Raw genomic sequence first — 72,089 nt, forward strand, 5'->3', positions numbered from 1 at the left:
TAAAACTCTCCAGGACACCCATCACAGGAAGGATGGGATGGTTTTATTCCTCTACAAAAAAAGAAATCACAATGCCTTTCAATTTAGAAAAAATAATCAGAATGTACAGCTTTAAATTTGAAAGAAAAAAAAAAGAATTTTAAATCTGTCAAGTAGTTAAAAATAGTTACCCTAATGTATCTTTACATAGGATTTTGAGGATTTTGAGTAAGTTTTTTTTTTTTTAATCTGGCAATTTATTATTGTCATCTAAAGCAATGCTATTATGTTAATTTTGCATTTATAAGTTGCATTCCTTATCTTAGAGAGGGCATGATGAGTACTTCCTTTACTGTAAAGACTGGATATATTTTTAAGGTCATTGGAATTGGTAAAGAGACCATGCAATCATGGGAAACTAACAGGAAATTTAAGACACTGAGGAGACTATGTAAAGTAATGTAAAGGGGAGGTCTCAGATATAATCCAAATTTTTTTTTGTTTGGTTTGCATGTGTGGGTAAATATTCATGGTGGGGTTTTTTGCACATATGTGTTCAGGCACATGATGTGTGTACATGTATTCGGAAGCCAGAAATTGAAGACTGTCTTCCTCACTCACTTTCTGCTGTACTTGTTTCCTGCTGAATCTAGACCTTGCATTTCTGGCTAGTTTAGCTAGCCAGCTTGTCCTAGGGATCTCTTACCTCCCCCTCTCAAGTGACAGGGCTTACAATTCGGCTAGCATGCTCCTTTGGCTACTACGTGGGTTTCGAGGATCCAAACACCTGTGCTGATGCTTCTGAGGCAAGTACTTTATCTGCAAAGCCATCGCTTCAGTCCCCCTAATCTTTAATGCACCATACTCTTAAATCAGAGGTACACTGCAGAGAATGTGCAGGAAAGAGGTGGGGTCTGACCAGGAACACATGAGCTATAACATGTTCCCATTGCTAGTCGGCATACTCTTGCTGTGGATATTGTTCTATATAAATAAAACACTGATGGCCAATGACCAGGCAGGAGATAGGTGGGACAAGGAGAGAGGAGAATTCTGGGAAGCAGAAGGCTGAGGGAGAGACACTGCAGCCACCGCCAAGACAAGCAGCATGTAGAGACTCTGGTAAGCCACCAGCCACGTGGCAAGGTATAGATTTATAGAAATGGGTTAATTTAAGATAAAAGAACAGTTAGCAAGAAGCCTGCCACGGCCATACAGTTTGTAAGCAATATAAGTCTCTGTGTTTACTTGGTTGGGTCTGAGCGGCTGTGGGACTGGCGGGTGACAAAGATTTGTCCTGACTGTGGGCAAGGCAAGAAAACTCTAGCTACAAATGGCGCCCAACGGCTCAAGTTTCCCCCTTAAACCTGAGAATATTTAATAACCAATTCTAAACAGAGCCAAAACCAGGTTCCTGCTTCTTGTCTCATACGGGCAGCTAGATGCGGCAAAACGCAAGTTTGGACACTGGCGGGTTCCTGGCGGGTGCGTTTGACCGGCAGTATGGCGGAAATGAGGCATCTGCCAGCGGCAAATTAAGCTGTGTGGTAGATTTAGTCTTTACTAGTATTTAAAAAAAAGAGGTTTCTGGGCTACACGCTGCTTTGATAAAAGCTTAGACCCACTATTTCTGAGACTTGATGACTCCCAGAGCTGGCAGAAAACGTACCACTGCCATGTTGGGAAGCTGAAGTGGGCGGAGCCAGCAGCCACAGCGCCGTTTCAGGCTTACAATGGTACAGTTTAAAGCAATAGGCTCAAGGCTCAAGGTAATATAAAACATAAGCCACATAAAGATGGCTACCGCACAGAGAATCTGGATTATGTTCTCTTTGATATTCATAACTAAAGAAAAACATTTGATTACAAAAGCTGCTGAGTTATGCCAAAATGTATATTTTAAAGGTACCTTGACTTCAAAATTTGGATATAAGGATATGTTACTTTGGAAAAGAGGTTCTGCTTTTGTTTCCACAGAAAGCCAGAGGCTGTGGACTTGTTCCAGATTAAGATACATCAGGTTTCACCAACCAAGACCCCCTGAAAGGACTCCGATGACACCATGGCCCAGATGATCCAACATCCAGATCGGTTTCAAGGCAACTGGTTCACACAATACAGCCTCACGGACTACCCCATAGGTCTAAAATTTTCTTTGCGTCCCCATAAGATACAGCGCCCCCCTCCAGCAGGAAGTAGTAAGAGATGCTATGCCCAAATTCCCAAATATACCAAGCTGGCTTTAGAGGTGGAATTGGCTCACTCCCCCTCTAAACCCAGACATATTGCTTTAAAAAAAAAAAAATGGTTAAGGGATTCTTGTGTCCCAAATCAGAAGAGCCCTCTGGTGTGGGACAGAGAAAAACCAATATTTTTATTTAAAACAGGTTGATTATAAATGTGATCTCTTTCTAAAAAAGAAAAGGGGATATGATATATAGGAGGATATGGAGATGATAAGATAAAAGGGTAGATTAATGAACCTACTTTTAAAGAACAACTTGTTTAAAATGTTTTACATTGGTATAGATTTTAGTTTATGTTTAAAATGTTTTACATTGGTATAAATTTTAGTTCATTGATACAAACTTGAAGTTAATTTTGTTATACTGTATATATATATATATATATATATATATATATATATTTCTATTCTTGTTTGAGGTATTATGTTTATATAACTCATTTAAAATTGTAATGGATAATTAAAAAATAGATTAATAATTAGTCATCTATGATAATCATATCTGTAGCCATGTTAGTTAAGTCTTCTGGTATACATAGATATATTTCAGATAGATAGGTAATCTTCAAACACTTCATAGACCTGGAGAATATGGCATTTAAATAACTTAGAATTCTGTTGACGTGAGACACAATTGCTCCTGGCTGCACCAATTTGATCCCGAGAGAATGTTGGGCTTCTAAGACATTTCCATTTGGAAGTTTGTCTTTTTGGCACAAAATGGCCTACTGGGCAAAGAACTGCCCTTGCCTTGACGGCTGACAGTACAAATGCAATGCTGTCCTTTCTGGACAAGCGGGACACAAGGAAAGCGACCACTGTACTCTGCCAAGACAGGGTAAGATGGTCTCTCAGAATTCCTGCTTCTAAAAATGGTCTGTTGGATATTCTAGGCCTGTAGCCAATTTGAATGCACCAACAATGCTGAGAAACATCAGGTGACTGTCCAGGCTGCCAGCTGTCTTGGTCTACTCTTGCAAGATTCCCGAAGTTGCTTGCATCCGTCTACCATTTCTCAGGTACCATTATGTTCCTTCTCAGGTCTTTGATGTGGTTGAAAACTAGATAGTTGTAATTTCCTCAGTTATGATAAAAGATAAGTTAGATATAAAACCTTAAACTCACAAATATAAGATAGATAGGACATCTTCTTTAATATTGTAACTATAATTCTTGCTCGGTAATTGTTTTGTTATATGTAATTTTACCATGTTAAAGTTAAAACCTTCCTTTTTAAAAAAAAGAAAAAAGGGGAAGTGCTGTGGATATTGTTCTATATAAATAAAACACTGATGGCCAATGACCAGGCAGGAGATAGGTGGGACAAGGAGAGAGGAGAATTCTGGGAAGCAGAAGGCTGAGGGAGAGACACTGCAGCCACCGCCAGGACAAGCAGCATGTAGAGACTCTGGTAAGCCACCAGCCACGTGGCAAGGTATAGATTTATAGAAATGGGTTAATTTAAGATAAAAGAACAGTTAGCAAGAAGCCTGCCACGGCCATACAGTTTATAAGTGATATAAGCGTCTGAGTGATTATTTTATAAGTGGATTGTGGGACTGCGGGGCTTGGGGAACCTAGAGAGAAGCCCTCCAGCAACATACTCTGAAAGCAGATATGTTTTCCCGTGTCTATTCATTGTACCTAATAAAATTATACACAGTTCTATTGTGGTGTATGTTTCTAAATTAGCTTTGATTGAGAACTTTCTTATTTCATAGTACGTAATGGCCTTTGCATAGTTTCAATATTGATTTCAACAATGGACACCTTCCTTTTTGATAGCAGAATTTTATATTTTATCCTTTTCTTTTTTTTTACAATCTTTAAAAAAATCTTTCATGTTTTTGATATTTTAATATGATTACATCATTTCCCCTTCCCTTCCCTGCCTTCAAACCCTACCATAAACCTTTCCTTGTTCTTTTTCAAATTCTTTTAACTAAACTTTAGCTATTTTATTTTTCATGTCCAAATAGTTCCTTAATTTTTCAGAATGTAACCCACATATTTCATAATATAATCTTATTGTAAAGTTGAATGTCAAAACGTGTGTGTGCATGCATGCATATTTTTAAATTGTACCTACCTGATTATAAGATCACACATATTGTCAAAACTCTCACGATTTGGAATATGGAATAAGTAAGGAACAAGGAATAAATGGAAAATTAAAGGTTAAATAACATTTAACTATTGTTAAAAGTCTCAGGTCACTGAAAATAACCCTGTTAGCCATTTAGTAAACACTTGTTTGTCTTCTTAGTATAGAAAATGCAACTTAAAGTAAAAATGTATTTAAAGTGAGTAAAAACTATTTGGATTCAGAGGGAACAGAAAACAAGTTTTAGTGGTTGAGATTTTAAGAATTTTGTGTTGCCAATGAGTAGAATCTTAAAATGAAAATATTATTAATTATCTGTTTATACACTCAGATTTTGAAGTTGACAGTGTTTCTTGATAAATTGGTGAGTATAGACCATGAATTAACTCAACCATTCAGGTTGGAACCATAATGAATCAGGTATAACTGTTTACTCATCATTCTGTGTGCTTTAGTTGAATAATTTATAACCAAGAAAACATATATAGCAAAATGAATGGAGACATATCTCCCTCCCTCCCTCCCTCTCTCTCTCTCTCTCTCTCTCTCTCTCTATATATATATATATATATATATATATATATATATATGTATTTAATATTTCACCTACATTTAAATTTATGCCTAGAAGACCACCAGTAAAATCCTAGATTTATTGCAGAGTGTGGTGAGTTTTAAAATTGACCTCTCCATCAGGTTCCACATTGAAACTTGGTTAATAATGGAACAAAGATTATCATGCTTGATTTTACTCCTGAAAACAATAAACATAAGCCAGAGAATGATATTTAAAGTACATTTGGTGGTTTCAAAGTCATAACCTAAATATATTAAATTTTGATATTGTGTGTATGTAAGAAAACTGTGATAGCAAATATTTTTAAGATCAAAGCAAGAAAGCCAAGCACAAAAACAACCCGACTATCAGCTCAGTGTAAACATTTTTTTATTAGATGCTCAGTAAAGCTACAAAGTATTAATTCACTATTAAACTACAATCATATAAAGGCCATATTTGTGTCAAAGAAAACAATAGTTCCCTTTTCCCACTTGTCACTACAATTGTCTGACTGCTTACACCCAGCTGGAAAAGCTCACCTTGCGTTTAAATGACAGAAAAGAACTTAGAAATGGCAAAATATGAGAAACATTTCAGGGAATGTAGGATAGTCAACCTGGCAGGAGAAGAGTGACAGGACTATGATAGGAGAGGCTTTTTAAAAACAGAATATTTGACTCATTTGTTATTGACAGACAACCATCAAGCAATGGATTTATTAAAGACACAAAATTCATAAATACTGAATTAGACTAAGGAATATGTCTCAGAAAGAGATGGTTTCTCTGTAACTACAGACTTTTAAGAGACCAGCTTCAAATACAGCACTACTTTAGTGGGTGGGATTAGAACCAGTGACAAATAGCTTGATTTTGTTGTTCATGCCTGGGGACTTTTAAAGTAGATAGATATGTTCTGATTTTTTAAGAGAGATTTTCTTATGCTACTCACCTAGATTTGTTCTCTCCTCTAAAACAGTGGAGCATGCTGAAATTTTTAAGAATATTTTATGGAAACTCATTGTATCTTACTATTATTACACTTATTATATATTTAAAATGCACCTAAATAGATGGTCTGTGTAATTCCGAATTAATATAATGAATCAAACATAACAACTACAACATATAGATTAGGCTTATCAAGGATGAGTACAATTTTGTTTAATGAAATCTATATAATTTGTGGAGTAACACTACTATTAAGTAACAGAGATGTTCTCGCATACAGAACAGTACAAATAATAAACATGGTATGATGTGATGCAATGTGATGTGATGTGGTGTAATGTGATGTGATGTGATGTGTGGTGATGTGATGTAGCATTAGTTAACATCAGGTGGATCTCAATTGCTTTATACACATTAATTTCTTTCTTTTGGTACCCAGAAGTAGCCAGACACCATTTACATTTCAGTGAGATGGATTCCAGGAAACCAAATTATTAGTAAACAATATGATATGTAACCATGACAGCATCTAGAAGCAGTAACAAAGATATGCTTTACCCTTAAGGATTTTGAAAAATATCATCAAGCACATTATTTGCCAAGGAAAAGCAAAGTCATCAAAGCATAGTGGAAGAGAGGAAACACAATGTTTCTTTTTAGCTTGCTGGTTATACCTTTTGAACTAATCAATAAAGAACTAAAGATGGACCAATATGGAAATCATGGGTAAGCTGAAGGCCATGGAACATGAAGAAGAATTAGGTAAGTCAAATACTTAATGCCCATATTCAGATATAGATAGAATCTCATTTCCACTTAGTAAACTACCTAGCTTCTAGTGACGTTTTTCATTAATTTATCAGCAAGTCTTATGCTACTGTCTCCAAACTTTTTCTGTCAAATTGTTGGCAATCTATGTTGTAACGTGGTATTGATATTGCTCTTTAAAACCCAGAAAACAAATTTATTGCTGTAAAATCTAGCTTATGAACTTTATAAGTACTAATCAGAGAATCCAAGTTTGTTGGTTTCTAATGCCCCGTGAATGACATGCAATTTGAAAATAAAATCATTGTAAGTACTCTGTGCTGAACTGAATAATATTTACTTTGGGTACAACTATAAATCTTTACACTGACAATTTTAAAGAGAAAGTAGGAACCTCTAAGTCACTAATGTGGTAATAGAATACACTTGGGTGACCAGACCAAGGTTTTAAAAAAATAATAAAAGCACTCAGGCTTTTTGGAAGTACCTTAAATTATGCTGTTAAATTATTGCTGGATTCTACTGCAAATCCAGGTTACCCAGGCATAAAAGGCAGCATCACTTGGAAAAGACTCTGCTATTTATTTTCTGGATAAGTCATCTATCAAATGCTTCTTTCCCGCTGAAACACTCTCAAGCACCGTGCAGATAAAGAAATAGCAGAAGACCGAGTGTAACCCTGGGCTACACTTTCTTTCGAAAAATCTCTCTTCCGTGGAATCATGTAGGATTCAGAGTCCTTTGTAAAGTGACCATTTGCTTGTTTGTCCAAGCCTTACAAGGGTGGAGAGGTTCCTCTGGTTGCTAAGCAGACACGGAGTGGCTGAATGTCTGAGGTCTTGTTTGAGGAGGCTGTCACATGCCTTCTCTGAATCATCTCCACAAAGTTATACACATAACACTTCTCAGCTTAACCTTATCCCACATCTACTAACAATGAGTAACAACAGTTCATGAGCAAACCGCTAGTTCAAGGGGCTTGAGTTGAACGAGTAACAGTAGAGATGTCTCCAAAGTGTATGAAGTAGTGGAAGATAGTGGTGTATCATTTCAAGTCAGAAAATTTCAGTTTTTAGGTTTTTTTTTTTTTTTTTTTTTTTAAAGAAACAGTGTATGTTTTCTCTTCTGTTTTGTTTGCTTGATAACAAATAGAAGATTTAGGAACGATTGTGATTCATATCTTCATTTGCCTTTTGTGTACAAGGTGCACGTATATCTGTGTACAAACTTATGTATGTTCCCATTTGCATTCAGGTATTTGTGCATGTATTAGGCCAGAGGTAAACATTATATGCCATCCTCAATAGACCTTACACTATTTTTTTGAGACAAAGTCTCTCATTGAACCTGAAGATCACTGATTCAGGTCATCTAGGACAGTAAGCCCCAGAGATCTCACTGCTTCCTGTCCTATGCTGGAGTTCTGAGTGTGTGCCAACATTGTCCTACTTTTTATTAGCTGATGCATATCATAACTGCTATGCACAATTCTGAACATTCAATAAATGTCTTATTGTTTCCTTAAGTTTGGTGGATGTGATCATACCTCCATCAGGCCAATTGAAAATGTAACTAATGTTTAGGGATATTTTCTCTCTCTTCTCATGTCCATCATAACATAGGATGCTGAATTAACTGGTACCAGGGTGCATATGTAAGGCCCTTCCCAGGACTCTATTAAAACTGCTACTCGTTTGGTAGTTCACAGCTGTAATAGAAAGGTCATATCACCCATGTCCTCTTCATACTCCCAAGACCTGAGTTAAGAATTCCAAGTTAACTTAAGACCTGCTTGAAGTTGAGAATTCCAGTGTCCTGAAAATTCTCTAGGAGACAAAACAAAGATGATGTTAACTCCTTGAAAGTGTTCATATAGGAAAAAAAAAACTTATTACATCAAAAACAAAATAAAGCCAAACACCAACACATAAATGAGCAAATACACTAAACCTGCTACAGAAGTCTTGTGAAGCATTCTTTTTTGGTCTGAGTTTTATGTTGATACAATTGTACATTTTCAAAATATGAAATAATAGAATTACCATGTATCCTTCACCCATCTCTCAGTACACCTTATATCAATAAACTGAAATAGTTAAAACTAGAAAAATAATGTTGGCCCATTGCCATGGATTTAAATAAAGACTGTATTTTAAGATTTCTTTACCTCTTCTAAGATCTGACCAAGGTTGCTACACTGCATTCAAGAGTTCTGTCTCCCCAGTCTCTTCAATTTGTGACCATTCTAATCTTTTTCTTTGAGGACCACAACTCTTTGTACAATATTTGTCAGTTAGTTTACAAACTATCTCTCGCTTGATATTTGCCTGTTTATGCTTGTTCTTTACCTATTGGGTTATGTGTTTTTAGCAAGAGTATAACATAACCAATCTTCTGTCCTTGACAGTATGTGTCAGAAGGCACAGAATAGCATCAAATCCTGCCAGTATCATTAATTTTTTCTCACTTTACTAAGTGCCTTTTCACAGATTTTTGTATCTCTTCCTTGCAAGTTACTCTTTTGCCATTTGTAAATAATAAGTATGGCAGAAGAAATATTAAAAGCTATGTGAATATGTTATTTCTCCCAAGAATTTAAGCTACTCTTTGTGCCAATCACTAGTGGACCATGCCTCCATAACAACTATTACCAGAGCACTTGGTTCAATAGTAATTCTGTCTAAGATGGAAATGTCACTTGTCTTGAGTAAGTCATTACACATTGCATATGTATATTGAGTAACTGTATTATATCTCATCATTATGTACAAGTATTGTGGGTCAAAGTTTTAAAAATTACTAAAACTATAATTTTGAAATCTATATTTCTTCTATATTTATTCATTATAGTGTTTTGATTTTAAAAGTTGTTTTTTTTCTCCTCAATTATTTGAGTATTCAACTGTTTATCCCATGATGGGCTCAGAGATTTTATGTTATTCTACATACTATGATCTTCTAATAAGAGGGTCTTAGAAACTTAAACAGCAGTTCTTATAATTCCTTTCCATGAGTCCAAAGGATCCTGTCCTCCTTTTAAAATGAGGACTGTATCTGGATCATGTATGTCTAGGCAATTTTTTATTCTTCTTTTGATTTCTTTATCTTATCAAAATGTCCTACTTTGAAAATTTTAGCTCTACCTCTAATATATTATTATAATTTTCTAAAGAAATTATTTTTAACATTATCTTGCTAAATTCCGTTTTCTTTTTTCAGTTTTCTCTTTGTCTTCTTATTCTATTTGTTTACTTTATGTATAGGGGCTGAAGAATAGAGATAATCTGTCTGATATGCACAAAGATAAATGGCCTCTTCCCATCTTTTGAAAATATTCCATTTATTTTTTGACTTTCAAGATGAATGTGAGCAAATTAGAGGAGTCATTCCTCGATTTTGGCCATCAATTTTCAACTCCCTAGGAAGGGTGACAGTTAATGGTGCTGGTAATGGGCTCTACTCTTTGTTCTATTATTGTGGCTGCTTCAGAGAAGGATTGACAATACCTTTGAACAATGACTGGATCCATCAATCTTTGAGCCCAAAATAACTTACGACACATAGTTTTGTGAGTGAAAAGTAAAGTACAATTCTTTTTACTTCTGTTTGACAATCATTTAAAACATCTGCATGCTCTGTTAGAGTCAAGTCAAATATATATTAATCAGAAATTATAAATCTGACTGTCCTTTTTAAGGTCAGTGAAAATATATGCATAACATGTATTTTATTGTGTTTTTAAAGAGAAATCTTGAAAGAATACAGAACTAGCAATATTCTGCCCTGTCCCCTCTCTGTGGTGTGGTGTGGTGTGTGTGTGTGTGTGTGTGTGTGTGTGTGTGTGTGTGTGTGTGTGTGTTTCCTTACCCCTTTGAAATTTTAACCAAAGTTTATTTAGAATGCTTTGGCATATTTCTATAAATGTCTTAATAAGGACTAATGATGGTAATATATGTTATTGAGACAACAAATAACCAAGTCTACATGCTTTATTTAGACAATAGCTTAAAATATCTGATATTTACGTGGTTCATTATACTCAATAGTCAGAAGTAAAAATGCATAGTTCTTTCAAACTGAAAACATGATGAATTTAAAAGGGGTTTTAAAAGTTTGAAGGTGATGTTAAAGTAGCTAAATAACTAAATAAAGAAATAACTTCTAAATGTATTTCAAAAGTACAATTTGATTGGTTTATTTTATTTAAATCTCCCTGATTTAAATCAACTAAGGTTATCTATTTAAAAAGCCACCCAGAAAATAAGTATTCTGAGATAGGCCCCCCATCAAAAAATGTCTCAGTAAATGCTTATAGTAGTATCTATATTAATGTCAAAGAATAAGCCAAGGAATAAATACAAAAGGCTTATGGAGAGGAAGCTCATGAATATGAACAACTAATAAATATACTTGTGTTATAATTTGGCATGAAAAAACAACCATGGAAAGATGAGATGGGTACCTTAAAGTCTATTCATTTAAATACATTCCAATTAAATCCATGAAAGATATTTATTTGAATTGAAGTGATCCCAAAATCCATCTAGGAAGAAAAGAGTATGCAAAATGTATTTTAGTAAAGAAGTATGAAAGGATTAACAGTATAAATTGGAGAGAAAGGCCCAGGTAAATAAGCTCATGAAACTACAACCACATGCTTCTAAACACAAGTGCCAATAACACACACTTAAGAAAAAATGATCTCTTTAGCAAGTGGTGCTGGAAGTCAGATATCACATGTAGAAGAATGAGACTGAACCTGTTTACCAAGATATGCAATAATCAGCTCAAGATAGTCAGGATCTAACAGTGTGAGACTACTGGAGGGAAGAGACAGGAAAAGCACATGGAATATGGACAAAGACAATGGCTTTCTGAATAAGACTCAAATGTTTCAGGAAATAATAGCAAAAATGGATATTTATGATTATATGAAATTTAAAACTTTCTGTCCAATTAAGGAGACAATTACAAGAATGAAAAGATGACCTCCATAATACAGTAGAAAAAATCTCCAGTTATTCATCTGAAAGGAGATTAGAACCAGGATGTATAAAAAATTAATAAAACTATCACAAAGAGTATGTTATCTAATGAATAGACAAAGGTACTAAACTGGGATATCTCAAATGAGGTCACACACATAACCAATAAATATTTGAAAATGTTCAATATATGTAGCCATATGAGAGATGAAGATCAAAACTACACTGGGACTCCACCTTACCTAATCAAAATGGCTATCATCACAAAAACAAAACCAACAAATATGAATATGGTTATAAGGAAAAATTAATCCTTGTACATTGTTGCTAACTATTAAAATTAGTTCAGATACTCTGGAAATCAGAATGAAGGTTATTCCAAAAACTATGGTGGTATTCTAATTGTACTGAAATGTGATTTTGATTGTATGTTAATAAATAAAGTTGCCTGGGGGTCAGAGCTATTAGAGGCATAGACAGAGTGTGGCGGTGGTGGCACACGCCTTTAATCCCATAGATCTCTGTGTGTTCAGGGATACAGCCAGCATTGGAGACATATGCATTTAAGACCTGGGGGGCTGTACATTCAGACAGTGACGAGGCAGTCACATGTTTGGATTTACAACCAATGAGAAGGCAGAATGACTAGAAAAACGACTGACACACAAGGAAATAGCTCTCTTTCGGGAAGCTGGGACAGCAGGAGGAAGGGTGAGATTTTAGCTCTGAGTTCTGACCTCTTGGCTTTCTCTTTTACATTGTTTCTGTGTTTCTTATTTAATAAGACAGTTGGTTACATCTACATCTGGCGCCCAACGTGACAAGGATCCATTAAAAACCGCTTGGCTTGGCGGCAGGTCCGCTTTCCCACAAGGGCGGCAGGCGGCAGCAGGCAGCAGGCGGCTTCTTAGTCCGAGCGGCGACTTCCTAGTCCGAGCGGTAGCTTCCTAGCCTGGGTCTAGGTCTGCTTGACCTCAGGCTGGACTATCTGTGAGCTGCTTGCTTAAAGCTGGTGCCACAAACAATTCAGACCTGCCCTGCCGAACAGGGCCCTGCCTGTAAAGTCAACGCACGTGGTCAGAGCTTAAGGAAGTCAGACCCAAGCCTTGACCCGGCACAAGAGGGAACACGTGGCTAGATTTAAGCTTTAGCCGGCTACGCTTTCTTGTGCGTTCTCTCTCTCTCTCTCTCTCTCTCTCTCTCTCTCTCTCTCTCTCTCTCTCTTTCTTTTTCTTTGGATTTACACCTTGGACACTAGGTGGATGTTTTGAAAATCCCCTTGGATTTCTACTGTTCTACCCAGATTTGGTAAGTCATACCATATCAGATATTTTAAAGGAAACTATTTAAAAGAGAATTTTTTTCCACATTTAAAAAAAATGGGTTTTATGTGTACATTGGAAGAAAATTGGTTTTTGTTCTAAATTTTAGGCAGTCTGACAATGGAACAACTATATGAGAAGATTAGTATTGGTGGAATTATGCAGTTTATCACTATGCTAATCCTCATTTTAATATTTAAAAAGATAGTCAATTTAATTGCCAGGATAACAGCTTTAGAAAACCTTGTTAAGATTGTAAAAATTCAGACAGAAGAAATTAACAACAAAGTTGTTTCAAGTCTGGATCATAAGGTTACAGAAAGAAAGCCTGTTTTCACACAGTCACCCTTAATTTATCCTGTAACCGTACAGCAGATGCCTGATCAAATGGCTACACAAAATATTTGGGCTCCAATTGAAATGTTGGATTTAAAAAGGTTTAAGGAGGCAATAGTATCTTATGGCATGCATTCCCCATATGTAAAGCAAATGTTAAACTCTTGGTCAACATATAATAGGATTGTACCACAGGACTGGCGGGACCTTGCACAAGGTGTTCTAGAACCCAGCCAGAGACTTCAATTTCTGACCTGGTTTAAGGAGGAGGCTAAAAACATAGAAAAACAATGGAGGGATAAAGGAATACAAGTTTGCCAGAATCAGCTTATTGGAGAAGGCCAATATGCTTCAGTACAAACACAATGTTTATATGATGTCCAAACCCTAATTTTATGTCGAACGGCAGCCTTGAATGCATGGGACAGAGTTGAGGAACCAGGAAAAAAATCTGAGTCATTTACAAAGGAGATGCAAGGCCCAAAAGAGTCTTTTACAGATTTTTTACAAAGACTGGCTTCAGCAGTAAAGAGAATGGTCTCGGATTCAGAAGCTGGTAAGGCAATAATTGAATCTTTGGCCTTTGAGAATGCGAATGCAGCATGCAAAAAATAATCGGGCCATTAAGGTCAAGATCTGCACCTTTGGAAGATTGGATTAGAGAAAGAATTAATGTTGAGGCTGATGAGCAGGATGATACGTGGGTAGGAGAAGTAATTTCAAAAGGTTTGAGGAGTATTAGATGTTTTGGATGTGGAAAGCAAGGACATTTAAAAAGGGACTGTAGACAGGTCATTCCTAGAAACAATGTTTCTTCAAGGAACAATGGCAACAGAATGCCCCTTCCTTCTGGAGTATGCAGAAGGTGTGGTAAGGGAAAACACTGGACCAACGAATGTAGATCAACAAAGGACAGACAAGGTAATCCTTTGCCTAAGTCTTCGGGAAACTCCCAGAGGGGCCTCACACAGGCCCCCATTGCAAATCCAGTTCAAACCTTTCCTGCAGCCATAGATGAAATCCCTGCTCTGAGCGATTAAATAACCAAATGCCTATTGGAATAAATCATTCTGGTCAGGATGATGAAACAGAGAGAATAGAAAATTCAGGAGAAAACATAAAGAAAATTTTTTGGCAAACTTTTATTAATGAACAAAGACCAAAATTAACGATAAAAATAAATGGTGTTTTGTTGTCTGGTCTGGTAGACACAGGTGCGGACGTTACCATAATTGCGCCAGAATTTTGGCATCCAACTTGGCCTCTTCAGGAGGTAAACGTTCAACTGTTAGGAATTGGGACATTATCTCAGGTGAAACAGAGTGCAAGATGGCTCGAATGTATAGGTCCAGAAGGACATAGAGGAAAATTAAAACCATACGTGGCTAACATAACTATGAACCTGTGGGGTCGAGACTTGTTGCAACAATGGAATACTCAGATTAACATCCCTCCAATCTCAGAAACAAATCATAAACTAGCACATGTTACTGAGAGATACATTAGAAGATATTGTTCTAATGAGTGGTCACCAGCCATCCATATTATACAAGAACAGGGCACAATAACTGATGATCTTCCAAAGACACCAACAGCTCTACCTTTAAAATGGTTAACAGACAAGCCTGTATGGGTCCAGCAATGCCCTTTAACAACAGAGAAACTCCAGGCTTTAGAAGAGCTGGTAGAAGAACAGTTAAATGCTCAGCATATTGAAGAATCAACCAACCCTTGGAATTCTCCTGTATTTGTTATTAAAAAGAAATCTGGTAAATGGAGAATGGTAACAGACCTTAGAGCAATTAACAAAGTAATTCAGCCAATGGGCTCTCTACAATCTGTGATGCCTTTGCCTACTCTGTTACCAAAAGGATGGCCTCTCATAGTTATTGATTTAAAAGACTGTTTCTTTTCAATACCCTTACAAGAAAAAGACAGAGAAAGATTTGCCTTTACAGTGCCTACTTATAATAATTCTCAACCGGTTAAAAGATTTCAATGGAGGGTCCTCCCACAGGGAATGTTGAATAGCCCAACTCTGTGCCAATATTTTGTACAACAGCCACTGGAAGTAATACGTAAAAAATTTCCTAAATCTATAATTTATCATTATATGGATGATATTTTACTAGCTGACTCAAATGCAGATACTTTAGAAAGAATGTTTGAAGAAGTAAAAAAATTTTTGCCTTGCTGGGGATTAAAAATTGCTCCTGAAAGGATAAAAAGAGGAGATTCTATTAATTATTTAGGATATAAAATAGAGCTACAAAAAATTAGACCCATTTTATACAGATGCCAACAAACAAGGAAAGGCAGGTTACAAATCAGAAAATTAAGTAAAGTGGTTCAAAGTCCATATAATTCAGTTCAAAAATCAGAACTGTATGCTATTCTGTTGGTATTAATGGATTTTTCAGAACCTCTCAACATAGTAACTGACTCTCAGTATGAGTGGTGTTACATATTGAGACTGCAGAATTTATCCCTGATGCTTCAGACTTAACTTCACTATTTATTCAATTACAAGATACAATCAGGAAAAGGAATCATCCTTTATATATAACTCACATTCGATCCCATACTGGTCTGCCAGGCCCTCTAGCACAAGGCAATGATGAGATTGATAAATTATTGATAGGAAATGTGCTGGAGGCCTCAGAATGTCATAAAACACATCATGTCAATAGTAAAGGCTTAAAAAAGGATTTTTCCATAACCTGGCAACAAGCCAAAGAAATAGTAAGGAAATGTCCTACTTGTTCCTTCTACAATCAAATGCCATTACCAGCAGGATGTAACCCAAAGGGTACTCAGAGAAATGAAATCTGGCAGATGGACGTGTTTCACTTTGCAGAATTTGGAAAATTGAAATATGTATACCGCACCATCGATACTTATTCAGGATTTCAATGGGCAACTGCTTTGAGTTCTGAAAAACTGATTCTGTAATCACTCATTTGCTAGAAGTTATGGCCATCATGGGTATACCTGCACAAATCAAAACTGACAATGCTCCATCATATGTCTCTGTTAAAATGAAACAGTTTTTTGCTTATTACAATATAAAGCATATTACAGGCATACCACATAATCCTACAGGTCAAGCAGTTATAGAAAGATCAAACAGAACTCTAAAGGATATGCTAAATAAGCAGAAAGGGGTAACAAAAACCCCCAGAAATAGACTGCATAATGCTCTTCTAACTTTGAATTTTTTCAGTGCCAAGGAGAAAGGAACAATAGCTGCAGAGAGACATTGGATAATAGAAAAAACTACAGAATTAAATCAGCCTATATACTTTAAGGATGTGCTGACCTCAGAATGGAAACCAGGGTATGTATTACATTGGGGATGAGGTTTTGCTTTTGTTTCTACAGGAGAAGATAAGCTGTGGGTACCATCAAAATTGATAAAGGTTCAATTTGAACAAGGAAGACCTCTTAATTAGAGGAGATGATAGTTCATCAACAAGCATGAACATCCAATTTAAACTAACTTGTATCAATAACACATGCCTTTTCATTTAATCAGATAATAACTTGCCAAAAAGGAACAGCCCCAAAATTAGTCTTGGGGAAAGGTTTTTGTTTTTGTCTTTTAGGAGAAGGAAGGTTAAGGAATCTGAAGAACACTGGACAAATGAGACAACTGAAGAAAAGGGACAAATCATCTATCCCAAGAAACAGAGTGAAACGGTGTATGAGTATATATTATCTAAAAAATTTTATGTCTCCCTAAATGTTTGTTTCTTCTTTTCTCTAAAGATTTAACACTATTGGTCTTCTAATAGTCCCAGTTCAATTAAAATTTAAAGCTGACTTTGGAGTTGGAGAATGGCTCTCTCCTTCTTTAAACTCAAGCATGTTGTTAAAAGGAAAATGCAAACTCCCTGTATCATGCCAGAATAAAAGAGCCATCTTCTGCTATGGTACAGGACAAAAGCAAAATTAATTAAGGGACTATTCTATTACTAATCTCAACTCTTTGATTCTATTCTGATTCTTTAAACTTTTCTTAAAGTATGAATTTTATATCAAAATTTACAAGATTAACATATATAGATATATATACATTTTAAACTTTGTTAAGATATGAATGGCCATATAGAGTACTAACTAATTCTAGAAAAAAGGCTACCTGCATATATATGTCGTTGTGTTCGAGTCTCTTATCAGTTTTCTGCAGGAAATCACAGTCAGGCCTAACATCAACTGAAGTCTCCAGGAAGAAGATGGGGCCCCACAACAACAACAATTCCACATGGACAATAATAATATCATTAAGCTGACAAACATCATCCACAGATCAGCTTTGAACTACAAGGTGCTCAGAGCAATTTTGAGATGACTAGCTGAGATGATCCAGTCACAAAGACTACTTGAATAAGGACTTGAGATAAACCCTGAACTTTGGCATTATACACAGACTGGATAATGAAGGATATAGTTACCTTTCCTAGAATTTGACAATTAACCTAAAATTTTTCTTTCAGGATAAAGAAAACTTCACCCATACCCAGCAGGAAGCAATTTTAAGAATACGACGCCCACATTCCCAAAGAGGTGGTGTGGGGCGGGTGGTTTTTTGGTCTTTTTAATGGGTTTTGGGTCTGGGATAATTTTCAGTGTTTAGGGGGGTTGGTTACAAGTTGTTGTCAAGGGCTAGGAAAAAGGCTAAGCAAAGGAGATTAGATTTAAGGTTCTTGTTTAAAAAAAAAGAAAGAAAAGAAAAAGACAATTACTAGTTTTAAATACTTTACATTGGATTGGATTTTTTTATATTGTATACAAATTTGAAACTGATATTGTTAGAAAATGCTATATGTATATTTCTAATTTTATTTATACCATTCATTTAGCAATGTAATGCAAATTTCTGATCCTTGAATGTTATTATTACCAACTATTAGGATATAAAGAAATGAAAGTTAGTAGTTAGACATTACAATAGAACTGTAGTCATATTAGATATGTTTTAAAAATTGAGCAGAGATGTTTTAGACAGGTCATCTTCAAACCCTTCAGAGATCTACAGAATATGGCATTTAAAATGTTTTAATAACTTAGAATTTTTCTTTTTTGAGACATGTCGGCTCCTGGAAGTACCAATCTACTTCAGAGAAAATATGGGCATTGAAGAAACTGTATACGGAGTCAACTTTCATTGTGGCAAAAGTTAGCCACTGGACAACAAAGTATCCTCGAATCAACAGGACAAAATGGACAGACAGAACACGAAACAAGGGGACTACTGATTCTTGCCAAAGCAAGTGTGGTTATGGCTTTATCAAAAGGCATCTTCTGAGGCCAGGACAATATGGCCCCATCCCTGAAGTGGCCTTCGCATCCGGAAAATGTACGGTGCCCTTTTCTTTGAAGGCAGCTTAACAGGCAGAGGGCCGATGGCTTCTGTTGTGCAATGGAACAGCAGCTGAAAGCTCATGCCTCTTGAAAGTAGACTGGCATTTAATAGAGGGATGTGGAGAAGAAGGGGATGCTGAGATGAAGCCATATATACACAGCCAAGAAGAATGAACAGCTGAATTAAAAAACTGTCAACAATTTCCAGAATTTAAAATCCTGAATCATGACAAAACACTAGTGGAATTCAGGTGTTTCTGGTATATGGACTGCTCTCACCCAATGTGAGGTTGAACTGTTGACCTTGTGTACATCCTACTTCACAAATGAGTCTGTCAGATACACTAAGCCTATAGGCTGAAGATGATGCCCCAACACTGCAGAGAAACCTCAGGTGACTGCCCAGGCAGCTGGCTGTTTCTGTCAACTCACAAATTTTTTGGAAGTTGCTTGCATGCACTTCCTGTTTTTATTTTTGTTAGCTAATATTATTCCCTTCTTGGGTCTCTGAGGGGAGTTGAAGATTAGTTAGTTATGGTTGAACATTAGTTAGTTATAGTTGAAAATTAATTAGGATATAAAGTGCATTAGATACATCTTGGATTTACCAAAATAGGATAGATAATGGAATTATTTTCTCTGATTTGTCAAATACCTGTTTAGGTATTTATTACTTGTATATATTGTATATAGTTTTTGTACTTTTGTATATAGTTTTTCTTTTGTTAGTTATAAACTTTTGCTTTTTTTCTTTTTATTAAAATAGAAAAGGGGAAATGTGGTGGTATTCTAATTGTACTGAAATGTGATTTTGATTGTATGTTAATAAATAAAGTTGCTCTGGGGTCAGAGCTATTAGAGTCATAGACAGAGTGTGGCGGTGGTAGCACATGCCTTTAATCCCATAGATCTCTGTGTGTTCAGGGATACAGCCAGCATTGGAGACATATGCCTTTAAGACCTGGGGGCTGTACATTCAGACAGTGACGAGGCAGTCATGTGTTTGAGTTTACAACCAATGAGAAGGCAGAATGACTAGAAAAACGACTTACAGACAGGAAATAGCTCTCTTTCGGGAAGCTGGGATAGCAGGAGGAAGGGTGAGATTTTAGCTCTGAGCTCTGACCTCTTGGCTTTCTCTTTTACATTGTTTCTGTGTTTCTTATTTAATAAGATGGTTGGTTACATCTACAAAAAACTAAAATATTGGGGCTGAAAATATGGCTCAGTGGTTAAGAGTGCTTGCTATTCAGTCATGAGGAAAGAGTTCAAATCCCAGAACCTGTGTCAGGTGACTCACTATCACCTGTAACTCTAGCCCCAATAAACCCAAACCCCTCTCTAGCCTCTGTAGGAACCTGCACATTGTGCACTCATGCACACACATAAATAACAAAAATAAAAAAACTCCAAAATATAATTACCAAATGGTCCAGCCACTAGTTCACTATCACCTACACACACACACACACACACACACACACGATTCACTTACTTTTTAATACAAATAAAGTCATGCCATTTGCAGGAAGAAGGCTGGAACTGAAGATCATCAAGGCAAGCACAATATGCATCTCAGAAAGAAGAGTGTCACCTTTTCTGTCACAGGTAGAATTTAGAAATAAAAAAAAGAAAGTAAAACAGATGTGAAAAGAGAGGATGGGTGAGAAGGGATGCATAATATGGAGATGTCACAATGACTCTGCCTACTTTTACAATGAATATGTGCTTTAAAGGGAAGGAGTTTTCTGTCCTCTGACCTCCACATGTAGGCCCACCCTTACATGCATACATCAAACACATGCACACAGAAATAATAATTTCACATTTTTTAAAAAAATAAAAAGGAGGGACTGGCATGATAGTTCAGAAGTTAAGATTCTGTTTGCTCTTGCAGAGGTTTCAGGTTTGATTCCCAGCTCCCACAGAGCAGCGAACAACTAACTATCTGTAGTTCCAGTTCCAAGGCATCTAACATCCTCCCCTGACCTCCACCAGCACTGCATGCAAATATTGCACAGACATAGATGCAGGAAAAAACAGCCATACCCAAAATATATCTTTTATATAAAATATACATTTCATAAATATATATATATATATATATATATATATATATATATATATGTGTGTGTGTAGTTTTTTAAGTACCTTAAAGTACACGTCTAAGAGGGCACTTCCAGAGACTAACTGGATTCTGAATGGTTTGAGTTAATTGTTGAAGTTATTGAAATTTGAAAACATAAAAGCTATTGATGATTCAAAATTTAACAGACTGTTGGAAGGAAGGAGTGGAAGTGTCAAAGGTGGGACCGGCATAGAGGAAGTAGGTTCCTAAGTGGATGACTTTGGGTGCTCTGTCCTGCCTTGGTGACTCACTGGTCCATCCTTGCTGTGGGATGTCTTTCTGTATGCTGTGAATATGTGTGGCTCCCATTGGATAATAAATAAAGCTGCACTGGCCTATGGCATGGCAGGATAAGGTTAGGTGGTACATTCAAACTGAAGTTGAGAGGAAGAAGGGTGGAGTCAGCAGACCGGTAATGCCACAGCCACGTGACAACACATAGATTTATAGAAATGGGTTAATTTAAGATGAAAGAGCTAGTTAACAAGAAGCCTGAGCCTTAGGCCACACAGTTTGTAATTAATATTACCTTTGAGTGATTATTTCATAAGCAGCTGTGAGACCACAGGTGGGCGAGATTCATCAAGACTGCTGGGCAAGGTAGGACCCGAGAAACATCCAGCTACACATCCTGTTTCCTGCCCTCCATGAAGTCACCTGCTCCACCACAAAGCTCTCTACCATGATGAACTGAACCCATACAAACTGTGAGCGAAAGAACTATTTCCAAGTTATTTTCAAGGTGTTTGATCACAGCAAACTCTAAAACTAAGACATTGTGTTATTAGTAACAAGGAGAAAGCCCCTGCTGGCTTCTAGGCTGCTTGGTTTCCAGCAAGTCATCCTCTCTATACTCCCTTCTCTAATGTACAGCAAGAGTTTGATCCTAAGAACTAATGAACTCAAATTGTGCTAGAATTCTCTACATTTTAACATTTGCTGATTTTGAAAAGCTAAACTCCAGGGCTCATTACCATGCAGTGATAGACTGAATCATGGGCCTCCATCCTCGCCTATATCCACATCCCTGATGCAACAGTACAGTGTGCTTTTGATGGACACCAGCATGCATCAGTAATACTTGTAACCTGATTCCTCAAATAAAAATATGCTGTTTTCTGGCTTCAGCATAAGCCCCCAAATAGCAATCATTTTATTCCTTTGTAGTTCTGCTCTTCATCTTGTCAAGAACAGCCAGCTTAACTGGTGATCTTTGCAAAACAATGCAGACACCAGCAAAAGAAACCTCTGACTCACTTATGTCACCTGGCTCTAAGTCAGTGGTTCTCAGCAAGAATAGTAGAGCCTGTCAAACCTCAGCTACCAGTCCAGGTTAACCTAGACTAGAGGTTAACCTAGATTAGAGATGTGAAAAATTAATTCTTACTGTCATAAACATTATTGGTTTGTGGTTGGTTGCTATGCATGAGCATTGTATCAATAGGTAACTGATACTCTTTCCACGTATTGAAATACTGCTAAGGTTTGTATCATTTCCCTTGCTTTATAAATAGTGTATCATTTTAGCAGGACATGCCATTGAATTATTAAAAGTTAAATAATAAGAAATAATTTTCTGTGTTATATTTTGTTTTATAACAAATTAGTCTCAAATGTCATCATTTTATTCTAATCACTGTTTATAACAATGAATTTATAATTTATATCTTTTAAGTTTTTAGAATAGCTCTTGAAAATTAGACTTGTTTCAATAGGAATACAAAAGCAAAGTTTCCTAGACAGAATGTCAATGGGATTGTATTGGGAACATTCTTCTGACTAGGTCAAGGGCAATGTTTTCCATGATTTAAATGAGTGCTTAATGTCACACACAAGTATTGGAGTGTTGAACAAATCATATGTGAAGCTTATGGTAAGTTAAAATAATTAAGTACAAAATATTGTACTAGAAAGAGTATTACAAAATAATGTTTTGATTATTTTTTTCCTAAGTCCTTTGGGATATATTGGATTCAATAGTATATCCCTAAATAAATGGGTAGCAAATGTACTTTACAGCCATTGCCCAGATTTTGTGATCTTATGGTTTACATCACAGAGACTGAGAAAGTGTGAACAGTATAACAGGACAATAATTAAAATTTCAAGTTACTGAGCTTCCAAGCCACTGAATGTGGCTAATTGAAGTGAGATTTCACTTTAAAAATTAAAAGTAGTTTTTTATGATATACCACAGTTATTTGGGACCTTCAAATCTATGTCAACTAATACACAATTAAGATGTATTCTCAACCATGTGTCTTTATGTTTGGGCATCTAAAGAACTGAATGTTATATTCATGAAGAAGAAATAAAACTTCTTGTTGTTCCTCTCTACTGATTTCTGTAAAACTAATATCTCTGTATCCAGAAAACAAAACCAATTATAATACAATTCATGCAGAACTCTAGAACTTAACATTTCTCCAGCGATTTCATGTCTAGCATTCCTAGACAATTAATTTTAAAATCCCATTAAAAGAATTTGGGGATGGGTAATGTCATGACAGAAATAGGAGACTGCCAGAGAAGAGAGATCAAAGGGAGATGGAGAGGGAAGAGAGAACAATGGAGAGCAAAATGACTAAAATATGCTAACTGTGTGCATGAAAGTTTCACTAAGAGACTCTCAGGTTTTGGTGACTGCATCTAAATCTTTCTTTTCTTGCATCTTGGCAATGTTTTGTGGAAATGTTTTATGTGTACTTTAGGGACTCTTGGAACATAGAAGAAATATGCGGAATGCTAGTGAATGAGCAGGATTAAAAAAAAAGAAAGAAAGAAAACCAGAAGCCTCAAACCAGCACTCTTGCTCTTGATAAACAGGTCAACACTGAGAGAGAAAGTCCTACCAACGGGATGAGCTTATGCCTCAGAGGTTGGGAGCTTTTCAGCCAAAGAGATGTGTTCAAAGCCCAGCATCAAGCAAGGAAAACTGAAGAAAAAGTAAGTATAAATTCATGGTAGGGAGGTGGGAATGGGGGGAGGGTGGGGGGGTGGGAGGACAGGGGGATCCATGGCTGATATGTAAAATTAAATTAATTGTAAAATTCAAAAAAATTCTCATCGGTAATGCAGTTTCAGGGATCAAAATCATGTTTTGGAGAGTATAAAATAAGAAAGGGAAAATGATATAAAAAATCCTAGTGCGTGTGAGAATGCACATTTCAATCCCAGTACTCAGTAAGCTGTACAAGAGGATAGTGCATTTAAAGACTGCATGGTCAACACAGTGACATCTTATTCATTTCCTTGTTCTCAGCAGTATTCTGCACTGGCCCGAGGTCCACTGGTCTTTGTCTAGTGAGAAACCATCTCCCCAGGTCTTGCCTCAAGGAGACCTATTGGACAAGCATTCACAAGCTGATCCAAAAAGAGGCCACATGACTCCCAGCAATAATCTGTTTTGTCAAATGTAAATATGATACTTGTAGATAATTTTCTGGCTGTTATATATTCTCAGTTTATGCTTTTTATAATTGTAATCTTATTTTTTCATGACATTTTTCAATATTGTTTTAGTGGTCATCATGGTGACTATACGACTGATTATTTTTCCATTTCTATAGAAAGTTTTCATAGTAAAGAAGATGGAAAAGTCAGGAAGTTAAATGTGTATGCTGGAGAGAGGAAAGTGGTATTACCAAGAGAGTTGAGATGTGTAGAAACACAAGCTATGTAATATTAGCATGATATGTAGAAAAGAGCCCTGCTGGTTCTTGTGAATTCCAACTTCGACATGGTGCAAAGTACTTTCTTTACAACTCTTTTCACATTTTTTTTTCACATTTACCACCCTCTGCACTGGCACATTACAAGTGGGAGGGCAGCTGGTTGATACATCCACCGCAGACAGTTCAGAGGAGTGCCAGGCTACAGGACAGGCTTATGTGTTAAGTCCCTTAACTTTCTCTCAGATCCTTGCAAAAGAATGTTCTAACTGTCTGATTCTCAGAAACATGGTATTTCCACTGCTTCCTCCTCAGGCTGAGCCATACACGGAAACACTCGCACCCTCCATACACACACTGTATGAACTCTTTCCTCAGCCTACTTTATCTAATCATTTAAAACTGGAGATCTCAAAAGCTCATTCACTATACATATTCAAATCCTCTTTAGCTGTTATTTTTTGTATCTTCTCGGCATGAAGAAAGGTGCCTTTGAGATATATATGAACAAGTAGAGTAAATTAATATACAAAAACCATGAAGAAGAATGCCTAGAAGTATTTTTGCATAATGAAGTCAAAGAAATTCTGTGTACCATGTACAATAAATGGACTTAAAACTGAGTTCATTTTTATTTTATTTTTTTCTTTGTTTAACATTGATCTTGTAGTCTTATGCACACTAATGGAGTACTCTGTCATTGAGATTCCCAGCCTTGATTACTTTCTTGTTTTTTTCAGGCCTAGTACCTCCTCCATATAAAGAGATATGAGACAAAATGTCAAAAAGATACCACTGAGTTCATTTTTTGTTGGCCATCTTGTTTGTTTTCTAAAGAGTGAGAGAGAAAAAAGGCATGGAGTTGGGTAGGTAGAACAATAGGAGGATCAGGGAGGAGTTGGGGAGGAGAAACCTTGATCAAAATATATTGCATGGGAAAAAATTGTTTTCAATAAAAGTTTAAAACAAATAAAATGAAAAAGAGAAATACCCCCATCTTCTCCTGATGGTAATTGTGATGATTCTTTTCTGACGATATTTGGCAAAGCAGGTGTTCCATAGAACACTAGCATTTCTTCCTGAGGAATACCATTGGCTTCCTCGTTGTTCTTTGATCAGGAGTTCAACATTCTCCTTCCTATATATTAAGGTATATGTACAAAATCCACCAAATCATTCTCTGTTTAAAATCTTGAATGTTTTCAGTCCAATTAAGAGACTATGGAACAAAATAAAGAAAAATATAGGAAAAATATGAAACTATACTTCTCTAAACAGCAGAAATAGTTAAAAAGATGATGAAAAACAAAGAGAACTCTGTAATCAACCTAGCTTACCATCTTAAAAATGTTTCCTGGTTTCATCACAGAAGCAAGAGTACCAGTGCAGCTTAGTATGAACCTGGCCTTAGAGAGGACAGTTGGCTCCAGAAAAACCATATGGAAGAATATATTTCATAATACATAGAAAACATAAGAAGAACCCTGCCAAGTAAAAGGGTCACAAGGAAAACCCTGTAGATAGCTGGGACATACCTCCCCTTGAGTGTTCCATGGAGAGATGTGACATAAACACATGTCTTTGAATATACCCCCTGAGAAACAGAGAATTTGGTAATTGGAACTGACAAGGCTGCATATAATGCTTGTTGATTCCAGTTAGACTGGAAAATATCACAGTCAACAGCACATATAGAGAAACCAGAATGATGCTCTCAATAACACCAGTCATTGACCCAAAACTGAACATTGCTTTGAATGGACCTGACAAATGATAACAACAAGAACAATGCTAAGTTAACCATAGCCACAAAGCCAAAGAAAATTTCTAGAGGTATATACACATAAGTACCCAATAAAGTCATATCTTTCCTTTTACTAAACAAAACTGTACTAAGCATACAACAACATAAGAAAATGTCATACATGATGAGAGGAAAAATTTATCAGTTGAAATAGAACCAGAACTGATATCAATTTCAGAATTGCTATAAATGGTCATTTTAACAGCATACCATATGTTCAAGAAGGTACACAGTATTAAATAGGGATGAAAAACTTCCAAAAGATATCCAAGAAGAATTTCTAGAGATGAAAATGTCAACATCTGGTATGAAAATCACACAGGGTGTGGTTGGTAACCAAATATCCACAGAGTGGATAAGGCCGTATAATCCACCCAAAATATGACAGAATGGTGAGTGTGATAAAAATAAGCAGGGCATCACAAAGTTTGGGACAGCTTCAAGTGACCAAGATATACACAAGCCCTCACTAATCACCTAGCCCTCCTCTCCCAATTAAGGAATTTCTACAGAGACATAATCAGATTATTTATAACCAGTTATAATATTTAAATATTCTTAAAAGCACTTGAGATAATTAAAGAAATGCAAATCATAATCCCAAGATGACAAAAATACATGAATGTTAAAATGTGTAAAAGGACTGATGATAGTGTTTGTATGGATTTGAAATAACTGGAACTCTTTTGTACTGCTGAAGGATTGTCGAAGGACATTCCTACTTTGGAAAACATTTTCTACGTTTCTACAAAGCAAAACACACATATTCCATATGGCTCATCTTTGCCATCCCTGCGTTTTGTCTGAGATAAGTGGATAGCCATAAAGTAGTACATGGGTGTTTTTAATAGTTTTGTAGCTACACACTAGGACATGAATGTTTTTAATAGCTGTGTCTGTATTATTCAAAAAGTGAAGCATCCCAAAAGCCTATGTGCAGGTGAATGGATTGGAACACAACTCAACACTGTAAAAGAAATGAATTTTTGATTCTTAAAACAACACAGTGAGTTAATTACAAGATAATCATTCTGTGTGAAGGACTCTGACAAAAGCAAGGGCTAATTTGTTTCCCATACAATTCTGGAGAATATAAAACAATCAATAATGTCAAAGATGGGAGTTTGTTTTAAGATTGGGGTGACTAGGAGAAAAGACTGTGAAAGTACATAAGGAAATACTTGAAAGTGACAGACATACTGTCAGAGTTATGGTAATGATTTATGGATACTCTTTTACATAAAATGGATTAAATGTTATATATGAAATATGTAGCTTAGGTAGTGTGACACTGTTCTTAGGAAGATGTGAACAAGTGTGCATGCACTCCAGATAGGGAACAGACAACAAACCAAAGTATGGCTACCACTAAAGTTCAATTTGGTGCAGGCAGTACAATAGGTTGGAAAGTGTTCCTTGCAGATAATTCAGATAATTCCCCACCTACCCAGAACAATTCACACGCACTATTTTTCTTCCAGGAAGTTCAGGGGTCTCTGCCTCTTCCATGAGCTTGAGGGTCTGAACGTCCCTCTAAGCAGCTCAGCTTGTAAGTCACTCAGTAATTCTTGCTGCTCACATGTTTGAATAGGGAAGGTAATTGTGAACATGGTCAGTTTCTGGGACTGCTTGATGGTATTTTGAGTTGGTTGTTTCCTTAACTTAAAGAACTTCCTATAAGAAGCAATGTTTCACGTATGTTTAGATAGAACATTCTCTTGCTTTACTCCCTGCAAACATCCCGTGTCTTAATGAGCTTCCTCCACAAAGGGAAGGTTTTAATCTCGAAGGAACCTGTTACTTCACAGTTCTGGCATTCTAATGGACCCAATCTCACAGCAAGCTTCCCGTTGTTCCAATAAGACTTCCACTCCTTCTTTCACAATAACCCCTGAATCTTCAATGCAGGAACTCTGCTGCAGATATATCAGTTGGGACTGGGCTCCACAATTCTGCACTTTGATTGGCGATTTAAGAGTCTTCAGATAGAAATTAAACATTGTCTCCTCAAAGAAGGAAACGGAAAAGAGAGCTTCCAGGCCAGGAGAAATGGTACCCAGCTACTGAAGAGTTTAGAAATTACATTAATAAATTTTAGGGGTAAAATCTCCAGTGTCATGAGTTAGATGTGCATATATTTTTCTCCTCTCCCACAGCCCACATAGACCTATGGTTTTCTTTAGTGACATCAAGATCACTTCATCAGAAAAACACAACTTTATTGACTTGTTCTACCAATTTTCACATCCGTCTGTTAAGAAATGTTTTTCACAGTTTAGAGCAAAGTTTTTCCATAAATTATTTAAAAACATCTTTTGTCATAGAAACTGAATTCCTCACAGATGGTGTTAAAATAACCCTTGTAAAAAATCTCTTCTTTTAAAAGTTTCCCAGTACCAATGAAATGGTTTCTATTTTATCCTGGTTTCATCTCCTTCTGCTACACAACTCTCAGTCTGGCCTTTGATGAAGGGAGGATGAAGGCAGTAGTAACAGGGTAGTGTATTAGCAAGATCATCTCCCACAAAATATAGTGAATTCTAAGTCAAGCATTTAAGTATTTTTTTAATAAACTCGGTTTTCTTTAGCTTGAACAATAGATTTGTTGAACATTCCCCACACAGTGCCATAAACTAACCACACATCATAGAAAATGAGTATCTGACAAATTTATTCAAGTTCTTATTTTGTGATTTAATAGTTTTGTAACTTCACTGTCTTGGAATCTTTGTATTTTATTGGATTGTTTCAAATTTAAATTTGATAAGATATAGAGACATGAATCTTTAACTACTAAAAAAATTCAGATATGAATGACCTAGAAAAGAATGTGATGACTTATAGCTATTATGATTGCTCCCACACAATTTCTAAAGACACATCAATTTATACTCTTTATATTATATTTACCCTAAAACAATTTAACAAATAACATGTTAATATATATATAAAAGAATATTTTACATATTATATTGGTAGGAATGTTACTTATTGAATATATTTTGAATACAATTTTTGTCAGTCAGCAACTGATTCCAGCATGAGATCTAATATAAAGACAGCCTAGGCATGCCAAGTTGGATGAAGAGTTTGTTAAATGCTACTTATAGGCCTCATAACCAGGAGAAGGTGCTGAAATCATGTGCTGGGAAATATAAACACACATAAATTTGTCTGCCTCCCAGGATGATGTTAGTTGTTTTCCAGAATTACAGAAAACCTTTTCCTTGAAAAATTTCTACCAAGTGTCCTGATGAGAAATTCTGTGTAACAATGACAACAAGGATATCCTAGCTCCATCCCCTTTTGACTTTTGAACTCTAGTTGAGATGTTTGAGAAAATCCAGAAGTACACTCACCTGCAAGGTTCACAAGAAGTTGACTACATTTTTGTCGATGTGATAGTCACTCTCTGAGTTGACATTTCTTCTGCTAAGTGTTGTACCCTTTCACCCTCTTCCTATACTGCTTGGTTAGTACAGTTAGAACCATCTTCCTAACCTGGGAAAGGTAGCTACTGCTCTCTTCCTCTCATATCTTGGAAACATCTATGTAAAGTGAGGACCATTTGCATTATCTTGGTGTTTTCTGGGAATATAGAATCCTGGCTTCATCTGACCTAAGACTGATGGAATCAAGGCCTGAATTTTGACTGACTCCAAGTTGGTTAGTTTGAACATGAAAGTTCTAGAAACATTGTGATATAAAGTCAACCAAAATGCAAGGAAAAGAAGACAAAGTGATTCTATTTAGACATTCTCTACTTATTCTTTTTATTGCTCCAAGGTATCTTTGATTGTCTGATTCATGTTGCACCAGAACTAAAAAGAGTAAAAGGGGTGAAAGCCTTAGACTGAAGGAAGTGAAGAGTTTCTTAAAATTTGTTACCCTAAGGATACATTGGACACTGATTTGCCCTCTGTGCAAATAGCTCTGGGACTCTAGTGAGGTGGAACCAGCTAGTGGATGGTTTAGTGATTCATAGTTCTTTGCCACTCAAGGCACAATCCACAGGAAAATAGGAATCTATCTACATTTGATTTTTTAAAAACTATTAAGAACATACTAACAGTTTACTTTTATAGTATGTGTGACAATTTCCTACTAATACCAATAAAAATGCTTTGGCATCAGTGAATTCAGATATGTTTATTCTTTGCTTTTAGTGTCTGTGGGTGGGAGGATTAGAATTTGTTGCAGATTCATTTATAATTTTTCTTGGGCTCTATCTGTCTTTCACTATTTCAGTTTGTTTACCACTTAAACACATGGTGCAATACCTCTCTCCCCAGCATTACAATTCTCCTAGGTTTGTGTAACCTTTACCAAATATAAAACTTGCTTAAACTATACCAAATTCTAGAGAAAGAAATTGAGATTAATTCAGCCTAAGTCCTATGTCTCATTGTGATACACTCAGTCATAAACTGAAAGTGAAGGAACTACAGATAAAGAAAGGTGTACCTTCATGTACAGGAGTTCTAGAGGAAGGAGTTGGGAGATGTTCAATGAGTGTGATTATGTTGCCAGCATCAGTGCTGATCATCCTCAATGAATTTGGTAGAGAAAACTACACCAACCATGTGGAGGGTGAGGAATATTGGTTTGACTTATATTGCAACTCCTTTTATAAACTTACTGGGAAATGTCAAATGTAGATGTGATTACATCCTTTTTGTTTGTTTGTTTAATTTTATTTTATAATTTAATTTAATTTTACATATCAGCCATGGATTCCCTTGTTCTCTTCCCCCACCCCTGACTTCCTCCCAGCCCACCCCCTATTCCCATCTCCTCCAGGGCAAACACTCCCCTGGGGATTGAGTTCAGTCTGGTAGATTCAGTCCAGACAGGTCCAGTCCCCTCCTCCCAGGCTGAACACCCTAATTGTCATGCAAGAAACCTCATCAATGACAGAGGGAACCGGATGCAGAGATCCACGGCCAGGCCCCAGGTGGAGCTCCAATTGGCGAGAAAGAGGAGGGTTTGTATGAGCGAGAATTGTTGAAACCAAGAGTGATTATATCCTTAATGTCAACTTTATTAAGGTTTGTGCTTTATGAGTCACAACAAGACTGCAAAGAAACAGTTTCTCATGTGTGAGTGATCAGTGTATCTTTTGAGAATCTCACAGCCTCTTCTGCTTACAAATGGGTCTGTGAAACTGTCTTCTGCTCAGGAATCTCAGCTATAAAGATTTCCAATGGTATTCTGTTATTGGGATGTATGAGATTTTCTGGGATGTTTGTAGATGTCTCTTTTCTAAGTGAATACGTTGGAAAAATACCACATTTGTCCCATATTGGAACATTTAAACAGACTAGAGTGCCTTTTGAAAAACATAGGTTGTGCCAAATCACTGACATTCTTAAATTAAAACCATCAGTTCCCTGAATTCTTTAAAAAATGTGACATACTCTTTTTTAGATGCCCCTAGTCATGTCATTTCTGACAATCCCTCTGAAACAAATGCTGCAATAAAATGTCTGCTTTAATGCTGGGTGTGTCCCACTTCACTCCAATGATAGAGAAAGGGTTTACACAGCTCCACGGGTCCACACCCATCAATTCAGCAAAACTAATCAGGAAGAACAGGAATTTAAGATGCTATTTCCTTGATCATTGTTGTCAGGTTATTACAAGTCTGATCAAGGTCTTGAAGATCTTAGTCAACAGCCCATGCAGAAATGCTGCTAAAAGAGCAAGAGCAGAGTCACTATAGTCTTATCGTTTGAAACCAGAGTTCCCCTGGCCATAAAATGGTCTGAAGAACATGGACCCAGTTTCCTCTCTGGATCCCAGCTCCCATTTAGAGAACCCCAGCCAGGTGTGCTATCACATGCCTTTAATTTCAGCATAAGAGGCAGTTGGATTTCTGTGAATTGGAGGTCAGCCTGATCTACACAGTGAGTTCCAGAAGAGCCAGAGCTATATAGTGAGACCTTCTCTAAAAAAAGAAAAACAAGAGAGAGAGAGAGAGAGAGAGAGAGAGAGAGAGAGAGAGAACAGCTTCATTGCTCCTTTAATCATTTGCTTATTAATCAGAGTCTATGATTACAAAATGCAAGAGAAGAGGAAGAATAACCTCCAACATATGTTCTTCCTATACTTCCTGTTTGTCTCATTAGCATAAAAGTGAGTACTCTAGAATTACACCAATGTTATGACTGTGAGGATAAGGCATGGTTTCTGTTTAAAAGCATCAATTTTCCCACCAACAGGGAATCAAAGAAAGGAAAACACTAGCAGATAAAACCCATGATATTCCATTGTAAGTTTAGAAAAAAATCAAATTATGATTTGGAAAGAAATACAACAGTATATTCTATAGAGAGTAAAATCATTATTGTGAAGGAAGCGTGATCCAGCCTTTTGCTTCAGAGCCTTGGATCTGTTAGTTATTTAGCTGCATTGTGTTCTTACTCTGAAAGGAAACGTCACGAACACGACAGAATCCGCTTATAGAGTTTATTAGAAATACAGGGATAGAGAGTGTGCAGGCCTGTGGGAGAGACACGTGCATGAAGAGGGACTGGGAAACATGGCGCTCCACTTTTAAAACCAGCTGGGGGCATGGCCAGGTCACGCACGTCACTACTCCACGCGTGTGCGTAGATCACATGGTCACGTTGCACGCTTACGTGGCCATGTAACGTCAGGGATCCTGGTTACGCGAGACGCCTTGGCCCGGAAATGGCTATCTTGACCTGGAACTGGCTAGGCGGAGGTGTCCAGGTCCGCCGGGTATCCTGGTTACAAGAGATGCCCTGACCCGGAAATGCCTATCCTGACTGGAATTGGCTAGGCGGAAGTGTCCGCCTGGTATATGCGACCGTGGGGGCATGTTGTGAACCCTTCAGGGTCTACAACGCATCTCCTTTAATAAAGCAACACATCTCATTCAAAAGACATCTCTTTGCTCAGAGTGTGTCAATCACCCATCTATTTCTGCATTGTATTAAAGAAGGAGCCTGTTGGAGGATTTGGAACACTTGTTTGAAAAGTCTTGGTAATGCTAACAGTTGAAAGCTATTTGGAGTTGAAGAAGCAAGAGCATCTGTGGTTTAGCAAATGTGTGGTGAGAATTCTGGAGTGATTCGAGGTAAGATTTGCAGGTTGCTCAGTGCATACCCCAGCCACAGCTGCAACAGTGTATTTTCCGGTTGCAGTTAACTCCGTTTCCTTGGGCTTATGTCAAGAACGGAAATGTCTTATTTTCTATAGTTCCTGATTAACCTCCCCTGCCAGCATATCCTGCCTTTATGAGAGGAAAAAAATTGAAGTCTTTGTAAATCAAACAAACAAAAATCAATTTTGGCTTTCCTTTCTATAAAAGAAGGAATACAAATTCTCAGATCCACCAGGTCAACTGACATGATTACCTTCCCTTTCTTCCTATCTGAGTTAGTGAAAGGAGACGCTTCCTAAAGACACTACCTAATAGATCCTTCTTTGTCTATTAGGCTCCTAAACACTTGGAAAACTAAACCACCAATGGTAGATCCCAATTCAGATAAGGCTTGCTCAGCTTTAAATCTGGTGACTGGAGTTCTATATTTGAATTTGTTTCTCTCCTTTCCTCACTCTATTGTTTATATATGAGTATGTGCATATTTGTGTGTGTGTGTGTGTGTGTGTGTGTATGTGTGTGTGTGTGTGTGTGTGTGTGTGTGTGTGTGTGTGTGCTGTGCCTCCTGGATATGGAGGACAGAGCTAGCAAGCTTTAAAAAAACATTAATTTTTCTTTGCTGCCTCCAATGGGCATGTAGATTGCAAAATGTTCACTATTGAAAGACCCCAGCATACTAGCTTAGCCTAACGCCATTTCGAGTAAGGTCTGAAAAGCACGGGGTGTCTACGGCCGGCCACCTGGCCCCAGAAAAGGGTACTAAAGGTCAGAAAAACAACTTGGAGCCAGACAGCAGGCGTGTCGAGCTCGGGAAAAAACCACGAGCTGTCCTGAGTTTGAACCTGGCCTCATTTGAATCGTCCAATCAGAACCCTGTAAACCGAGCTTCTCGTGCTCCTGCTGCCAGACCCTATAAAAACCCTCCACTCCAGCCCGTCGGGGCGCCAGTTTCTTGAGCCTCTTGAGGGACTGTGTCGCCCCGGGTACCCGTGTTCCTGAATAAAGCCTCTTGCTGTTTGCATCTGACTTATGGTCTCGGTGTGATCTCTGGGCGAGGGTCTCTCCAGAGGGAAGACTACCTTCGGGGGTCTTTCATTTGGGGGCTCGTCCGGGATCGGAGACCCTCCACCTCGGGACCACCGACCCACTGTCAGGAGGTAAGCCGGCCGGCCTTGGTGTATGTCATCTCTGTCCTGTCTAAGTGTTGTTGGTTTGTCTGAATGTTGAATGTTGTCTGTTTGTGCGCCTGAATCGGTCTGGAGTCAGTGGGGCTGAAGGAGCTGATGAGCTCGGACTTCGCCACTGCGACCCTGGAAGACGTTCCACGGTTCTCTGAAGTCCCCTCTGGGGCATGGGAAGTCCCCTCTGGGGCACGGTCTGAAGTCCCCTCTGGGGCACGGGAAGTCCCCTCTGGGGCACGGGAAGTCCCCTCTGGGGCACGGTCTGAAGTCCCCCCTGGGGCACGGTTTGAAGTCCCCTCTGGGGCACGGTTTTTCGGGGCCACCCCCGAATCAGAAGAATACGTGGTGTTGGTAGGGGACGGAGAATTCAAACACTCCGTGACCCCATCTGAGTTTTTGCTTTTGGTTTTACACCGGAGCCGCGCAGCGAAACTGTTTCTTGCTTGTGTTGTCGGTTCGTTTTGTGTTCTTTGTCTAATCCTTCTCCATCCAGGAGTTAATATGGGACAGACTGTCGTTACCCCCTTGAGCCTAACTACTGACCATTGGTCGGACGTAAAAGGCCGGGGGAGAAATGAAGGTGTAGTCATCAAGAAAAATAAATGGATGACCCTCTGTAAGGCTGAATGGGTCATGATGAATGTAGGATGGCCACGGGAAGGGGCATTTAATCTCTCTCTCATTTCCCAGGTTGAGAGGAAGGTGTTTGCCCCTAGCCCCCATGGGCATCCAGACCAGGTTCCCTACATCACCATTTGGAGATCCCTGGTTGAAAACCCATTCCCCTGGGTCAAGCCCTTCCTCCCACAACCCCCTCTCACTCCCCAGCCTTCGGCGCCTCCTAATCCCCTTTCTTCTCTCTACCCAGTCCTTCCCCACAGGGAGCCTTCCAAGCCCCCTGTCCTTCCCCCTGACCCTAACTCTCCTCTCGTAGACATGCTGGTAAATGAACCGCCGCCCTACCAGCCGACCCCCCCAGCATCACCCACGACCCCGGCGGCTGTGCTCGCCGCAGCGCCGGCCGCGCCCCCGGCGACCGTGCTCGCGGCGGCCCCCGTCGCGACGTCGGCTGTGACCCCCCGGCAACCGGCCCCCCCGTGATGACCCCGCTCGATGGGGACTCGGAGGAAGAAAAAGAAACAGTCCAGTCCCCCATCGCGAGCCGCCTCAGGGGTCGCCGAGCCGGCCCCCCCACTGAGTCCAAAGCCTTCCCGCTTCGGGAAGGACCCAACCATCAGTTACAATATTGGCCCTTTTCTGCCTCAGACCTTTATAATTGGAAACAACATAATCCCCCTTTCTCCAGGGATCCTGTTGCCCTGACCGGCCTAATTGAGTCCATCCTAGTGACTCACAGGCTGACTTGGGACGACTGTCAGCAGCTCCTGCAGACCCTCTTAACCGTAGAGGAAAAGCAGAGAGTTTTCCTGGAGGCCCGGAAGCAGGTTCCGGGCGATGACGGGAGGCCAACCCAACTCCCAAATATCATCGAGGCAGCTTTTCCCTTGACCCGCCCAGACTGGGACTTCAATACACCTGAAGGTAGGGAACATCTACGTCTCTATCGCCAGTTGCTCTTAGCGGGTCTCCGAGCGGCCGCCAGAAGGCCTACCAATTTGGCTCAGGTAAGGAATGTGATGCAGGGAAAGGAAGAATCACCCGCTGCATTTTTAGAGAGGCTGAAGGAGGCTTATAGGATGTACACTCCGTATGATCCAGAAGACCCAGGGCAAGCACCAGGTGTCATCTTATCATTTATCTACCAGTCCAGCTCAGATATCCGAACCAAATTGCAGCGGTTGGAAGGTTTACAGGCGCTAGGTTTGCCAGACTTATTGAAGGAAGCAGAGAAAGTGTTCAATAAGAGAGAAACTCCTGAAGAGCGTGAGGAAAGGAGATGGCAGAAACAAGAGGAAAGGGACAAGAAACAGCATAGGGAAATGAAAAAGGTTTTGGCCGCCGTTGTGTCTAAGGGACAGCGGAGAGAGGGAGATAGTTCGGGAGAGCGAAGGAGGCCACCCCTTGATAAGGATCAATGCGCTTACTGTAAGGAGAAGGGACACTGGGCCCGAGACTGCCCCAAGAAGCTACAAGGACCCCGCCGACCCAAGCCCAAAACTGTGGACCTCCTTAGTCTAGAGGACTAGGGGAGTCGAGGCCAGGAGCCCCCCCCTGAGCCTAGGATAACCCTCAAGATCGGGGGGCAGCCCGTGACCTTCCTGGTTGATACTGGTGCCGAACATTCAGTCCTAACCCATGCCGGAGTGCCTCTTAGCCGGCATTCTGCACTGGTGCAGGGGGCAACTGGAAACAAGAGGTATTACTGGACTGCCGAGAGAAAGGTCCAACTGGCATCAGGGCAAGTAACTCATTCCTTCCTGCATATACCTGAATGTCCCCATCAGCTGTTGGGACGGGACCTATTAACCAAATTGAAGGCACAAATCTACTTTGATGAGAAGGGACCAAGGGTCACGGGTCCTAAAGGAGACCCCCTACAAATCCTTGCCCTCAGCTTAGAGGAAGAATACCGGTTGTTTGAGGCAGAACCCCCGGAGAAATCACCTGAAGAGCTACAGAACTGGCTGAGAGAGTTTCCTCAGGCCTGGGCAGAGACTGGGGGCTTGGGGCTGGCACGCGATCAGCCGCCGCTGATGATCTCACTAAAGGCCTCCGCGACTCCCGTTTCAATCAGACAATACCCAATGTCACGGGAAGCTCATGAGGGGATTAAGCCCCATATTCGGAGACTCCTGGACCAAGGGGTGTTAAAGACCTGCCAGTCACCTTGGAACACCCCTCTCTTGCCTGTTAAGAAACCGGGGACAGGAGACTACAGGCCAGTCCAGGACTTGAGAGAGGTCAATAAGCGGGTGGAGGACATACACCCCACAGTGCCTAACCCCTATAACCTTCTGAGCACCCTCCCACCGACCCACGTCTGGTACACTGTGCTAGACCTGAAGGATGCCTTCTTTTGTTTAAAACTGCACCCTCAAAGTCAATTCCTATTCGCTTTTGAATGGAGGGACCCAGAAAAAGGGCTCTCGGGACAATTAACCTGGACCAGGCTCCCGCAGGGCTTCAAAAATAGCCCAACCCTCTTTGATGAGGCCCTACATGCAGATCTGGCCGGATTCCGGGTCGAACACCCAACCCTGACTCTGCTCCAGTATGTGGATGATCTACTCCTGGCGGCCAGGAGTCGAACCGAGTGCATGGAGGGCACTCGAGCCTTACTGGCCAGACTTGGGCAGAAGAGCTATAGAGCCTCAGCCAAAAAGGCTCAAGTATGCCGAGACAAGGTTACCTACCTAGGCTACACCCTGAGCAGGGGGCAAAGATGGTTAACAGAAGCAAGGAAGGAGACGATAATCTCCATCGCCCCTCCTCGGAACCCCCGCCAAGTTCGAGAGTTCCTGGGTACGGCTGGGTACTGCCGCCTTTGGATTCCTGGCTTTGCCGAACTGGCAGCCCCATTATACCCCCTCACTAAACCAGGGACCATGTTCCAATGGGAGGAGAAGCACCAGAAAGCGTTCCAACAGATCAAGAAAGCCTTACTTGAGGCCCCGGCTCTGGGTCTGCCAGATCTGACCAAGCCCTTTGAGCTGTTTGTGGATGAGAACTCAGGCCTTGCTAAAGGGGTACTGGTGCAAAGATTGGGACCTTGGAGGAGACCTGTAGCGTATTTGTCCAAGAAATTGGACCCGGTGGCTACAGGATGGCCTCCATGCCTCCGCATGGTGGCAGCCATTGCCGTATTACTCAAAGATGCCGGAAAACTGACTCTGGGACAGCCGTTGACTGTGCTGGCCTCCCATGCAGTGGAGGCCTTGGTCCGACAACCACCAGACAGATGGCTTTCTAACGCCAGAATGATTTACTATCAGGCTTTACTACTGGACTCAGACAGGGTAAATTTTGGGCCGATAGTTTCCCTTAACCCTGCTACCTTGCTGCCACTGCCTAGCCCCTCCGAGGAGCATGACTGTCTCCAGATTCTAGCCAAAGCACATGGCACCCGCCCTGATCTGACAGATCAGCCGCTTAAGGATCCAGATGTTGTCTGGTACACAGATGGGAGCAGTTTCCTGGAAGAGGGGGAACGCAGAGCCGGGGCAGCTATAACCACCGAATCAGAAGTGGTATGGGCATCGTCGCTCACGCCCGGGACATCGGCCCAGCGCGCAGAACTGATTGCGCTCACCCAAGCTCTCCGGATGGCAGAAGGTAAGAAGCTCACAGTTTATACTGACAGCAGATATGCCTTCGCCACTGCGCATGTCCACGGGGAAATCTACAGACGAAGAGGCCTGCTGACGTCCGCGGGTAAGGAAATCAAAAACAAAAAAGAGATCCTAGACCTCCTAAAGGCCCTGTTCCTCCCGCTCCAACTCAGTATTGTTCACTGCCCGGGGCATCAAAAGGATGACTCTGCGGCAGCCAGAGGGAATCGGCTGGCAGATCTGACTGCTCGAACAGTGGCTTCCCAGCCAGTAGGAAACAGCCAGTTAATGGCTATACAAGAACCACAGCCTGAGAGAGACCCCGTGCCCTATAGCCCAGAAGACCATGAGCTAGCAAAGAAAATGGGGGCGGACTGGGAACAAAGAAGACAGGCATATATACTAGGGGACCGGATGGTCATGCCAACCTCCCATACCCGATATATGCTGAGATTCCTCCATGCATTGACCCATTTGAGCAAAAACAAGATGAAGACCCTATTAGACAGAGAAAACACCGGGGCAGTGCTGCTGAACCAGGATCAGGTACTCCAGCAGGTAACTTCTACCTGCCCAGCCTATGCTCAAGTAAACGCAGGAAAGGTTCATCTAAACAAGGGGGTTCGCCAAAGAGGCCATCGTCCTGGTGTTCATTGGGAAATAGACTTTACAGAAGTAAAACCTGGACTCTACGGGTACCGGTACCTCCTGGTCTTCGTGGACACTTTTTCCGGATGGATTGAGGCATTTCCAACCAAGAATGAGACGGCTAACGTGGTAACAAAGAAACTGTTGGAGGAAATCTTCCCCAGGTATGGGATGCCTCAAATATTGGGGTCGGATAACGGGCCTGCCTTCGTCTCCCAGGTAAGTCAGAAGGTGGCCAAACTATTGGGGGTTGATTGGAAACTTCATTGTGCATACCGCCCCCAAAGCTCAGGACAGGTAGAACGAGCTAATAGAACAATCAAGGAGACTTTAACCAAATTAACGCTTGCAACTGGCACTAGAGATTGGGTGCTCCTACTTCCCTTGGCTCTCTACCGAGCCCGAAATACTCCTGGCCCACATGGCCTAACCCCTTTTGAGATCATGTATGGGGCCCCACCTCCTGTTGTAAGCTTTCTCCATCCTGATATTTCATCTTTTGCCACCACCCCTACTTTAGAGGCACATCTTCAAGCCCTCCAACTGGTGCAGAGGGAGATCTGGAAGCCCCTGGCCAAAGCTTATCAGGAGCAGCTAGACAAGCCGGTGGTGCCCCACCCCTTCCAGATCGGGGACTCCGTTTGGGTCCGACGACACCAGACCAAGAACCTGGAATCACGGTGGAAGGGGCCCTACACTGTCTTGCTGACCACCCCCACTGCACTTAAGGTCGACGGGATTGCTGCATGGATCCACGCCTCTCATGTGAAGGCTGCCAGGGAACCCGACCCAGCAGGATCCAGAAAGTCAACATGGACAGTGTGCCGCACACGAAACCCCCTAAAAATAAGGTTGGCCCGCAGCTCCTCTTCCTCCCCCTCCTCTTAATCTCCGCTTACCCCCAGGGGACTAGGGCGGCAGAGAGCCCGCACCTAGTCAAGAGGCTCACTTGGCAGGTCATCTCACAACCTGGGGAGACGGTCTGGCAAACGACCGCCCTTCACACCCCCTTTACATGGTGGCCTAACTTGCACCCAGATCTCTGCCAACTAGCAGCAGGGTCAGAGGACTGGGACATCCCTACCACTGACCCCATGAACCCCAGAGCACCAGACGTCTGTCAGGATGGTAAGGGAACTTGCAAATGTAGTGACGAGAGATACGGATGCAGTCACCCTGAAACCAGGGCAGCCCTGTCACAACTAACCTTCTACGTCTGCCCCCGGGATGGTAGGGACAGAAAGATGATTAGACAATGTGGGGGTTATGAAAGTTATTTCTGTAAAGCATGGGGATGTGAAACAACTGGTAATACCTATTGGAAGCCTTCATCCACTTGGGACCTAATTAGGGTAAAGAGGACTACCCAAGGAGAAAGCCACTCATGGCGTCCCCTTACCCAAGGACATTGTTGGGGAACTGTCACGTTAGGAAGAGATAACACTTACTGGAAGGGGGGGGGCCCTGTGTAAATTTCACCTGCAACCCCCTGAATATATCTTTTACTCAGAAGGGAAGAGAGATAACACAAGACTGGATTAAAGGTAAAACATGGGGACTTAGACTCTACATGATAGGACGGGACCAGGGAGTCGTATTTACGATTAAGCTTAAAATCACGGAGCCCTCCGCCTCTATAGGTCCCAACCAGGTTCTCTCTGACCAAAAGCGCCCCTCTCTACCCGCTCTGGCACCCCCGAGGGCTACCCCCCGACCCAATTCGGCCATTCGCCCAAGCACGGCTCCGAATGCTACTATAACCCCAGTCACCCTCCAGCCACCCAGGCCCGGTACGGGAGACCAGCTATTGAATCTTATAGAGGGCGCTTACTCAGCCCTCAATGTTACCAACCCAAATCGGACTCAGGAGTGCTGGTTATGCCTAGTCTCCACACCTCCCTACTATGAGGGGGTGGCCGTAGTTGGAAGCTTCACCAATTCTTCTTCGCCCCCGTCAGGATGTGCCTCAACACCTCAGCATAAGCTCACAATCTCCGAGGTGTCAGGACAAGGACTATGTCTGGGGACAGTACCCTACACCCACCAACACCTGTGTAATCGCTCCCGGGCACTTGTTCCAGGACCCCACTATCTCGTGGTTCCCAACGGGACTTACTGGGCCTGTAGCACTGGACTTACACCATGCATCTCCCCCTCAATACTAACCAACATGGCCGATTATTGTGTGCTCATAGAACTGTACCCCAAGATAATCTACCGTACACCTGAAGATATCTATGCCCGGTATGAAACAGGGGTCCCCCGCAGAAAAAGAGAGCCAGTCTCGCTAACCCTGGCCCTGATACTAGGTGGGTTAACTATGGGAGGAGTCGCCGCCGGAATAGGCACAGGTACCACTGCCCTCATGGAAACCAACCAGTTCAGACACCTCCAGGCTGCCATGCATACCAATATCCAGGCACTGGAGGAATCCGTGAGTGCCTTGGAAAAGTCACTCACCTCCCTGTCTGAGGTAGTTCTGCAGAACCGGAGGGGATTAGACCTCCTCTTCCTGCAGGAGGGGGGGGTTATGTGCTGCCCTTAGAGAAGAATGTTGCTTCTATGCGGATCATACTGGGGTGGTAAGGGATAGCATGGCTAAATTAAGAAAGAGATTAGAACAAAGACAAAAACTCTTCGAAGAACATCAGGGATGGTTTGAAGGATGGTTCGGAAGGTCCCCCTGGCTCACCACCCTCATCTCCACCCTTATAGGACCCCTTCTGATTTTATTGCTCCTTCTGACGCTCGGGCCCTGTATCCTAAATCGACTTGTCCAATTTATCAGGGAACGTGTTTTTATTGTTCAGACCTTGGTATTGACCCAACAATACCAACGACTCAACCAGGTGGAAATGGAGCCACATCCCTATTCTTCCCCATGAATGGAGGATTCCATTCCCCGAGATAAGAAAATGGGGGAATGAAAGACCCCAGCATACTAGCTTAGCCTAACGCCATTTCGAGTAAGGTCTGAAAAGCACGGGGTGTCTACGGCCGGCCACCTGGCCCCAGAAAAGGGTACTAAAGGTCAGAAAAACAACTTGGAGCCAGACAGCAGGCGTGTCGAGCTCGGGAAAAAACCACGAGCTGTCCTGAGTTTGAACCTGGCCTCATTTGAATCGTCCAATCAGAACCCTGTAAACCGAGCTTCTCGTGCTCCTGCTGCCAGACCCTATAAAAACCCTCCACTCCAGCCCGTCGGGGCGCCAGTTTCTTGAGCCTCTTGAGGGACTGTGTCGCCCCGGGTACCCGTGTTCCTGAATAAAGCCTCTTGCTGTTTGCATCTGACTTATGGTCTCGGTGTGATCTCTGGGCGAGGGTCTCTCCAGAGGGAAGACTACCTTCGGGGGTCTTTCATTATGTTATTTAAGTGTGTTGGTTTCTAAGAGAGTTCAGAATAAACAAAACATTTATAATAAAAGTAACTATACATCAGCACTGTAAAATATATAGTATGCATTTTTATTCTGTATTAGAATGAGCACACACACACACCTTTATCAATGTCTATAAGATAAGGAAGGTAGCCTGTTTACAGCTTGAGTAGGAACACTTATTGTTCACTAATTATCATTCCCCTGTCTATTTCTCTGAAAGAGATTATCCCCTCCCCCATTTGTGAATTGGTTTAGCCAATGAAATGGGGGTAAAAATAACCCCGATTGAGTTCCGTGGCTAGAATTCTGAGCTTAAGTTGTAAGTAAACATTGCTTGGCCAGGCTTTGTGGTTCACACTGGCAACCTCAGCACTTGGGAAACAGATGCATGAGGAGAACTGCCGAAAGTTCAAGACCAGTCTGGTCTCAATGGTAAGGTCTAGGACAGATGTCTAGGGCTACATAGAGAGACCCTTTCTCAAATGAGAAAGAAAGAGGAGGAAGGAGGGTAGGAGAGAGAGAGGGAGAGGGGAAGAGAGAGACAGAGAAACTATTGCATATTTACCTCTTTTAGTCATTTTATTTGGGATCTTCCAAGCTCTGTCATTAGAAAACATTTCAAATGAACCTGAAAGGAGACTTATAAAGCAGACATAAAACGGTTCACAGCCTCAGTTGCACCATTAGCAGCCCTACATTTATCAGCCCATTTTTCTTTTTTGTATATAAAGGCTACCATTTTTGTGAATTAATTTTGTATCCTGCTACTTTGCTGAAAATGTTTATCAACTGTAGGAGATTTCTGGTAAAATTTATACCATCACTTTATAAGGTCACTAATTTATACCATCATATCATCTACATGAATATAATATGACTTTTACTTTTCCAATTTGTATACTCTTTATCTCCTTTAGTTTTTTATTGCTCTAGATAATACTTCAAGTACTATATTGAATATATTGAAGAGTGTAGACAATCATATCTTGTTACCTGATTTTAATGGAATTGATTTTGAGTTTCTCTACATTTAAGTTAATTTTGGCTACAGGCTTGTTGTAAACTACCTTTATTATGTTTAGACACATCCTTTATATTCTTAATCTTCCCAGGACTTTTATCATGATGGGGTATTGGATTTTTTATTAAGAATTTTTTTTATTCATTTTACATTCATACAGAGACAACCAAACCAAACTAGTGATAACTCAGGAAATTTAGAACATCACCTGTGGAGCCTCCATGGGACTGGACTAGGCCCTTTGCATAGCAAGACAGTTGTGTAGCTTAATCTGGTTAAGAGGCCCCCTGGCAGTAGGATCAGAATCCATTCCTGGTGCATGAGCAGGCCTTTTGGAGCCCACTACCTGTGGTGGGACACCTCACACAGCCTTGGGGTATTGGAGTTTGTTAAAGGTCTTTTCTGCATCTCTTGAGATTATCTTGTTGTTTTTGTCTTTCATTCTCTTTATATGATATAATACATTTATTGACTTATATATGTTGAACCCTCCTTGAATCTCTGGGATGAAGCATACTTGATCAAGATGGTTAATCTTTTTTTTTTTAAATGTGTTTTGGATTTTGTTTGGCAAATATTTTATTGAGAAATTCTGCATCTAAATTCATAAGGGTAATTGGTCTGTAATTGTTGTTTTGGATCTATATGCGGTTTGGGAATGAGGATAACTGTGGTCTTGTAAACCAAATTGGGCAATGTTCCTTCTGTTTCTATTTTGTGAAATAATTTGGGTACTATTGGCATTAACTATTCTTTAAATGTCTTGTAGAATTATGCCCTAAATCCATCTGACTCTGGCTTTCTTTGGTTGGGAGAACTTTAATTACAGCTTCTATTTCTCTGGGAGTTATAAGTATGTTTAAAGTGTTTATCTGATCTTGATTTAATTTTGGTAAGTGATACTTTTGAGAAAATTATCCGTTTTCTCTTAGATTTTCCAATTTGGTGGAGTAGTGATTTTTAACATATGTCCTCATGATTCTCTTGATTCCTTCAATATGTTGTTATATCAAGCTTCTTATATCTTATTTTTTTTAAAAAAAATCATATCTTTCTTTCTGACATTTAGTTAATTTGGACTTAACCTGTGGTAATATTTTTCTTATGAACTTGGTGCCTTCCTATTGTGCATAGATGAATAGAGGAATTGAAATGTCCTCTTGGATTTTTTCCTTTAATGAATACATCTGTAATGCCCTTCCATATCTTCTCTGACTAGTTTTGGTTTGAAGTCTATTTTGTCAGGTATTAAAATGGCTACAACAGCTCATTTCTTAGGTCCATCTCCTTGGAATTTTTTTCATCCTTTTACCCTGAGGTGATGTCTATGTTTGATGTTAAAGTGTGTTTCTTGGATGCAGCAGAAGTATGGACCTATTTTTGCATCCATTCTGTTAGTCTATATCTTTTTATTGGGGAATTGAAACCACTGATGTTGAGAGTTATCAATGAGTAGTGTTTATTGATTCCTATTATTTTGTTGTAGTGTGTGTGTGTGTGTGTGTGTGTGTGTGTGTGTGTGTCCTCTTTTGATTTGCTGGTATGAGATTATTTACTACCTATGTTTTATTGGATGTGGTTGACCTTGTTAGATTAAAGTTTTCCTTCTATTGCCTTCTGTGGGGCTGGATTTGTAGATAAATATTGCTTAAATTTGATTTTATCATAGACTCTTATTTTCTCCATCTATTATGAATGGAAGTTTTGTTGGATATTGTAGTATTGGCTGGAATCAGTGGCCTGTTAGAGTCTGCAGCACATCTGTCCATGTCCTTCTGGCTTTTAGTGTCTTCATTGGGAAGTGAGGTACAATTCTAATAGGTCTGCCTTTTTATGTTACTGGACCTTTTCGCTGGCATCTTTTAATATTTTCTTTGTTCTGTATGCTGAGTGTTTTGATTATTATGTGGTGAGCGAATTTTTTTCTGACTCAATCTATTTGGTGTTCTATATGCTTCTTATACCTTTATAGGCATTTCCTTCTTTAGGTTAGGGAAACTTTCTTCTGATTTTGTTGAAAATATTTTCTGGGCCTTTGAGCTGGGAATTTTCTCCTTCCTCTACTTCTATTATGCTAAATTTGGTGTTTCATAAAGTCCCAGATTTTCGGGATGCTTTGTGCCAGGATTTTTTCTCTTTAGATTTAAGGTTTTATTTGTCCAAGATATCCATTTCTTCTATCAAGTCTTTAATGCCTGAAATTCTCCCTTCCATCTATTGTAGTTTATTGTTGAAGCTTTCCTCTAAAGTTCTTGTTTGAGTTCCTAAATTTTTGTTTCCAGATTTCACTGAGTTTCAATATTCTTTATTGATTCTCCTGTTTTATTCATTTCCTTCTACTGTTTGATTGTGTTTTCATAAACTCCTTTAAAGGATTCAATTATTTCCTCTTTAAGAACCTCTATCGAAAAACAATGAAAGCATGAAATTTGCGAGCAAATGGATGGAACTAGAAAAAATCATCCTGAGTGAGGTAACCCAAACCCAGAAAGACAGTTATGGTATGTAGTCACTCATAGGTGGATTCTAGATATAAAATAAAGAACAATCAGAACACAACCCATAGAACCATAGAGGCTATATATATAGCATGGAGGTCCCTAGGACGACTGTGGCTTATAATAAATTTCAGTTTTACTCAATTATTGAAAAAAAATAGCCAAATAAATGGAAACACATGAACTATGAACCAAAGGCTGAGGGGCCCCCAGCTGGATCAGGCCCTCTGAATAGGTGAGACAGTTGATTGGCTTGATCAGTTTGGGAGGCAACTAGGCAGTGGGACCAAGTCCTGTGCTCATTGCATGAGTTGGCTGTTTGAAACCTGGAGCTTATGCAGGGACATTTGGCTCAGTCTGGGAGGAAGGGACTGGACCTGCCTGGACTGAGTCTACCAGGTTGATCGCAGTCCTCGGGGGAGGACTTGTCCTGGAGGAGGTGGGAATGGAGGGTAGGCTGGGGGTAAGGGGGGGAGGTGGGAGGGGAGAGAATAGGGGAACCCATGGCTGATATGTAGAACTGAATGGTATTGTAATATATATATAAAGAACCTCTATCAAGATTATAGGAGCCAGAGGGGTCAAGAACACAACAAGAAAACTGCCCATAGAATCAACTAACCAGACTCATAGGGGCTCACAGAGACTGAACCATCAATCAGGAAGTCTGTATAGGTCTGACCTAGGTCCTCTGTATATATGTTATGGTGGTGTAGTGGGTTCTTGTAGGACTAACAGAGGGAGCAGAGGCTGTTTCAGATCTTTTGTCTGCTTTGGGGACCCCTTTTCTCCTACTGGGTTGCCTCATCCAGCCTTAATATGAAGGGATGTGCCTAGTCTTAATATAACTTGATATGCATTGTTTGATTGAGATCCCTGGGATGCCTGCCCTTTTCTGTAGAGAAAGGAGGAGTGGATGTGGAGGAGAAGGGAGGTTGGGGTAGGGACTAGGAGAAGAGGCGGGAGGGGAAACTGCAGTCAGGATGTTATATTTAAGAGAATAATAATAATAAAGAACCTCTACCATACTCCTAAAGGCTATTTTAAAGTTGTTGTTCAGCCATGTTGGAATGCTCAGCGCCTGCTGCAGTAGCGTTGCTAGGCTGTAGTGGAGACATTTTGTCCTGGCTGTTGTTATTGTATCTTTATGTTGGCATCTAAGCATCTGCAATTGGAAACATTGTGATTCTTGTTGCTGATAACTTGTCTTGCTTTTGGGGGTGGGTGTTTTGTTCCTTGTTTTCTGTCTCCTCACTGTTTCTTAGTAGATTCCGGTGGTTGTATATCGTGTGGTAGGAAATTCTTCTCAGATCCTGGTAGGTTTGGCTACTCATGATTCTAGGTAAAATGTGGTTATGGGGCTGGGGTGGGCTTCTGATGGCATCCACAGAAAGGAGGAAAGTAGGGTGTTCCACCTGGATCTGTTTAGTCTTCTGGGAATGAGGGCAGAGAGTGAGGAGGGGTCACATCATTAGATCTTCTACAGAACTGGGGATGAGACTGTGGAAATGGACTTGGAGGAATGCAGTGAGATTGGACCCATCCCTGGTGCATAAGCCAGTTTTGGGGAGCCTAGTGCCTTTGTTGGGACAGCCTTGGTGCAGGGAGGAGGGGCCTGGATCTGCCTCAACTGAATGTACTAGGCTCTGCTGACTCCCCATGGGAGACCTTGCCTTGGAGGAGGTGGGAATGGGAGATGAGTTGCAGGAGATTAGGGGGCGGGAGGAGGGAGGAGAAAGGAATCCGTGGTTGATATGTAAAATGAATAGAAAATCTCTTAATAACAAAAAAATGGGGAAAAAAAAAGAAATTGGGGCAGAGAAGTAAGAGAGACTGCATTAGGTGTTCTGTTGCCCAGTAGGGGATGAGGCTGGAGGACTGTATTTGGAGGACTTGAGGGAGAGCTCAGGATCCACAATCAACCTACTTGTTTTCCTTGTCAGAGTGATCTTGGAGTTCTTATCTGCTTGAAAGCCAACTTTCAGCATAGTAAATTAAGGATTAGAAGCAGCAAATCTAATTCAATGGTAATCCCCAAACAATGGTGGGCAATCTCTAAAATTCTTAGCTTCTCACATTAAGTTCTTCCATTCAAAAGTCACTTTCTGCAATGCCCAAATGTGATTCTCAGAGTGAATATTTGCACCTGCCTGATGGAATTAACGTAGCTAGCTTTTTTATTAGCATACTCAGTACACTTCATTACCTCAGAGGTCTTGCTGAGAACGTGACCCTGTGGAGTTGCCTTTGCCTCCTTGGTGAATTGGAAGCTCACCAAACACAGAGCTAGATCAAGTGGCATGGAAATTTAAGAAATGAAAATGCCACACTCTGATCTTATGTTTCATTCTTTGCAGTAGAAACCTATTATATATTAGGGTACAAGAGACTGTGTACAATGGAATTTTCTCATGCAGCAATGATTTCTTTCCCTTACTGTATACTCATTGGAAACTTGGTCTTAGATTAATAATGCTCATTGTAAGAGAAGGGTAAGAAAGAAAATTCCTCTCTGTCTGTCTGTCTGTCTGTCTCCATGGAGACAGAGTAGCTTATTTTCAGAGATCAGGAAATGGCACTCCAATTTTTAAATCAACTTTGGCTGCTATGATTTGAAAATCAGATTTTCTCTTATTAATGCTGATGTGGCAGAATGCTTCATATTTTATTTGCAATCTAATTATTCTATATATAAAAGAATGTTCTTTAAGATTCATCCTCCATGAGGCAGTACCACAGATGACTTTAAAAATAACAGAAATTAACACAAATGGAAGTGTGTTGTCATACTGGGTGTTTTAAATATTCATGACAAAGTCTGTTAATTTACTTTGACTACACTCCTTGTTTCTGACATGGATATTTTCTATCTGAAGGAATATTTTCCTCCTCAAGAAAGGGAATGGATAGTGGAAAAGAAGTTGTATCATTGCCCTACCTCTACCATAAGGATTCCTCTGTAACATCAATGAAATATTTTCTTTCATAATTGTTTAAAAAATTAATATTGCTATCAATTAGCCAAATATATACTCTGTATTCCTACACAACTTTGAAGAATTGAATAAATTTGAACACCTACTATTCAGCTGTGCTATGTCTCTATAAAACTGATTGTAGTAGAGGATTGGATTAGCTCTGTTCTATCACTTTGATAAAACACTATGACCAAGACAACTTATAGAAAAAATGTTTTTGGGGGCCTTATCGTTGCAGAGGGATGAAAGTCTATCCCCAACACAATGAGGGAGCCTGGTTCAAGCATCAGGCATGGTGACACAAACAGCTGAGGGTGTACATCAAGAACCACAGGCAGGAAATAGAGAGACTGGACTCAAAATGGTGAGCGTGTTTAAAGCCCACCTCACTGACATACTCCCTGTAGTAAGGCAATGCTTACTAAGCCTACCTAAACAGTACCCGTAATTAAGGACAAAGTATTCAATGCTAACACTTGTGGGGACATTCTCTTTTAAACTATCACAAATTGTATTGTTATTTTCTTACTATTTCAAGGAGGGGGCAATGAAGTTTTAGATTATCTGTCCAAAACAGTCTAGTAGTTGTTGAGAGAGGATCGATTTTCTTCAAGGTTCCTATGTCCTGCTTGATATATGGTCTCTAAAAAGCTGATCTGCTTTCTTGTTTAGGAAAATGACGAATTTCTGACAAGTATCACTGATATTGTGATGATTAACTTCCATCGTCAATGTGACTAAACTTAGAATCAGCACGGGAAAACATTCTTGGATGTGTATGAGGATGTTTCAGAATGGTATAACTGAATAGTGAAGCCTTAGCCTAATTAAATATGGGATGTACCATTCAGACTGAATACAGAGAAAGGGAATGGAGCAGAAGAATTCAGTCACCTCTGCTTCTTAATTGAACACAGTGTGACCAGCTGCTTCATTTCCCGGCCACCATGCCTTCCTCACCAGGATGAACTGTGTCTCCTCCAAATGTCAGCTGAAATGAACCCTTCTTTCTTTAAAATGTTTCAGTTAGGTATTTTGTCAAAGGAATGAGAATATTCCATAGAATCCAGGTGGCAACTGGTGTTTGAATGTCATTGCTTATCAAAGTAAAATGAATTTCCATGTCCTTGGCAATGTATCAAATACTTGAAACAAAATAATAGTAATTTTAATGACCTTCATGCTGTAGGAAAGTTTAAATTTTGTTTAAAAAGTCTATTTCCTTGAATTTTACTTAGTCTGTTAATTAATCCACACAGTTCTCATGTTCTATTGCATTGCATGCTTGATAATGTCTGTCTTCATTTTATTATTTTTATATCTGATTTATTTTTGCATTCTTGAGCAAAATAGAATCAAGTATTGTTCTTGTTAATAATAAATAAAATATAGTAGAGTTTGTATGTATCAAAACCATGTCAAATCAATAAATCTCTAGTTTTCAGCTAAACTCAGACTGATAATTTGCATTTGCTTAATGGTGTAGTGTAAGTGTGTAGCAAGTTTGCATTGCCAACTTGTAAATAAAACCTAGATTTGATGTAGTTTATCTGGGAATTCTAGTAGGGCTGGTAAATTTTTTTTTCTACTGGTATACTGGAGTCTACATTTAGGCCTTGCACAGGCTCCACTACATCTGTGTGGTGACATACCACATAGTTCTCGCCACTTTTCCTTCTTCCTTTGCAAACTTACATCACCTCAGCTCACTTGAAGTTTTCATAAGGATCATTTCCTTGTTATTACTGATTCTTCTCATACTGCTCAACACATTTGCATACAGAATAACAACAGCTCTTCCTGTGTCTTCCAATTGATTACACCCCAAACAAATGTTCCTGATTTACTCAGATACATCTCAAAACCTTCCTTGACTTTGTCCACAAAATGGCCTCTTTTGCTAATCAACCAACAATTTTCCTGATGAGCACATTGATATTGAGCCAAATTAAGTATTTTGTCCAACATTAGACATCTAAGAAAGTGGTGAGACAAAATATTGTCTGATTCCCTAAATAGTGCCAGCTCATTATTTACTTACTCAGTGAGGGTAACAGCAGCACTTGAATCAGAGTGTGGCTCTGAAGATTATATCCACACAGGCCAAGTTTGTATTACAATAGTTAGATGAAATAGGTTCCAGTTGTTAGAATAGCCCTACTGGTTCAATGTAATAACTGAATGAGAAATAGAACAACAGTGAGGTGACAGAAAAGGGCAATGTCAGGCTGAAGGAGAAGAATAGTGTCAGGTTTGAAGGAGAATAGTGATGTTAGGTAGAAGGAGCAGGGCAATGTCGGTTTGGAGGAGAAAGGCGATGTCAGGTTGGAGGAGAAGGGAGATGTCAGGTTGGAGGAGAAGGGAGATGTCAGGTTGGAGGAGAAAGGTGAGTCAGGTTGGAGGAGAAGGGTGATGTCAGGTTGGAGGAGAGGGGAGATGTCAGATTGGAGGAGAAGGGAGATGTCAGGTTGGAGGAGAAGGGTGATGTCAGGTTGGAGGAGAGGGGAGATGTCAGATTGGAGGAGAAGGGAGATGTCAGGTTGGAGGAGAAAGGTGAGTCAGGTTGGAGGAGAAGGGTGATGGAAGGTGAAGCAGAAGGTCTGTGACAGGTTGTGGGAGAAGAGCAACATCTGGTGAAATGGAAGGTTACCATCATGTGAAGGAGAAGGCCAATAATAAGATGGAAGTTAAGGGTGCTTGGTATTTATCAGGGATTATGGATTTCATTTTGTATCCAAAGGGATTCATCTAAGAGAACAAATAAGAAAACACAATGCTGACTCTTGAGACTGTGCAAAAGAGGCCACATAACTCAATAAATAAAAGCTTCTGTAAGGCAAAGGACACCATCAATTAGACAAAGTGGCAGTCTACAGAATGGGGAAAGACTTTCACCAACTTTCCACATCTGATGGAGGGCTAATATTCAAAATATATAAATAACTTAATAAACTAGGTATCAAAAAAACCCAAATAATCTAATTTAAATATGGGGTACAAATATAAATGGAGAATTCTCAATAGAGGATTCTCAAATGGCCAAGAAACACTTAAAGAAATGTTCAACATCCTTAGCCATAAGGGAAATGCAAATCAAAACGACTTTGAGATTCCATCTTAAACCTGTCAGAATGACTAAGATCAGTAACACAAGTCACAACTCATACTGATGAGGATGTGGAGCAAGGGGAACATTCCTTCATTGCTGGTGGGAGTGCAAACTTGTATATCCACTAGGGAAATCAATATGACAATTCCTCAGAAAATTGGCAATCTGTCTACCTCAAGACACAACTATATCACTCTTGGGCATATACTCAAAGGACACTCCATGCTACCACAAGGACACTTGCTTAACCATGTTCATTGTGGCTTCATTCATAATAACCAGAAACTGGAAACAACTTAATTGTCCCTCAACAGAAGAATAGATAAACAATATGTGGTACATTTATACAATGGAGCTGTTAGAAAAACGGCATCATGAAATTTGTAGGCAAATGGATGGAACTAGAAAAAAATCATCCTGAGTGAATTAGCCCCGACCCAGAAAGACAACTATGTAAACCAAGGATTTGGACTTTGAGAAAAATGCCAGCAAACTAGGAAGAAAGAAGATGCACAAGAAGGTGCTATGGGACATGACAAGGAAGACACAGATTATGATTTCCTCTGTGTGGAGAAAGATAACAACACCTCAATTTTCTTAAGTACCATCCCATGTTTTCTATTCTCTAATGCAAATGGTATGGTTTACTAAATATTGACACTATTTGTTCATTACAATTATCCAAGCTATATAGAAATAGTAACAGAATTCTCATTTGTTGGGAAGAATTCATAAAAATCCTCATTGGCTATTAGACAGAAACAATGGGCTACAAAAGTTAAACATAAATTAAAAGGGAAGTAATTATGGCTAAAGAGGGAGCATGAAAGAGAAAGGAATGTATGGGTTTAGAAAACTAAGTAATAATCTCTTGATATTTATGCTTATGTCACAGCTACTAGAAACACACTCTCCTTTTTTTCTTTTTGATTGTACTTTGCTTTAGTGCCATAAAACACAGCTTTTAGTTAAAATGAGTAAAAGAATCAAGACTCAACTAATCAAAATACAGCGCTGTGGAGACCATTCCCTACTGATATAACTACAACACAATTTCTGAACCTCGTGCTCAGGAATAGTTGTGGAAAAACTTTTGAGCACAAAAGCCAAGGAACATATAGTTTGTTGTGCGGCTGTGTCTCATAGGGATGTGGGAAGCTGCATCTGGAAAGAGAAACTCTTTTGAAGTAAATTAAACAATAAGTGAACACTAAAATTATATGACTTAATGATTTTAGGTGATTATAATCTGCAAATTTAGCACATAGAATAAAATGGCAAAATTATGCTTCAAGTGAGTAGATCACAAAATGCAAGACTTGCATAGTTTGCCCTCGAAATGGGGTGTCAACTTGCCTGCTCTTTTGAAACATCTTTATATATTAGCGCTTTGGACCAGGGTTGGGGTCCCCTGATTCCTAGATGCTGAAACAGAACTAGGTTGGGAAATAGCAGGAGTCACCTATGAACGAAAAGAGGCAGGAAGCAGAACCGAGCAAAGGAGAGGTGAGGTATGACACAGGTAACATTTGCTGTGCAGTTTGCACTGACATGCAGTGCTGGGCCAGAGTTATGTATCCAGATTTGTCTCTGGCTGTTGACCTGCTCCTATTTACAGGCATCTATTTATATTTACACCCTTCTTACTCAGGAACAATATCAGGGTGGCCCATGAGAGAGAGAGAGGATTCAAGTTCAAGAAAATGAGGTTTTCACATCATGGAGCTAAAGCCATCCTTTTCAGGGCAGAGAAGAAGCCATGAGCTGAGCAGGCAGCAAGCCTTTCCTCAAATGAATGTGGTATCTGTCATACTGTGGCTGAATATTCATTCCATGTATTCTGACTCCCATTTGCATGCTGTCTAGTAAATAAGAGCTTTAGAGGACAAAAAATGGCATGTACCACTTGTGTGTTCCCACCATTGGAAATGAAAAGCTCAGAGACACAGAACACCCAAACAGGTCATTTAATCTTATAAAATTCTGGCAAGTTCTTCTTTGATTTATCTGTAGGATACATGTAAACAAAATTAGAAAAATTTTAGGTTACTTGTGGAAAGAAAGGATTCCAGCAAAAGAGATTAATAAGCAAAAATGGAAATAAACAATATGAAGAGGAAGAGAAATAATATTTTATAATTAAAAATACTGTGAGTTAATTTAGACAATGTTACTTTCTGCCTTAGTTTTTGTGATATTTGGTGTACTTAGTATCTCTCAGACAAGCTGACCTCTACAGTGTAAAAGTTAACGAAATCTATAAATTCATAAATGTTCATATCCTCAGTATTTTAGTGATTTGTAACATAGAAGTGTAACAAATGCAAAGTTGTATTTAAGTTATTCTGATCAGGTGCTTTGTAAATTTTAGATTCATGCATGCCTTAGTGATTGATTATAATTCTTTTATTTCTAGATGAATAATGTATTTAGAATTTTAAAAATTAGTTGCTGAGAATGGAAGGCTTTTTGATACTGCTTAGAAATCAAAACCAGTGGCCTGTTATTCTGGTTTATAGCCAGAGGCATTGAACAGCTGGGCAAGAGGCACAGCTGCTGGAATGAGGAAAAGTATAGGAAGCAGAGAGAGAAAGGATGGGCTGCTGAGGTGAAGTGTATTGTTTCTTTTTCTTACTCTCTTGTTTTCTCCCTTGCTTTTTTTGAGGCAGGATAATACTCTGTAGCTTAGGCTAACCTCAAACAAGTGGCAATCTGTCTGCTTCTGATTCCTAAATGCTGAAATTACAGATAGGAGCCACCAGGTATGGCTGCTATTATTTCTTAATGGATAGTTTCTTTCTCTAAAAGATGAAATAAGGGGAAGAGATGGGAGAGATTGGAGGGAGAAGACACAAGAAGGGTTGGGTGGAGGAAAAGGAAGGGAGAGAATGATGTAATTATAATTTAATGAAAATTTAAAAGTATTAAAAATATAATCTAGGAAGCAAACACAACAAAAATTGGCTCCACAAGAAATGAGGAAGCCATTAGGCAAACTCCCCTTCCACACCTACTGCAGTTAAGGCAACCCTGTCAGTACACTTTGGCCCAGCTCCTAGGTAGTTTTCATCTGTTTCTTACTCCTCAGAAGTTTTCATGGTGCAGGCATAAACTTGGTTAGTAGTTCAATGATTAATGGAAGAGTTGTAAAATCATTGTTATTTTTAATGACTGTCCTTTACAAATAGGAAATTGTTCATTAATTATTCATGATATTTATTATATAGTCACCTCATGGATTCTGGCTTATTTTGGTTTTTGATAGCTCAGTTGTATGTAAATGAAATTATGAATTTGCTTTAAAAAATAAATAAAGTTAAAATAATTTGGTCATAAAAATTCCAACAAGTTATTTTTGGTGTTTTCTAATTTAACATTTTTATTTTATAATTAACTTAATTTTACATATCAGCCACAGATTCCCCCATCCTCCCTCCTCCCACCCAGCCCTCCTGCCCCCAAACACCCCCTATTCCCACCTCCTCCAAGGCAAGGTCTCCCCTGGGGAGTCAGCCCAGCCTGGTAGATTCAATCTAGGCAGGTCCAGTCCCCTCCTCCCTACTCCAAGGCTGAGCAAAGTGTCCCAGCATAGGCCCCAGGCTCCAAAAAGCCAGCTCATGCACCATGGACAGGTCCTGGCTCCACTGCCTGGGAGCCTTCCAAACAGTTCAAGCTAATCAACTGTCTCACTTATCCAGAAGGTCTGGTACAGTTCCATGGGGGCTCCTCAGCCATTGGTTCACAGTTCATGCATTTCCACTAGTTTGTCTATTTGTCCCTATGTTTTTTTCCAATCATGGTCTCAATATCTCTTGCTCATACAGTCCCTCCTCTCTCTTGCCAATTGGACTCCTGGAGCTCCACCTGGGGCCGGGCCGTGGATCTCTGCATCCACTTCCATCAGACACTGGATGAGAGTTCTATCATGACAGCTAGGGTGTTCGGCCATCCAATCACCAGAGCAGGTCAGCTCAGGCTCTCGATCATTGCCAGCAGTCTACAGTGGAGGCATCTTTGTGGATTTCTGGGGACCTCTGTAGTACTCTGCTTCTTCCTATTCCCCTGGGGTCTTCATTCATCCTGCAACTCACAATTCCAGGGAGGCTACCTAGTAAAGAGGACCCTAAGAAAGACACAGGGATCGCCCAGCGACAGAGAAATGGATGAGATCTACATGAGCAAACTGGGGTGTGGGGGGTAATGGAGGGCAAGGGTCCGGAGAAAGAGAGTTTAGGGGAGCAGGAGGTCCCAGCTGGATCTGGAGCAGAGTGGGAGAACAGGGAGGGAGATACCATAATTCCAAAGAGTTTTAACAAACATTTATCATAAAGATACATAGATGGCACCATGGATGGAAAGAAACTAAATAAAAGGTTGCTAATCATCATTAGTCTATAAAGAAGTACAAATTCCGGCCCAGTAAGATGAGTTCAGAGGAGTTGGTCACCTGAGTTCAAACCTGGAACCTAAAGTAGATAGAGAAAATCAACATACTAAAAATTTTCCTCTGACCTAAACACACACACACACACACACACACACACACACACACACACACACACCAGGGAGAGTACAAATGAGGGTGTAGAGCCATTGAAGAGGGCTCATTGTAGCATGAATCTTAAAAGGTCTTATTAATAAAAACAAATCTGAAGCTGGGTGTTGGGGTGAATGCTGGAAGATCAGAGAAGCAGAACAAGCCGCAGCCACCTCACCTTGCCAATTCCTCAGCTGATCCTGTTTCCTCAGACTGGAAGCCTCTGAGTCCTCATCCAGTATGAATCTCAGCTGAACTACTGCTCAAAAGCCTGAAAGCTTAATCAGGCTATAGTTCCTTGTCCTCACGCCTTAAATACCTTTCTGCCTCCTGCCATTACTTTCTGGGATTAAAGATGTGAGTCACCATGGTTGGCTGTTTCCAGTGTGGCCTTGAACTCACAGAGATCCAGGTGGGTCTCTGCCTCTGGAATGCTAGGATTAAAGGCATGTGCTACCACTGCCTAACCTCTATGTTTAGAGGTCTGTTCTCTGACCCCAGATAAGTTTATTAGAGTGTACAATATTTTGGGGAACACAATATTACCACAGCTTATATTACTGATGGGTCTGCAAGATGCAACAATCATTTTGGAAAATATTTCTGCAAGTATTTATGGAATTAAACATAAACACATAATATCCAGAAATTCTACTCTTAGATATTTATGAAAGAGAAATAAAAATTATACCCTGGCAAGTACTTTTACATAGATATCCATAGACACATTATTTTAATAACCAAAACTGCAGAAAAACTCAAATGTTCACAGGCAAATATTTGAACAAAACAATATTCAACACACCTATAAAATAAAATAAATTATATGAGAGTATACTGGCAATATACTCAACAGTGTGAATGAATCTCAAAAATATTAATTAGCACAAACTTGTTTCAGAAAAATACATTAAGATGTCCATCAGAGGACATTCTAGAAAACTCAGACAAAAGGCACAGGGGTGTTTCCTTTTTTAGAGATGCATGTCAGGCTAGTGGAGTGAAAAGATTGACAGTAAGTTGGAAAGGTAAAATTTGGGTGGTCAAAACCCTTATAAACTCTTATTTTTTTTAATTATGGTGGCTTACATATGATTCTAGTCACAGAAACCATACATTCCAAATGGACACATTTTATTTTATATAAGTCATATCACAGTAAAGTTGATTTTAAAAATTACAATAAATGAGGCTGGAACAGGAGAAAGAATTTGATCCTTACCCGTCCAATCTGTTTTCTACATGATAGCAGTATAAGATGACCAAATTGGCTTGTCCTTAGAAAAATTTGCTACAAATAATACAATTCCCTGACATGATTTTTAGCATTTCAGTCTTTGGGTTCACTCAGAAGTACAGTATTCTAAAAAGTAAAAACATTAATACTATAATCTCTCTTTTCATTGTGGCTTAGGAGCATTTTTACAAGCATAATCCTATTTGGCAGTAGCAAGAGTTCAGAGCCCTACCTTTTACAAATACCTTTCACTCATTAGCAGCCATTCCCCTAAAAATAGATTTGGAGTGCCCTTCTACTGTGGTGAAGAGCCAGAGAGTCTTTGCAGGAGACTGGATAAATCACAAGGCACATTATGGGAAATTTCACAAAGTGACAGATTCCAAGGTGTGTGTGTGTGTGTGTGTGTGTGTGTGTGTGTGTGTGTGTGTGTACATTTGTGTGGCGCATGTGAGCATTTGTGTGTGTGTGTGTGTGTGTGCATTTGTGTGGCACATGTGAGCATTTGTGTGTGTGTGTGTGTGTGTGTGCATTTGTGTGGCACATGTGAGCATTGTGTGTGTGTGTGTGTATGTGTGTGTGTGTGTGTACATGTGTTCAAGACAGAGTCTCAGACATGCTGATCCTGTTGCCTCTGCTTCACTAGTGCTGACATTACAGCTGTGCTCACCACACGCAGCTCTTTTTTTCTTATACATGTATTTGAGATACTTAAATGAGCTCTTTTCTTTTGACTTTCTGTAATTCCTTTTTAATTTCAAAACACATCTAAAAAACCATAATTGTAAATCTTTTTAGAACAATTTACCATCCATATAACTTTGAGCCATTTAGCATACAGCTTCTTGAAAATATATTACCCAACTCTGTAATATCGGGGTGATACATTCCTCGTTCCTTACTGTTTGTGATCCCTTGGATAAAGTATTATTCTTATAATTACCCTTAATAGTATAGAGTAAACAATAGCAGGGATGCCATAGAATTCTAGTAAGTTCCCATAGTTGATGCATGTATAAAAACTACTTAAGTTCATGTATATAATATTTGCTTGATTTTTTTGATGTTGTAGTTAGTTGTTCTAATTACAATTACTTGGGGAAGAGGAGAGCAAGCAAAACCTCTGTAGAACACAAGTTACATGGTGAAGCTGATAAAAGAAAAGATTCTTCATGTGAGAGTCATTAAGAACACAGATATTGATGCCTCGGGCACCAAATGATCAATAGATCTACAGGTGATGAAATCTCAGCGAGACATGACAGCTTTAATGGAAGAAATCTCCTGGCAGGGTGATTCATTGTAAACAAAGAAATTGAGCTCAGAGAGTTTTGCTGGAAGAATAACCCTGACCCCAAACAAGCAGGGCTTCTGCAATCCCTTCATCATGATTTCTGCTCTCTGTACATAAATGCCACTAAAGCTTGTTAGCTTTCATTGTTTTTGATTACATAAGTCTTACAAGGTAATTGAAAAAAAAAACCTCAAAATTCTAGTCTCTCATTAACCTTCTCATGTGTGTATCTAATTAATATTTAGAGAGATATGTTCTTGCACATCTTGCTAATTATTACAGTAAGAATATATTTGAAAATTCATGTGTTGAAACTATGACACAAATGTGACCTTTAGAGTTGGGGCCATCAGGAGGTGATTACCTCCTGAGAAAGGAATCCTCTGAATTGGATTAGCAGCCTTATAAAGGGGTTGACTGTAACCAGCCAGGGCCCCTTCTGCCATTTGCAACATGACCCTGCAGTGTCAGGGCCTCACCAGAGCAAAACTCTGGCACCTTGAACTTGGATTTTCCATCTTCATAACCTGCAATAAATAAAGTTCTCTTTACAAACTACTCAGGCTCAAATACTTTACAACTGCAACACAAAATAACTTAATTCTCTCTACTGGGGGATATCTTTCTGTATGCTGTGAATATATGCTGTTCCCATTGGTTAATAAATAAGCTGCTTTGGCCTATGGCAAGGCAGCTTAGAGGAGGGCAGGAAATCCAAGGAGAGAGACAGGAAAGAGAAAGACAAAGTCAGGAGAGACACCAGCCCCCTGCCCAAGGAGCAACATGCCAGCAGACCTGTAAAGCCACAGAACACATGACAAAACATAGATTAATAAAAATGGGTTAATTTAAGATATAAAAGGTAGCTAGCAAGAAGCCTGCCATAGGCCATACAACTGGTAATTAATATAAGCCTCTGAATGATTATTTTATAAGCAGACACAGGGACCTTGTGGCCAGGCGGGACCAGAGAAAACTTATAACTGCAAGACTCCTTAACACCTGTGATGACAAAAGACAAAAAAAAAAAAAAAAAAAACAAAAATAAATAAATAAATAAATAAATAAATAAATAAATAAATAAAAAGCTTGTCTTAAACATGACAGGACTTGAAAGGCAGCTCTCCCTTCCCCCACCGCCTCAGCTGACATCGCATCCCTGCTTACTTACTATTGATACCTTTCTTAAACCTGTGTTCTAGAAAGACCAAGTCCTAAAAATCCCCTTTATGCTCTCTATACATCCATACTCAGGTATTTATATCACATTGTTTTCAATGCATATAATTATTATCTTCTCAAATATCCACTTACTGAACTAATATTCGTCATGGCTCAGACTAAACATCTCCTTCAAGGACTCTAGGAGGCTTCAAGTGTTAATTTAGTCCTTTCAGAATTTCTTCATTAAAGTTCAGACACAGGTGCATGCACTCACTCACACATATGCACATACACACACTGATCTAAAAAGAGTTGAGGAAGTAAGAGTGGATATAATCAAAACATATTATATGAACTTCTCAAAGAAGATTCTCTCAGAGGACACCAGATTAAAACCTCATTGAGAAGAATTCATGGCCAATGCTTTGAAGTATAACTCTGTAGCTCTGTGTAATTGACATACTCTACTCTGTTTTGTGTGTGGAGCTTTGAGCTATGGGCATATGAGATCAGTAAAATAAAGCCAAACTTTTATATTCTAGATATATAAAGATGGTGTAAACAATAATCAATTTCAATTCAAGGGAAAAATTCTGGTCTTACAGTTGTCGCTATTCCTTGGGATGTAAACTGAGAACACAGAACAGGAAAGCAGATGCTGTTATCTGGCAATTCCTTTAAAATCCCAGTTCTGTGTCAATTTATTACTGGAGGATCCTGAGAACTCTTTTCTCGTTCCTCATCCCTGAAGTCTTTCCGCCACTGAGGGTGTGGTTGTAGAATCAGCAAGAGTTCTGTGTGTGTAAAGGCTATGGAGGAAAGAGCAAGATTTATCCCAACACACATCACGCTGAGCATTGTCTACACGCTCAACAGAAGAAATCATTATGGGCCAAGTATGATGTTGGCAGGAAGTGGCATGTTTTCTCCAGCTATATAGTACAGTTTCCTTTTCCTCACCCTGCCTCCATATAAATTACCCTTGGATCACACTACTTTCCTTTTGTCAAAATGAACTTTTTCATAAAGAGTCCCTTGGGCTACATTGGCTGACATTTTCTAAATCATCATGAACTGGAGTTTTAGTCTAAGAAAGATATAATAAATGCATAAGTTATTTTAAGATCACACAATAGAATTTAACTATTTAGATTTATTGTGAGGCTAAAATTATATATGCCATGATGAAAATGAATCAAATGCAATGCTTTGAAATAATAAAATGATTAATAATTCAGCATCTAAATTTATTTCTATTTCTAAAAGTTTTTTAATTTTAATCAAGATGATGTTTATGAATGTTATGAAAAGAAAAGTAATAGCAATCCTAGATAAAATTGTGATTATTTAAATTTTCTAACAATCGTCAGTCTGGAAAGATCTATTATGTGTTAGTCAGTGTGCAGGGATGCACCACACCAACTTTAGCACTGCTTTAATCTTTTATAAGTCACAAGCTAAATTAGTCTTGAGTAGCAGTTTTAGATCCCAATTAATTTTTTGCATATGCTATTGCTTTGGGTTTTAGTCCCAATCCCACACCAGACAATGCCAGCAAGTGATGGCCCAAAGGCATGACGGCTGCTGAGAAAGTCATTGTAGTGTTTTAATTTTTTGAGTAAATAAGCTAAGGTTGATTGTATCTTTGTTAGTTTATAAAGAGAGGACAAAATTTGCAAAGGACTTCTATAATATTAGAAGTTTATACTACTTTCATTAGTTAGGCAACAAACAAAAAACAAAAGCCTAGACTTTGTGCATGCATTTTTCGTCTTAAAGATAAAATTCTACCAATGTTTTAAAGATGTTGTAACTCAAAATCATCAGATAAAGCAAAGAAATATAAAAATATGATAAAACTAAAACACAGAAGATACATAAAAAAATAAAATTGACTTTAAAAACCTAGACATAACATTTCTAATAAACTTGTACATTCTCAGAACTCTTGTTTAACTTGCAAATAAATTTCTACCAAATACCTGTGAAGAAATTATTTACTAGAACTATTTCCTTCATTATCAAAAATAATATCAAGATCCCCTCAGATTTGGGTACTAATTAGTCAGTATCTTGTTAGATGTCCATGAGATGAAATTAAATTAGGGAAAGACACATATATCTGAAATAAATCCTCAAAATTATTGTTCACACATGACAGAAGTATCAACACAGAAAAATCAAAGGAAACTCTTGATGCATTATGAGAATTTCATTTCCACAAATACAAGTTTGGATAGTCGAAGATCAGTTTCACAAATTGGTTATTACATATAGTCCCAAATATATAAGTACTACCTGCTCAGTTGATATGATGTATGTGCATGTTTTCAGAGCTGACCATGTATTGCTTCTCAGCCTTTTGGCTAAGATCAATTGCAGAGCTGACCATGTAGACAAACAATAACAATTATAAATGGTAATTTAAAAAGATCATTTCAAGTGAGAGTGGTCACATAAAGTAATAGGTTTTTCCTTTGCAACTGAATACTTTTTTGTTGTAATTTTTTTCCAGTTTACTCTATGTATTTAACATGCACTTAATAAAATAAGATTTTTCTTTGTTTTGTTTTGCTTATTTTTCCCAGAAGATGACAAGCCTGTCCTTAAATTTTCATGGTGGAATAAAAAATAATAGTTGATAATGTTTTAAAAAATAGTGAGATAACTGTAGAACTGAAGTCCAGGATGAAGTGACTTTTTATAATTCTGTAATAACTATATCCACATGAGAATATGAAAATGGACTAGTGGAATAGAGGATTCATTGCTTGGAAACTGTATTAACTACAAAAACTCATTAGTAGTTACTAGGTGGTAAAGACAGCTTGGTAAACAATTGGAAAGTCTGACAAGTTTGTGTAAATCAAAACTTTCTGTTTTTATAATATCATCATTGACAGAAAGTAAAACTGTACCATTGAGAGAAAATATCTGTGGTATATAACTATAATGTAAGGATTTAAAAACATTCTGTATATGAATAATAAATAACATTTTCACCAGGTAGTGGTGGCATTCGCCTTTAATCCCAGCGCCTGAGAGGCAGAGGCAGCAGGATCTCTGTGAGTTCAAGGCCAGCCTAGGCTACAGAGTGAGTGAATTATGGGGCTACATCTCTTGTAAACCAAAACCGAAAACTAAAATAGACATTTTCTTTCAACTTAAAGAGTTGAAAGAAATTAAAATACACATTTTTTCACCAGACTCTCTGGCTCCCAATAAAAGCTGTTTTTCATTTCTTATGTGTTTAAGTCCTAGAATTTGATGTGGGAAAAACACATCTTTAGGACACAACACAGAATGGTTTTGAATGGCTTAACATAAAATTTACATAGTCTACACTTGGGATGATTGGATTGGGACTTATATCTTTATGAATGCCATGAAGTAGTAATTAAAGTTTTCCCCCAAAGTCACACCAACATTAGTGATTGCACATAGCTGGTGACTAGAGACTCAGTGGTGTGGAGAAGTTGGAATGTTACAGGTCGAGTCAAACTATGCTAGGCTATCATACTCTATTAAATACCCATTTATTTCCTACCTCTGTGTGTGACTTAACATCCTCAAAACTATTATATAACTCCTTTGGAATATATGAACAGACTGACAGCTTCCTTTAATCCCCAAATTAAAAATGTCATAAAATAGGATTTGAGTTTTTATAGCAAAGACTTCTCCACATTGCTGTATACAACCTGCATAGTTGATATTTCTACCAGTGTATTTGAAAAGTACCTTGAATTATGTTTTTTTTTTTTTCGGTTTTTGTTTTTTTTTTTTTTATAAAAGCATCATGAAACTCTAACCTGTTCTATATTCCTATGGAAACAGAATTCTGGAAGCCTTGTTGCGCAGTGGAAGGAACCCTGCAATGCTCTGAGCTTCTGCTCTCTCACACTTTACACGGCCTTATAGGAAGAAAGCGCTGGCCCTCATGGATCGTGAATTTGCAATAAGTTTCATGACAACTCCCCACCCTGGTACTCCTGGTTCTAAGATTCAGTCTCCTTGAGTCATTTTAACCAAGGCCCCTACATGCATTTTCATTTTTGAACAGGCTATATTTAGGATAACTCCTAAATGGCCTGATGTTTTAGTATGTTGAAGAACTATGAAGTAAATCCGAGCCCCTTCTTCCTCTGAGAGCTGGAGAGGGATTCAGGTCGTTCTGTATCATGCTGAGTCTTATAGAGACATTTATTTTTATTATCTCAAAATTGGTCTGTCCTCTTCTGCTGTTTCATGACAGCTCTGTAACCACCTAGCCAGCAAGATGTAGTAGATGCTCTTTCTCTGGCAGACAGATATAATAGTTATCTTGTTCTACAAATAGGCTAGATGACAGGATATGAGTGAATACTTTTATTTTCTTTCCTTATCTGTATTTCATTAGTTGTGTAACTAGGTCTCTGTTGCCTGACACATAGGCAAAACTAGGAATCAAGTCTTTAAAATGTATTTTGTCTAGAGAACTAGCAATCTGAGAAGAAAGTGAATTAGCATCTTAAAACTTTGTTTTACATCTCAGCTTTAGCCATCAGGGAAACAAAGTCAGTCAACATTTCAAAGTTTGCTCGTGCTGGTCTCTTGAGCTTGTCAGTCTTGTCTCTGAGATTTATGGTATTGGTGCTATTATCAGGTTTCTCTTTGAGTTTTTAGTATTATTAATAGAAGAATTTTAAAACATAAGGGAACTCAAGTATCATTTTCATTAGAATTTGAAAAGAAAACAGCAAGCCAGGCAAGATGAGAATCAGTAGCTCCTGGGAGGAAGGGGATGGAGAAGACAAGAAAAAGATGTGCCTTTGGACTTAAGGTTCAGGAAAGCCACATGTTCAGCAAGAAGTTGGGAAGCATCTGCATGGCAAAAAGGGCTAGGGAGAGCTTTCAGAGAAAGGGAAAGCCCAAGGTGTCAAGGAAAGCTGACTACTGGTGTTTGGAAAACACATGGAAAAATATAAAAATAAATAAAAGAAAAATTAGTATGGTTGAAACTATGAAATGTAGACAGACTTAGCATTGCTAAACAGTAGAGGCTCTGTCAGCAGATGTACCACAGGAGCATCTTCTGGAAGGGATGAATACATTAACTCATTAAGAGGAGGAATATCCCTCCTATCTTCTAAGCACATCTTCAGGTGACTCGTGCTTACTGTGCTATCATCTCTTGGCTAGGTGACTGACAGACAGGCTTGATTGGATTGCCCACTAAGGGAAGAGACAGTAGTATGTAATGTTCTGATCTTTCAGACAGACTCAGGTCCAGAGACAGAACTACATTCTATTCTTTCTCCAGAAAGAAGGAGTTTTTCTTTAGTGGACCTCAGTGAAGCCCTGATGCTACTACCTTTTTAATATGGAATTTTATTCCTAATGAGTGAGTCTGTGATGTTTCCTTTCAAGCTTTACAAGAAAATGGAATGTAGGGTCCAAAGTAGATAATGAGAACCATCCTCAATGGCCTCCAATGCCACAAATCCTCTGTTGTCTTTAAGAAATGTACACATTTATAGTAAGAAAAGAGGCACTTTGAAAATATTAAAAAGCAGAGTGCTTCTTTCCTTTAGCATTCATAAAAGAACAATCTTAAATTTTTAACTACCACTTGTTTTCAGCCTTTAATTGGTTATAAAATAAGACAAAATGTATTCATATATTATTCCCAAGTAGCCCAATGGCTTCTGCTTGCTATGATTTTAATAAATACCAAAATCTTATTAATATTTTGACATGTTATAATGTCAGAAAGCCAGATAAATACAAATATCTTGTCATATAAAGGCTAAAACTTTCTGCCACTAACCATTGCAAAGGAAGTAAATCTCTGGTTTGTGGAATTTTTATACTAAGTAATTGTTTTGATACTGTTAGTATAAGGCCACCCCTACACATATGGGATAAAAAATGGCATGTGCCAGCTTAAATACTGACACACAGAAATTTAAATATGTTAACTGTATGAGAGTACCAATTAATACTGTGATTTTTCACTGAAAGAGTATGGTAAAGTCCTATAAACACAATAATCTTACGTATGATTTTTTTTCTTGTTAAAACACATTTCTATATCATGGCATGACAACAATCCAAGCCTACACTTAGAGACTTGACAATTAAAATTACCCTTGAGATGATAATTTATATTTTTCTTTACTTTTTTTCTTTTGCCTGGTGTTTATTTTCAAATAAGCACATTATACTGGAAGAAATAAGGAAATCATTATATATTCAAGGTCCCGAAAGTAGAGACACGTTTCAAAAAACCTGGAAAAGTCATAGCAAACATGCTATAAATAATTTGTAATATATACCTAATGTAGAAGTTCCTGAGTGATCACAGAGGGCTTGGTTCTTGATGATATATCTTACTATTTTAAAAGAAGAAAATTTTACCAGCTGCATGATAGAATCTACTCATGCACCTTAAATAGGAAGTCTTTAAATTTATTGTTTATAAGGCATTTACCACAATGCTGTTTACAGAGCTATTCCTTTAAAAGTACATTTTGATGGTGACAGTTGCATTATTTTTAGTTTGCATAACAGCTGCAAACTATAATTAAGACAACTAAAATTTGTGAGTGACATTAGCTCCCTATAATACGATGTTTTATGTATGTCACATGCACACTCAGTGTCCACAGCCTGTTCCCAGAGCTCCTCATGTCTTGATGGGATTTTTGTTAATACTATTTCGAGGAATTTTTTTTTATAATTATTAAGAAATTTTATATTCATTTTAAATATCAACTACAGATTCCCCCATCCTCCCTCTTCCTGCGACTCCAGCTTTCCCCACAACCCACCCCCCTTCTCACCTCCTCCAAGTCAAGGTCTCCCATGGGAAGTCAGCAGAGCCAGGTACATTCAGCTGAGGCAGGTCCAAGCTCCTCCTCTCTCCACCAAGGATGTGCAAGGTGTCACACCTTAGGCATTGGGCTCCAAAAAGCCCGCTCATGCCAGGGACAGATCCTGATCCCCCCTGCCTAGGGCCCTGGGACAGTTCAAGCTAAACAACTGTCTCATGTATCCAGAGGGCCTAGTCCAGTCCAATGGGGGCTCCACAGTTACTGGTCCACAGTTCGTGGGTTTACACTAGTGTGGCTGGTCGTCTCTAGACGTTTTCCCATCATGAGCTCGATGTCCCTTGCCTATAGAATCGCTTCTCTCTCTCTCAGTTGGATTCCTGAAGCTTGCTTGGCCTGTCTCCTGGCAGTGGATCTCTGCATCTGCATCCATCAGTAACCGGATGAAGGCTTTATGATGACAGGGTATTCACTAATCCGGTTACCGGGGTAGACCAGTTCAAGCACCCTCTGGACTTTTGCTAGTAGTCTAAGGTGGGGTCATCCTTGTAGATTCCCGGGATCTTCCCTAGCACCCTGTTTCTTCCTATTCTCATGATGTCTTCATTTATCATGGTATCTCTTTCCCTGCTCTCCCACTCTGTCCCTGTTCCAGCTCAAGCCTCCCATTTCCTTATGTTCTCATCTCCCATTCTTTGCCCTCCTTTACCCTCCCCTCCACTCCTAGTTTACTCATGTAGGTCTCATCTATTTCTCCTTCGTTGGGCAATTTATGTGCCCCTCTTAGGGCCCCTTTGTTAGCTAGCTTCTCTGGAGCTGTAGGTTGTAGTCCCAACAGCAAATTTTAAGGTGTCACCATATATAGTAAAATCAGAATTATTTCCACGGAGGCTGAAACATTCAGGAGCCATCCCACAGAGCTTTAGAGCCCTACAGCAGCAACTCTGTCCTTGGGCAGTTCTTGCTTTACCTTGTTCCCCAGGTGATTAATGTCCTACTATTTGGAGAGGCTCTTGCTGGATAGAACTATTTGTGATCACTTTGTTGGCTTGCTACCTGCAATGTTCCAAATTCCCATGATGACTGTCATACTTTTTCTTAGTCCTGACATGCAAAAATGCTTGAACTGGCCATCAGTTGATTTCCAGAACCATTGGAAATGGAAAGAAAGTAGAATTCAGTTGACTTGCCACAAGAGGTATAATTGTTTATAAAATTTAGGCATCTCATGAAGCCATGGGCTGTATGATAAAGCTGGCATTCTGTTAATGAGGAAATTGTGAGTTTCAAAGGAGTGTGATGAAAGAAATCTGCATTCAGAGAAAAGTGGGTCGATGCCAGTGGCCTTCAATTCTTCACAGAGATTCCTTTATTCTCATACAAAATGTGTTCAGTAAAAGGGAAAGAATGTCTCTAATACTCCTTCCATCTCTAATATTTTTGTAGGAAAGGTAAATGGCTAAACATCAAACCAGATAAGTTCTTTTAAGATAAGAAAAGTTTATTCAATAAAATAATACAGTAAAGCCTTTGGGGCTTCAATGACACATTTATGCCATTTAAAACATTATTATGTCAAAGGCAAATATATCTAACATCTTGCAGACATTTTATGTTCCCTTTTTTCATGAGACTCAGATACCATTGGAATTAAGATATATTCTTCCTTCTTTAATCTAATTTTCTTTGAACTCAGACCCTGTATTCTTGATGATTTTGATGTCCTCTGGAAGAAGAGAATTTTAGGGAAGTTTATGTTGGATGACAGGAAAATAATGGTTCTTTTCCCCTAAAAGATTAAGACTTTAATTTTTGTTTGTTTTGTTCATCTTCAATTTTTATTCTTTGAAAATTTCACATATGCTTGCAATGTATTTAAATCATATTTATTCGCCAACTCTTCAAACATGTCCTCTCTCATTCCTCTCCCAAATCCATGCCCTCTTTCTTTAAAATGACCCATTGAGTCCAATTATTGCTACCCACATATGGAAGCATGGGCCACCCACTAGAACATGGCCAGCCTACCAGGGTCCATACTCCTAACAGCCATCAATGGTCAATAGATCCCAATCCTGGGATAGTGGCTCACAAGTCCCTCCCCAGTAAATGCTGAAATATTGATTGGCTTGATTTTGCATGGGGAATGTGTGGGAATCCATGGTCACTGTAAGATCATGAATATAATGGCCCTATCATGTTGAGAAGACACTTGTTTCTCCCCAAAATGCTGTCTCCTAAATTTTCTTGCTCCTTCTGGAACATTCTCTGAACCTTGTGATGAGGTGTAACATAGATATATTATTTATAGCTAAGCCCTCCACAGACACTCTGCACTTTGAGTAACTGTATAGTCTGTTTCCCCAGTGAGACTCCTTGGAGGGAACTAAATTTTGGTTTTCAAATTATCAACTCCTGATAGTTTCTGGTTAGGGCTGGGGTCATGTGTCCACTACCTTCAGCTTTAGGACCCCACATAGTGGAGTACTGGGAAGGCACTGTGCATGCTACCTCAGTCTCTGTGAGTTCATATGTGTGTAGATCATGTTGATTTAGAGAGCTTTGTTTTCTTGGTGTCCTCCATCCCCCTTGCTCTTAAACTCCTTTTGTCTCCTCTTCCATTGGGTGTCTCTGGGCTGTGAAGGGAGGAATTTGAGGGAAACATCCCATTTAGGGCTGAATGTACCAAAATCACTCACTCTCTACAAAATGTCTGGCTTTGGGTCTCTGTATTTGTTCCTATATGCTGCAGGAGGAAGCTTCTCTGATGGTAACTGAACAAGGCACTGATCTATGAGTCTAATGCAATTACAAGGTTTTTGTTTTTGTTTGTTTGTTTGTTTGTTTGTTTGTTTTGAGCAGCAGCATTTGGTTTTATCCTAAGTCCCTGGGTTATCTAGTCTCAGGTTCTTGGTCACCTAGGAAGTATCAGATATGGGTTCTGTTTCTTGGATGGGCCTTGAGTCAAATCAGATGCTGGTTAGTTACTTCACATTTGTGCCAGCACTCTACTAGTATAACTTATAGTCAGTGCATCACTGTAGATCGAAAGGCTTGAGGAAGGCTTGCTGTTTACATTTCTTCTTTGGTAGAGTACCTTCCTGTGCTAGCACATAGGGATGAAGGCTATATTTAGGCACCCGCTCAACTACACCATGGTCAGTAAGTTGCTTAGGTGTTGTATTTAGCAATGGGAACTTGGAATCAATTTGTGGGAAACAACCTCTATTCATGGCAACATTCTGGGTTGTTTGGTGTTTCCATGGGACACCTTTGGTCAACAACTCAATTAGATATAACCCAACCCCTGTACTAGAATCTTCATTTTGTGATAAGAGATATCCATTTTGGGCTCTGTCTTCCCTGTTATTGGTGATTCCATTTAAACTGCTTTCATATATGTGTATGTTTTAGGATGCTTCTGCCATAATACATTTCCATACTACCCTTAAAATGGCATTTAACTTTAGCTCTCTCTGAATTCTCTCCCTCATCCCCCTTTATCATCCCCCTCCATACTTGATTCTCCTGTTCTAATCCAATCCCATCCCTCCATAACTATGTATTATATTTCCCTTTCCTAGGAGATATATCTGCCCCCTGCTCTCTTCCTGTCCCTTACTCTATACCTATCCTCTGTGGTTCTGTGGGTTATAGCTTGGCTATCATTGACTTGACAGTTAATATCTACATATAAGTGAATATATATAATATTTGTCTTTTGGGGTCTGGGATACCTCACTCAGGATGATTTTTTTTTAGTTCCACTCATTTACCTGTGAATTAAATGATGTAATTTTTAAAAAGGCTGAATAATACTCTATTTTGTAAAAGTACAACATTTTATTTATCCATTCTTCTGTTAAGGGATATCTATATTGATTCAAATTTCTGGCTGTTATGAAAAGAGCAGCAATGAACCTGGTTGAGCAATTGTCTCTGTGTTGGGATGAACTTTCATCTTTTTTTTATTTTTATTTTTTATTTTATTTTACAATACCATTCAGTTCCACATAATAGCCACAGATTCCCCTGTTCTCCCCCTCTCGCCCCCCTCCCCCTCCCCCAGCCCACCCCCCATTCCCACCTCCTCCAGATCAAGGTCTCCCCCAAGGACCGGGATCTACCTGATAGACTCAGTCCAGGCAGGTCCAGTACCCCCTCCCAGACTGAGCCAAGCGTCCCTGCATAAGTCCCAGGATTCGAACAGCCGGCTCATGCAACGAGCCCAGGACCTGGCACCACCACACAGCTGCCTCCCAAACAGATCAAGCCAAATGACTGTCTCACCCATTCAGAGGGCCTGATCCAGTTGGGGGCCCCTCAGCCTTTGGTTCATAGTTCATGTGCTTCCATTCATTTGGTTATTTGTCCCTGTGCTTTATCCAACCTTGGCTTCAACAATTCTCGCTCATATAAACCCTCTTCTTTCTCACTAATTAGACTCCCAGTGCTCCACCTGTGGCCCAGCCGTGGATGTCTGCATCCAGATTCCTCAGTCCTTGGATGAGGTTTATGGCACAACTATCAGGGTGTTTGGCCATCTCATCACCAGAGTAGGTCAGTTCCTGCCGTCTCTTGACCATTGCCAGCCGTCTTTTGCGGGGGTATCTTTGTGGATCTCCGTGGGCCTCCCTAGCCCTCTGCTTCCTCCCCT

General features: G+C 39.4%; 1 protein-coding gene across 1 annotated transcript; it reads left to right on the forward strand.

The window, feature by feature from the left end:
- Nucleotides 1-34,996: 34,996 nt before the first annotated feature.
- LOC114695582 lies at nt 34,997-40,290 on the forward strand. The gene is given in 2 exon segments (XM_028872957.2): nt 34,997-35,581; nt 35,674-40,290. Coding segments are annotated over 2 exon segments (5,172 nt in total). The 5' UTR covers nt 34,997-35,026.
- Nucleotides 40,291-72,089: the final 31,799 nt, after the last annotated feature.

Source organism: Peromyscus leucopus, chromosome 3 (assembly GCF_004664715.2).
Source record: "Peromyscus leucopus breed LL Stock chromosome 3, UCI_PerLeu_2.1, whole genome shotgun sequence".
NCBI classification, from domain to species: Eukaryota; Metazoa; Chordata; class Mammalia; order Rodentia; family Cricetidae; genus Peromyscus; species Peromyscus leucopus.